Raw genomic sequence first — 72,089 nt, 5'->3', positions numbered from 1 at the left:
ACCTCTTCCGAAGGAGTGGACTACACACAAGGATCATCCCATGGACCTCATCATTGGTAGCCCATCGAAGGGAGTATCTACTCGCTCTTCTAATATGTGCAATTATCTTGCTTTTCTTTCTCACATAGAGCCTAAGAACATAGAAGAAGCTTTACTTGATGATTCTTGGATTATTGCTATGCAAGATGAACTAAATGAATTTAGAAGGAATAAAGTTTGGAATCTTGTACCTAGACCCACTGATAGACCTGTCATAGGAACTAAATGGGTATTTAGGAACAAGTTAGATGAGCATGGTACAATCACTAGAAATAAAGCTAGGCTAGTAGCTAAAGGATATAGTCAAGAAGAGGGAATTGATTATGATGAGACTTATGCCCCTGTTGCTAGACTAGAATCCATTCGCATGCTACTTGCTTTTGCTTGCTCTAGAGACTTTAAATTGTTTCAAATGGATGTTAAAAGTGCTTTTCTTAATGGTGATTTGAAAGAAGAAGTGTATGTTGAGCAACCTATTGGTTTTGAAGATGTGCACTTATCTGATTATGTGTATAAACTTGATAAGGCTTTGTATGGTTTGAAACAAGCTCCTAGAGCTTGGTATGAGAAATTATCTACCTTTTTGCTGTCTAATGGTTTTTGTAGGGGTAAAGTTGATATTACCTTATTTACCTTGACTAAAAATAATGATTTGCTGATAGTACAAATATATGTAGATGATATTATTTTTGGTGCTACTAATGAACACTTGTGTAGAGATTTTTCTAAGCTTATGCAGGATCACTTTGAGATGAGCATGATGGGCGAACTCAACTACTTCCTTGGTCTCCAAATCAAGCAATGCAAGGATGGTTTCTTTGTCAACCAAGGGAAGTACATCAAGGAGATGCTAAAAAAGTTTGGGATGGAGTCTTCCAAAGCCTCATCCACACCTATGAGCACGACAGTCAGACTCGACAAAGATGAGGGAGGTAAACCTGTTGACCAAAAGTTATTTCGTAGCATGATTGGCTCCCTACTCTATGCGACTGCTAGTAGACCTGACATTATGTTTAGTGTTTGCTTGTGTGCACGATTTCAATCATGTCCAAAGGAATCACACTTATTCGCCTTAAAACGCATTTTCAAATATCTTTCAAATACTCCAAATCTCGGATTATGGTATTCTAAGAACTCATTTTTCGATTTAAAAGCTTACTGTGATGCCGACTTTGGAGGATATAAGGTGGATAGAAAGAGCACTAGTGGAACTTGTTTCTTTTTGGGAAATTGCTTGGTGTCATGGTTTTCTAAAAAGCAAAACTGTGTTGCACTTTCAACGACCGAGGCCGAGTATATGGCTGCCGGTAGTTGTTGTGCACAAATTCTTTGGATGAAGTATCAATTACTCGACTATGGTGTTACTTTTTCAAAAATTCCAATCTTTTGTGATAATACAAGCACCATATGTCTAACAAAGAATCCAGTTCAACATTCTCGTACTAAACATATTGACATTCGACATCATTTCATTCGTGATCACATTGAGCAAAATGATGTTGAACTTCACTATGTTGACACCAAGAATCAAATTGCTGATATTTTTACAAAACCACTAGATGAATCTACTTTTACTCGTTTGCGTGGTGAACTTGGCATGATTGAGTTGTAAACACTAGTCGAATACTCTCGTACATATTTGTTAAATTGAGGGGGAGTATTATTAATGTGAGCATTATAATGTCGGATAATACAAATTAATTGTATTTATCCATAATTATGGCTCAACATTCATTTATGTGCTAAATATTTTAAATTTTAGGTGTTCCTCATCTTGGCTACTTCGGAATCACCGCTCCTATTCGGATGCTCCGTTTCACCTCGGATCCACCGAACGTGTTCGGATCGTCCGAACCTGACCATAGGTTCCAGAACCTCCGATTCCCTCTTCGGACCATCCGAACAAACATCGGATCGTCCGAACTCCTTCCGATGTCATTTAATGTTCGCGCCTTCCCATGCCTGATTGTCAGACTTCGGACCCTCCGTTTACGCTTCGTAGCCTCCGTTCTATGATCGGATTTTCCGATTGCGAATCGGATCGTCCGAACTGACTGCCAGATAACCGTTCCGTTCAAATTCCGGACCTTCCGAACTCATGTTCGGACCGTCCGAACATGGCCTATAAATAGGCGTTCGGATCCTCTGATTTACTTGCTCATTCACTCCCCTCTTTCTTTCCCCACACAAAACACTCACTACTCACTATGCCTCCGCGCCGTAACGCAGCTGGCCGAAATGTTCGCCCTCGTCACGGTGCCTTTCATCATGATCTTACCCAACCACCCAATCCTCGTCCGACCCCACCTGAATTCGAAACCCGTAACATTCTGCCTGGTCGTACCCTTCACACCGAATACCTCCGTGCAAATTCCTTTACGTTGATTACTCTTATTGAGTCTCAACGTTGGGGAAACTTCTTTCTACCTTCCGTACCCGATCTCATCTACCCCTCTCTCATACATCAGTTCTATGCGAACTTTTCCCTAGTTCTTGGTGGTGATGACACTCGTGTTGTTACCATTGTTCAGGGTCGGTTCATTTCTTTTTCTACCGCCGACCTCTCCACTTGGTTCGATCTTCCTCGAGACGGACCGAGTGAGTTCTTTTCTCAGTCTTGGACTGAGAATGACCCTACTTTTGATCGAGTCACTGCCTTGACCACCATCTTCGGTCGTCCGCCTACTCCTGCCGATGACCGTCCTCATGCGAAGGACCTTCCTCCTCAGCTTCAGCTTGTTCTGAAGCTCATCACTTCTTCTATTGTTCCTCGCAGTGGAGACCTCTCCACTTGCAAATATCTCGATCTGTACATTCTCTATTATTTAGTCTCCCAACGTCCTTTTAACCTTCCCCGTTTTCTTATGTACGCCATGGAGTACGCGGCTTCTTCTACTCGCGTCTCTTTTCCATTTGGCCGGTTCATTAACCGGATTCTAGCCCATCTGGGCATTGACTTTACAGATGAAGAATCCTTATCTATTTCTCCTCGCGAGACTATCGACCATGATACTGTTGTTAAGATGGGACTCTCTTGGAATCCCGTCTTATCCTCTTGGGTCATCGACAAGGATCGCATCTTTGCGTCCTATCGTCCGACCGAACACTTTCATGTTCCCTTCGGTCTCCTTCCTCCTCACGTTCAGACGAGAGGATTTCCCGCTGGTCCCCCTACTACGGGTACCACTCCTACCCCTTCGGTTGATATTCCCTCTTCATCCCATCAGCGTGTTCCCGACCCTATTAGCACTCCTTTGATGACCATGGATGACCTTCCTCATGGCTTCACTCCGCCTGCTCCCTCTGGACCCTACGATCGGATTTTCGAGTATCTCGAGCGATTGGAGACTCGTTTCGACACTCGTTTCTCCCTTTTGGAGTCTACCTTAGAGCGTCATCATACTGAGACTTCCTCGCGTCTTGATTCCATCGAGGCTGAAATGAGGAGACATAGAGAGTCGCGGGATGCGGATTCTTAGATTATGTTTTTGTTATTTTTGTTTATTTTATCTTTATGCATCATTGTATAAAAGACTTGCATTTATTAGTGGATATTTTACCTGTTTATTTGTCTCTCTTTATGCTTATGTCTTTTTGCTTATCACAAAAAGGGGGAGAATTTATTTGGTTAAAATTGCTTTTAAATGGTTATTAAATAAATTCGCCTTAATTCAACCTCTTAGACTTGTTATTTGATTAAGGGGGAGTTATTTAATAATAATTTAGATTATGTTGATTATTGTTTCTCAATTTTTAACCAAGTTTTGTGATCATCAAAAAGGGGGAGATTGTTACGCCTTAAACGCATACAAATCTCGAGGATGAGATTAATGTTTTTAATGCTGTAACATATCCCAAAGTTTTTGTTTTGATGATACCAAAACTTGGCTTAAAAATGTACTAATGTTTTATATTGAGGCATGCAGGAAACTAAGAACAAAGTTAAGTTCGGAAGATCCGAAGTTGGTTCGGACGTTCCGAAAAGGTGCCGATCAGAAGCAAAGTGGAAGCTGTTCGGAAGCTGCGATAAGCCAGTTCGGACGGTCCGAAGACGTGATCGGACGTTCCGAACACAAGCAATCAAATCACTTGAATGCGGAGACAAATTGATCTGACTGTTGATTGAGTAAGATTTCGGACGCTACGAAGGACATGATCGGACGCTACGAAGTGTTGAAGATTTCAAATCTCTGGAAACGCGGGAATGTTCGGACGGTACGAACTTGAGTTCGGACCTTCCGAAGCTGGTCATACACTGTCTGAAAGAACCGTTCGGAAGAAACGAAGCTGGATCGGTCCCTCCGAAGCATATGTTCGGACCCTACGAAGTCAAGAACGGACGATCCGAAGTCATCCCAGAATTACGCAAATTGATTTCAATCACATCGGACGTTCCGAAGCATAAACAGAAGATCCGAACCTTGGCGTCCAAGACTAGTATAAATAGGCCTTTGAGGATGCATTTTCAATCATCCCACTCCACTCTCTTGTCTCTTACAAAGCTTTCTACTATCTCTTGTGTGCGTTGATTAAAAGAGTTGTAATATCAAAAGAGTTGTAGAAAAAGAGTGAAAGTAATACTCTCGAGTGGGTTGTAAAGTTCGTGGCTATCCTTGGAGCCCTCAAGGCCAAGTAGACGCATCGAGGCGTGGTTGTAAAAGCTAGCTTGGAGCTCCTAAAGCCAAGTCGATATAGTGATACCTCGATCCTCATCGAGAAGGGGAGACGTAGACGATTCTTCGTCGAACTTCCATAAACATCTCTATCCCTCTTTACTTTACGCATTTACTTTACTACGCATTTATTTTACGCACTTACTTTACGCATTCATTTTATTTGTGATTGTCCCTCAAGTCTTCCGCTTGCAATTTTTGCAAACTCGTTTTAAAAACGCTAAAGGGCCTAAAAGAACCTATTCACCCCCCCTTTAGGTTCTTCATTTTCACTATCAACAATGACCCAATCATCGGCAATGATAAAAAAGCGGAAGCTTTCTAGGGACGTGTTGCAAGCTACTATAATGACAATCGTCCCGCAAGTACACCCAATAAAAGTGCAAGTTTCATATGATCGCACTGGCACAATACCATCCAAAAAAAGTATATCGCTTCAATGCAAATTACAATAGTATTTATAGTGCATATCATAGCGGCCACAGTAATGATGATATACTATGGCTTGCGTATGAAAAGTATCGCGAGGAAAATAAAGACATCACAGTTAATATCGAGCATGTGTGGAGAATCATAAAAGACCGTCCAATATTTACTGCACAGTCCGTTGATCACTTTGTTTGCACGAAAAAGGCAAGGACCTCGGAGTCGGGAGCAAGCAACACCTCATCCAACCAAGATGCGAGTTTACATGTAGACCTAACGAAGAAGAAAATCTTCCAATGAGTCAGAAGGCAGCAAAAAGAAAACGAGATCGGACACGGAGTGTATGACAACAAACATGGACAATATGTTTGGAAAGAAAGTTTACTGAGTATACAAGCATGAAAAAAGTTGAAGTTCAATTGAAACAAAAACAACTCGAAGTAGAGGAGATGAAAGCAAAATCTGTCATGGCCAAAGTTCAACTAAAGGAATAGCAATCCTTTCGAAAGACACTTCACAAATGACATATGAGTAACTTATCATCCATGAACATCTATGTCAAGAGGGGGAGATGGAATATTTAATTTTAAGTTATTGTAATTTTCAATTATTGTAATTTTCATTTATTATAATTTTAATCAATGTAATTTTCATTTCAGTTAATGTAACTCTCGAGTCGATTAATATAGTTGTTGCAAAGTAGTCGTTGGAATATATCCATTGCAAAGTAGTCGTTGGAATTTAGCCGTTGCAAATATAATATTTGGAAAGTAGCCGTTGGAATATAGTCGTTGCAAAGTAGTATTTGGAATATAGCCATTGCAAATTTGGTAGTTGGAAAGTAGCCGTTGAGAAGAAAAAATATAGACACATTGTGCTATACAATTCTTCATTCTACAAACATACCATTTGGCAAACACGTAGAGTTGAATTTGTTTACTCCAAAATGTCTCGATATTCCAGTAGTTTCAGCTCTAGCTCAACAAGTGAAACGAAGTCCAAGTTGAAGTCAATGAAGAAGATTATGATCCGGGGAAAGAGCTAATGTCATTGATACTTCAACAAAGCCGGCAAATAGTTGAAGTATATCAAAGTAATAACGTGATGAGGCAAAGAAGAAGGTTCATAAAAAAAAAGTGAAGTCGGGCATGCCAGGCTCTTCAATGATTATTTCTCCACAAACCCAGTGTATATAGATCAAATATGTCAAAGACGATTTCGCATACGAAGAGATTTATTCTTTCGACTAGTGAATGCACTTGAGAATTGTTCATCGTATTTTCAGTAAAAGGACGATGCTGCGAGAAGTAAAGGCTTGTCACCACTACAAAAATGGATGGCTGGCGGCTGCAATTCGTCAATTGGCGTATGGAGTCCCGGTCGACCAACTTGACGAGTACCTACGCATTGGTGAATCAGTTTCCATCAAATGTCTTTTCAAATTCTGCGGACATGTGGCTGAACTATTTGGTGATCGATATTTGAGAAAGCCAAATGCTGATGATGCTTATTGTCTTCTTCAAATGCATGATGAAAGGCACGGGTGTCCTGGAATGTTGGGCAGCCTTGATTGCATGAACCGGGAATGGAAAAGTTGCCTAGTTTCTTGGAAATGGTAGTTTACAAGAGGCCATGGGTCACCAACATTCGTGCTTGAAGCGGTCGCGTCTCAAGACTTGTGGATATGGTATGCATTCTTGGTTGTCGTCGGTTCACGTATGATCGTAACGTATTGTACGAATCTCTCATATTCAATAACGTCTTGCAAGGAAATGCCCCAAAGATTAATTTCATGGTCAACGAGACTCAATATACGAATGAATATTATTTAACAGATGGAATATATCCGGAATGAGCCACTTTCGTGAAGGCTTTTCCTTGCTCGGAGGATCCTAAGAGGAGGTTTTTTAAGGAAAAACAAGAGTCTGCAAGAAAAGATGTTGAACGAGCATTTGGGATGCTCCAAACTTGATGGGAAATTGTCAGAGGTTCAGATCGTTACTGGTACATAAAAAAGTTAAAACATATTATGTTAGCATGCATTATTTTACAAAACATGATTGTTGAAGATGAGGGGGTTCACGTGAAAAATTGGTTCAACGATGAAGGTGACGAACCCGCAAACCCGTCCAGGGCTCAAACCGGGAATTTCATGAATATCTTCGAAAAAATTCCGACATACGTGACACTTATGTACATCACAAACTTCGTGCCGACACATATTTGGTCACAATACAACAACAATCCTTGAATTAGTATTTTGCATATTCTCTTAAGTTTAATTTATATTTTTATTTTTTTATTTTTATGCAAATGTTATTTATTTTTATATGTTGTACTGTTTCATTTTAAGTTTATAATAAATTTTTAATTTTAAATAAATGACCCTCATAAAATAAATTTACGTACTAAATATATAAAACAAATTATTATTAATATAAAATAATAATAATTTAAATTTTGTAAATAATTTGAAATTGAATTTATTTAATGTAAAATAAGAATAAGGTGAATGAGTGGACATCGAGACCACATAATGAGTGTTAATTTTAAAATGAATGTGAGAGAATAGATGTGTTGATATAATATGCATGTGGAATGTGGACTTTATGATTTTTGATGAGGTAGTGAGTGTTATAACAATAACAAATGCGGGTACCCTTGTATACTACCAATCCTGAGATACAGACGCTGCAGTGTTTAGACTTGCAACACTGCAGCTTGCCAACTTCCGCTCATGGTGGAGTTTTGTGGTAATTTTTCAAAACTCCACCATCCATGGAAGTTTTGAATTTTTTAAAAATTAATTATAAAATCCTAAATATTATAATTTACTTAGCACTCGTGGCTGCATTAAATATTATATTTTTATATGTAATTTTCTTAATAACTTAAATATAGACTACAAAATTTATATTTTATTTTGAAGATCTTGATATAATTGAACTTTTAAAAACAGACAAACTAGTTTGGAAAAACTCAAAAACCATATGCATAAAAAACGATTTTATAGTTAAAAATAATTAAGAATGGATTTAGAAAACTATTCATAAAACTTTTTATTTCCCATTTGACTCACATTTTTATTTTTTTCACATCTCAATTGTTCTTAAAAAAAATTATTTTTGGGAATGATTTTTCTAAAAAAAAATTTAAAAAATCTTGTCCAATACACACTTTAAGTTTTTCATTTATAAAATACTATTTTTTTTTAAAGTATTTGTCAAAAGGAAGTCAAATGATTAGGTTGAGGAGTAAATTTGAAACTTAAAAGAAAAATACTTGACAATACAATAGATTCCATATCATTATTCTATTTAAGCCAAATAAGTACAATTTATTTGTAATGTCGAGGTAAATACGTCTGAAAAGTTTATTTTAGAAAACCTAAATTTGTGACCAAAGTAGTTACTAAATAACACAAATTTAATTAATAATATAGATAGTACTATGCACGAATTGTCAAAATCACAATAAATCAGTATGCGACTAAATTGAATTTAATTATTTAAATATCCACAAGGAAATTGACTAAATTTATGTACATTTGACAAATATTTTGTAAAAGACACATAAAATTAGACTTCAACTTTTAGGATGAGAGGCAATAAAGACTACTTGAAGTCTACATTACCCTCAAGTTGCGTCACATTTAAGATACTAGTTGTCAACTTGGAACTCATTTGTTGAAAAAATAACTTTTGATAAAATAAACTTCAACCTATAATTTGCAATATTTATTCATTTGACATTTGAAAAAGAGACATCAAACTAAAAAGATACTTTTTGATATTTTTGTCTCCATCATAATTTCATTTATTTCTTTTTTGAAAAGATGAGAATTTTATTTTGTTCACTACAACAAAAAACCGCTTTTTGCGATAGTTCAAATCATCACAAAAGAAGTTGGTATTATTATTCGGTGACTCTTTTTGCGATAGTTGTATAAGCTTTGCTATATATTTCTAACAGTTGATAATAAGCGACGAAAATCATAGGTTAAATTGTCGCTACATAACAACCGTTTATCTATTTCATCACTTAAATGTATACGAGTAATACAACTACAGATTCCTAAACCACCGCAATATAGAGAGAGTTTATAAAAGTGTTGCGACTTTGGTGACGGTTATCAACTACCATTGCTATAGTGGACACAATTGCAGCGACGATTTTTATGAAGTTGTCGCATTAATTGTCAGTATTTTTAAAACCACATCAAATGTATCTACAACTTACTAAAACTATTGCTTATTTAGCTATGGTGTTAGGATCGGGTTTAAATGTTAGACCGATGGTGGATCTTTCGAATTTTTTTCTTTAGATGATTCTCAAACTGGACTCAACAATTGTTAATAGTAAAAATCTTTTTCTCGACTGGATAGATGCGGTTGGACCACTTTTAAATTTTTTTCCAAAGTCAAGGTTCGGCTAGATCTAGAGAATAATATAATCAAATGACTAGACTTTTGACAATTCAAACAGGAGAGTAAATAATTTTAAAAAGAAAGTAATACAAGAAATTTTATGAAAGTTTGAAAACTAAATCCTTCTTAGTATCTCATTCTTCCATTTAATATGAAATTTACTAGAAGATTTTGGTTTTACAACTTGTACAAACTCACTTAAATTTAAGATTTATCATTTGCCTAAATTGAAACTCCTAGTACAACTCCTATAAAAAAAAAAAACAAAAAAACACTCTTAATACAACTCAATCAAATACGAGATATAATAAATAAGTGAATCCTTTGATTCCATGGCTCAACAACTCTATGATGTTAGTCTTCAAAGAACAACTTGAGAAGTTATAAGAAACCTTGGTTAATCCTCAGCAATTTGTAAAGGCATGAGAGTGAGCAAGGGCTAGTGAGAGACCTCTTCCAATAGAGAGACCTCCTCAACCTTGTCCTTCGAATGTTCTCTAAAGACCTCTTACAATAGAGAGATTGAATCATCAATGGTCGTCTCAGACTAGAAAGCGCGGGGGACTTTGGACAATTCGAGCTCATGCCATCTAAGCTTGACTGTCATAGATTTGGAGAAAGCATCCATTTCTAATTGTTGGATGACGACAGAGTCATCTGATGTGGTCCGGCTATGAGGGTCAAAATTCTTTCTTATTATATTTTTTGTTCATCATTGATGTGTTCTGAGTATAGCAAGCTATATTGCTTGCTTCTATTCAAATTTTTTTGAAATATTCTAGAACAAACAATCGTTGTCCTAGCCGCTTCTTTGAACGCCTGGTTCCTTTTCTCAACAACACTATTTTTCTGATGTGATCTAATGACAAAGAATCCGTGTCTAACTTCTTGGTCATCTAGATAGGATGAGTGAGTTTTATTTGTAAATTCAATACCCCTTTCACTTCTTATCCTATCTATCAAGATATTTCTCATTTTTCAATCGTTTTAGAATTTTCATAACACTTGTTTGATCTTTGGAAGGTATAAATATTACCCAGGGTAACCTAGAGTAATCATCTATTATCACTAGAGTATATCTCATTCTCTCTAAGCTTACTGGTATAAGACCGAATAGATCCATATACAGTAAATCCAAGCATTTGTTGGAAAAGTCACACCCAATATTTCAAAATGGATCTGACTTGTTTATACAACTGGCATGCGGTATAGATCCTATTATTAGTAAAGTCACCCTTGGATAGTTCGGTCACAAACTCTTGCTTGCTCAGACTGGCAGCGATTTTGAAGTTTAAGTGATTCAGTCGCTTTGCGCCACAACCAATGTTTATGAAAATGTAATGCAACAAAACATGTAGGAGCAACAATTTATTTGTCGGTCCAAATAATTTATAGGTATTTTATTCTCTTAGTCCGATTAGCATGATATCACAATCGCTAGATTGTACAGTGCACATGTGTTTGTAAAATTCAACAAAATAATAATTATCACACAATTGACTAGTTCTAATCATGTTGAAGAAAATATTTTCAACCAGAAATATGTCTTTGATAATGACTTTATCGTGGATAATATCACCCTAAAGCACAAACTTGCCCTTGGAGTTGTCACCAAAGATGATTTTTGGTCCTTTGCACTCAATAACTTCTAACAGCAACTTGATATCTCCAGTCATACGTCTGAAGCAGCCGCTATTCAGATACCAAGTATATCCATGAGTCTTTTTCTTCATCTGTATTTGTAGTCATAGAAGCACACTTTTTGTATCCAAATCTATTTGTGCCTGATTGGATTAACCCTTTCGATATTCACACTTGAATTAACCTAATGCACCTACCCGTGTGTGTGTGTGTCCAAAAGAGTTCAAGACTGTGAAAAATCATGTTTTGTGCTATGATGTGTCTTTTGTAGTACCCTTGTCCGAGCCAATACTAAACAAAGATTGCATGCATAATTAAATCTTAATAATTTATAATTAAGATCAGACCAATAATCCATATAATTCTCATAAAAAACTGAAATCATATATCTATTGATTATAACAACACAATCAAAATCATAAATTCAAATACATGATATCCCAAATACCAAGGGATAAAAACTTCTTTGATCGGTGTTGTCTCTTCTAGTCTCTGCTCTAGCTACAAGCTCGTGCAACCTAAGACTTACTCCGTGGAATAGGGTTTCCAGGTTAAAAGCAATTAAATGAGCGACAAATAGCTCAATACGCAAAATACAAGTATACAAAACTAATGAGACATGGAAAATGCAACAATACTCAGATAATCATGGATCAAGTCGAGAATCTCATACTCAGTCTAGAGGCACCTACGTTTGTAGTCTCTGGTCTGCTCTGAGTAGGGTTTGGTTCCCGCACTAATCATCAATACGTGGACCTCAAAATGTCATGGGTCATAAGATCTCTCTAGATCTATCGATCACTATGACTCTCGATATCGAACGTCCACTAAAAGAGAAGGGGGCTGAGAGACAACAACAATGTTGGGATCGGTTAGGGGGATCATCGTTGAGCTACAATAGCTCGGTTCTTGAAATATTGAACACCGATGAATTAAATCGAGTTTGATGTTCAAACCAAGCGGAAAATACTCGAAATAGTCCTTCGTAGAAATCGAATAAATATTTTGTAAACCATTTAAAATATATGCACGTTGAATGAGTAAAAATATTCAGTTGAAGCATTTTATCAAACACTTGGTATACAATATTTTGGTATTTGAAGAACACAAAAAAATGCTTCAACAATGCATATTTAAAACTATGGAAATGATAAGTAAATGCAATAAACAAATAGACACGAATTTGTTTATGGATGTTCGTAGATTTCAAACACTCCTACGTCACCCCTTATTCCCCTTAGGAAGGATCCGCTAGAAGACTTTGATTATACAACACCTTGTACAAACCCATTCAGCTAGGACTTACCCACTGCCTAAACTGAACTCCTAGCACTCACGATTGTAGGCAGCACCTCACAATCAGCATATTGTTTAATGTCTCATATGCAAAGACTACAAACACAAGTTTTATGTCTTTGTGCAAGACTCACTCAACTAATCTTTGAACTTCAAATCTCTTGTATATGTATGAGTGATCGTGTGTGAGGAATTTATCAGTTACAGTGTACATCTCAAATATATCCTCACACAAGGGCTTGTGCTCTCAACTAGCTGATATATTCATGCTAAGTGCCCATGCTTTGAATCCCTTCCAAATATCTTGTTTGATCTTCAAGATGTTGTATTTATAGGCTCCAACACTGATATATACGTTAGACACAAGAATATGACTGTTGGAAAGTTTCTATACTGTTTCTGGAATTGCAACGGTCAAATTCGTCTTGCTGGACATTTTCTCGACTGGTCAACTCTGGTCAACTGGTCAACTCAAATGGTCAATCAGTGCAACTGGTTCAGTTGGTCTGGTTCAGTTCAGTTGGTCAGCAGCTGGTTCAGTTTCAGTTCAGCTGGTCAGCAGCTGGTTCAGTTTCAGCTGGTGTGCTGAAATCAGCAGCTGATTTCAGTTTGTGCAGAACTAGTAGCTTCATCGTCATTTATCAGCATTGTAAGCTTCGATTCAGACTTTTACTTCTGCGAATGATTTGTAGATCTTTATCTTATCTTTCGAACGCATACTTAATCGCTTCATTTCAATAACCGAGCTGAGAGATATGACCAAAATACGGCAGCTGCTCAAACACAACTGATTGCTGTTTTCGTGTGATCAGTTCGGTAATTGAGCGATCAATTAGACCATGATAACATCCGAATTTGCCCAACTGACGTGAAATACAACTTGTTCCAAATTGAGTTTTCTAATCATTCAAGTTTGTGGATCGTCATTTGGATCATGCAGTTGAGAGATATCATCAAAACACCGAAGCTTGCCAGAAATTCAGTTTGTGCGAAATTCAGTTTCAGCTTGCTTCTTGTGTTTGCAACTTCACACTTGAGTAAATATGTTAGAAACACAATAACAAGTTTTGTTAACATCAAAATCAAGATTGAGAACTTGAAAAGTTCCAAAAAACAACAAGGTGTATCACAAAGTATAACAGACTCAACGTGGTATTCAATACAAAATAATATCAACAAAGTAAAACATGCATCATGCAGCAAACAAATATGCAGCATATAAGTATGTACAATACACTGACCATCTCAGTCAGTACATTACGCACCTATAAACTTGTTCTGATAAGTCTATGCCTAAGACTAAGCTTTTGAATCTAGTCAAACTTTCAAACATGATATTACTAACTAGCAAGATTAGAATATCCTATATATAGGCTGGATTCAGACGATTTGGGAAGGCCTAAAATAGGTTTGGATGGTCCGATCCTGACCTTGGCTGCCACTTGTCAAAATCTCATTGGTTAGTTGATTATATTAGATAAAGAGTTGGGAAGGCCCGTAGTGTGTTCGGAAGGTTCAATCATGTTGCCACTTTCATGCTCTGTATGTCTTTTCTAGATAAGAAATCAGATGGTCTGATCAGAGTTCGGTGGATCTGAATAATTTAAAGATGGTTTGGAAGCTTAATGTTTTTTAAAGTTTCGGGTTGTTACATTCTCCCCCATTTAAAATATTTTGTCCTAGAAATCTCATGTTTGGGCAAACAACGAAAAAAACCCAACAACAGTTTACAATTCAGAAAATTTGGGATACTCCTCACGCATGGGGCTCTTTAAATCCCAAGTTGATTCTTAGTACCTCTGCATTGCCATCACACTACCACAATTGTCATTTAATTATTCATCGTCTTCTTCTCAAAGAAAGACTTGACTTATGTATAGAAATTGCTCAAAAGGAAGATGAGGAATATTTTGAGCAATTTCTATACATAAGTCAAGTCCTTCTTAAGTTGAACATTATTCGGATCGAAAACATGCAATTCATTTGCTACATATTTTCATAACAAGGATACATGAAAAATGTGCATTTCAGACATATATAGCTGCAAATCTATAATCCAAACTCCCAACCCATTCCAAAATTTTAAAAAGGTCCAAAAAACCTTGGAGCTAATTTTCCTTTTAGTCCAAACCTCATTACTCTTTGAAATGATGAAACTTTCAAAAAGACTCTCCCCTGGTTGAAATTGTAGGGGTCTGCGCTTAGTATTTGCGTGCCTTGCTTGGAAGTCATGTTCAATTTTGATTATCTTCTTGATAAGTTCTACCTTGTCAATCTCTTGCTACATTAACTCCGGTCTTTCCACTTTCCATTAACCTACTTCATCCCAAAACAGCAATGTACGGCAACGTATTCCTTTCATAGCCTCGAAAGGTGCCATACTGATACTGCTATAGTAACTGTTAATATAGGAAAATAGATGATCATGTCAAGACAGTCCGAAGTCCATAGCACATGCTCGTAACATGTTCTCGAGTGGCTGAATAGTCCTTTCAGATTGTCCATTGATATCGGGATAAACAATACCCAGACTCAAAGCCACCCCTAACACTTTTTGAAAAATTCCCCAAAACATCAAAGTAAAACGATGATCTCTGTCATTGACTGTGGGGACCCGGACGCTAATCATCGTTGGGATTTAATTATCAGTTCTGATAAACAGGGTCTAAAAATTTTTCGTTTTAAAATGCAAATGCGGAAGGTAATGGAATCTAAATAATATACATCTCAGTATAAAATACATTTCAGTATAAAAGTACAATACTGTACAATCTAAGTCTAAGGTTCGGTTACTAAGTTCAAGTAATAAACCAAATCTACAGTAAGTCCGGAATCACTACGCTAACTCTTCTTCTCTCCTCATCCTCTTGACCCCGATCCAGCCCCACCTGTTGTCATGCACATATACAAAACAAGACAACAGCCGGATAACTCCGGTGAGAATAAATCCCAGTGTAAAACATGGTAAGCATGTATAGAAACAATCTAAATCGTAAAACATGCTATCATAAACATATTCAAAGATAATAGATTTCATAATCTATGAAATCAAATCAAAATAAGCATGCAATTCAATTCAGATAAACATGCAATTTAAATCAAATCATATAACATGCTATCATAACTGAAAGCAATAAACATGGGTTTCATAGTCTATGAAACCACATTCATAAACACATGCAGTGCTAGTCAAATCATGTCTAGACTCGACTCCATGCTGACTCTAGGGATCCCGGGGTGAATAAGACGTCACTGTCTGTTACCTACTCTCCCAATCGGGGTAACGTACGTCTTATTCCTAGACTTCGGCCATATCTGTATCGAATAATCTACAATCGGAGGGTGTCTGCTCCTATGTAACGATACACCGAACGTCTAGAGGTATGACGGTCTGTCAAGACTCTCCTATATGAAATGCAATGCATATAAATCTATAAACAAAGCATAATCATATCAAAACATAAACATTAATCTAGTATGTGATTTATTGGGAAACTCAAATGAGATCTGATTTGAGTTATGTCTTCCCGAATATCACATGAATTATACATTTGTCGTCCCGGTCTGACGAAGACGAAGTCTCGAAGTCGAATCTGTCCATATCAATCTGATAATGACAAATCACATAAATACAATATCAGTATATATCTCAGTTCAGAATCTGTTCTGTCCATACTCAACTCGGTATACAATCTGATCCAAGTCAACAATATAACAATGAATCTCAATCAATATCATATCTGATCAATCTAAATCAATACTGATGTTTCAACGGTATAACTATACTATCTCGATAACCCCGTCAATCTAAACATCACAGATATAATTCTAGAACCCATAATCTGTGTCAATACAATTCGTAATCTGAATACTAACACAATTCTGATATAGAATCTCAGTCAATATCTTTCAAAAATCATAACAATTACAGAACCAATCTATTCTTTAATCTGTCTTCAATTCTACAATGTCTACGGTAGCAGAAACATCATATCTGAATCATAGTCGATTCTAGCAACATCATATTTTCAAAACATCTCAAAACGTAACAAAACTTACGTCCTTGTGTAGCCCGTAGCAAAAGGAACTCAGAACTGCAGTCGGATTTGAATTCTGATAGACGGATCTCTCGTAATCCCTAAATCTTTACGTCAAAGAAAATTGAAGCTCGTCCCTTCGCTTCTCTCCATTTCAGCTGAACAAATGACGGAACGAGTCTCATATATATATCACATGCAAATTCAGAAAACGTGGAACACTCCCTTGTGCAGCACGTCTCGCGCTCGGGCGGACATAAAGTTCTGCCCGGGCGCGGAACTCTCGGCCCTCGCAAAATAAACAATCGCGCTCGGGCGGACATAAAGTTCCGCCCGGGCGCGAGATGCTCGGCTTTCTACCAACATTCAATGGTGCTCGGGCGGACATAAACTTCCGCCCGGGCGCCGCACCTTCGGCCCGAATCTATGCATTGCATATTCTTTGCCCAAATCTGAGTTCGGAATGGCCCGGCTATGCTCACATCAATTCATAATCAATAAATCATATCAGATTACAATAATCAAATTTTCGGGCATTACATTGACTATGCTCACATGTAGTCATTTTTATGGTTACATGGGCAATGTAAGTGACTAGAAGACAAGTATTCCGAGTGATTTTTTTCAAACTCAAAAAATGATTCTATCCAATTAAAATATTTCTCAATTATAAATCCATTATCTAAGTCACGTAACATCCAACACCTATCGTTGTTTTCCATTTTTTCCTACATGGAAAAATTAAGAATTATTTTATTGCAATAAATTCTTAGAAATAATAACTGTTAATAATATTAAACATCATTGTAATGTTATGATCGGCGGAAGTCTTTAGAGGGGATGAATAAATACCTCATAAATTTTTCTTAATTTTCTTCTTCTTTGAGCAAAGATGATTTCATATACTGTTAGCAGTCAAAAGCAAATCTTGATCTTCTAGGCTCAGTGGACAACTAAAGAATTAGTGCGGGAAAAGTCTAGCCGAACTTATTAACCAAATGAAATCAATAGACTACGATAAGTAAATGGATAAAGAAAAGTATAACGACTGAAAATAAATTACACATAGATTGTTTATGGAAGTTCGTATGATAAATATCTTTTACATCTTCTTCTTTTATTCTGTTTCCAGAATGATTATACTAAAATAATTTGATAGTTTCAACAATTTGAGACTACCAACTTCAATAAGACTTACCAATGTCGAAATGAAACTTTAGTATCAACTTTTCACAACTTAGAAATAATTATGTACATAAAGACTAGTTTTATCAGTTACAAAAACTCATATGAAATACAATGTAGAAATGATACACTTGTTATAAAATTTTAGCACAAATGATCTTTGAAATATATATAATAAAACTTTATGCGTGTATTTGTAAATTTTTAGCAGAGATTACGAATCTCAAATAGAATAAATAACACATCGTAAAGAGAATGTTTAAAGGATTTGCTGAATTTTTAGATGGCCTTTTATAGAGAATTTCCAACTTTCAGATTTGAACGTGTATAATCCAGTCGTACCAAGACCATAAAAGAAATAGTACTAGATACCATATATCATTCGTCTTACTCGAAAAACAGTATGAGCAATAAATGTCTGGAGTATTGATATCAAACAACCATAATGTTTTTTTTTTGTTCACAGAACATTCTCCGATAATCGGCTTTTTAGATTATATGTTTTCACCATTTAAGGAAACAAATCATAGACGGTGCAGTAGATAGTAAAGATATTGGATAAATCCGTAATGACTGTCTTTCTCTTAATTCGGTAAAACTGAAATATACGCAAGATGTATTCTAAGATGTTGTATGCGGAAGTCTGTTATTTGCTTAATTTTAATACTTTCGTACTTTTATGATTCGAAGCTCGTCATCAAAACTTATATATACTAAACCGTTATTCTTCCAAAAAAAATTTAAAATTATTAATTACCACATAAATAAACAATGTTAATGAAAATAATAAATAAAAAACACTAATAATACTAAGAATTTAATTAAAATAGAAAATAACCTAACTATTATATTAATAATTAGTAATAAACATGTTTATTATATTAAAACATGTTGGAACATTTCATGTTCGTAATCTTAATTTTAATGTTAACAAAAATTGTTATTTTGTTTCTAATGATTTACTTTAGTGCGCAGGTAATTGTAACTCATCAGGCGTCGAACTGATCAGTTAAGCGAGGTAAAACTGAAGCTATCGATACGTTAACTGAAAACACAAAATGATCGACCTAACTAAAATCAGCTCAACTGACATATTAAAGAACAGTTCAACTGATTGTCCAGATGATAAGTAGTTCAGCAGATGATCTTCAGAAGCCCGGCCAGCTGATGAAGAGTTCAATTGATGAAGAACCCAGCTGACCAGTTCAACTGAAAGAGTGAAATCAGTTCAACTGACCAGTCAACTGATTTCACCAGCCCAACTGAAGATCAGTTCAGATGACCAGTTAGAAACATCAGTTAGGAATCATTCAGTTGCAGATCAAGACAAGCTTATCTTAGTGGATTCTAGCTACGTACAAAGATACAAATATTTGTACAATTAAGGTACAATAATGGACGTTGCAGCAAATATTAGAGCCGAGAGATTCCTGAAGTCATGTTAGAAAAGTCAAGACACATATACCAAGGAACGCATTCAAAGCTACAACGATCACATGTGATGAGTCTTGAAGTACGGTCTCTATGCCTCTATATATACAAGCTCAAGACCATCAGCAAGAACAACAAGAGAGAGCACATACTAGAGTGCGTGAAGAATAAAAGAAAGGGCACGCTTAATTACTTATCAGCTTACAAGAAGCAATCAACCCAGATGGAACACTTAAACGTGTTATCAGCTTAGTTTAGAAGCATATTTCCTCAGTGTGTGAGAACACTTTCGGGTAGTTTTCAGAGATCAGTTTTCTCACACACACACACACACCACCACCACTCAAATACAGTCTTGCACAAAGACAATAAACTTGTATATGTAGTCTTTCTCACATAGACATTAAAAAAGTGTTGACTGGAACGTGCTGCCTTCAGTCTAGTCTAGGAGTTCATTAGGCAGTTGGTAAGTCCTAAGCTGGGTGGGTTATTACACTTGGTGTAATTAAACAAAGTCTTTTAGTGAATCCTACCCGAGGTGATAAAAAGGGTGACGTAGGAGCAGTTGAAGTCTTCGAACATCCATAAATATATCTTGTTTTTTTTTAACTATTTAGCTATTGTTTTCAAACTCATTTAACTAGTTATAGTATCCGTCGGTTCAGTTTTCACCATGACTGAACTGATGAATGCAAAAAACAATCTACCCTTTTTTGGTTATTCAGTTACATGGGATATACAAATATATCAGTATTTCTTAACGAATGATTATTTTGAGTGTTTTCTGCTTGGTTCTATACCAATTTCAATCTAATTCATCGATGAAAAACATTCTTAGACACGAGCCATTATAACTATTGGAAAATATTTTGTTTGAAACACCTTAAGATACTCTCTAAACGATCCTTCAAAACATTTGCAGCTAATAGGCATACTTATGACATTAAGATAAGAATAATTATAATATGTAAAATTTAATTCAATCGATAATTTTTTTAAAAAAAAATCTAATCATTATATTTCATCATATAATTCATAGTATTGTACGGAACAAAGTAGAATCGAATATATAATGATATTATACATTAATAATGAAAAATCCTAAATTTCAAATATTATAAATAAGTATTATATATATATATATGTTAAATTACAAGAATTAAAATAATTGAAAGATTGTCCGACCCACACTGAAACCACAAGAAGCATTGAGCTTACCAAACCAAACACATGATAAAGTTTTTTATATCATCTTATTTAGTTAGATTGATCGAGATTGAGACTAAGATTAAGATTTATTAACAAATTGTATATTAATACTTTTTTTTTTGAAGCTAAGCAAGAAATTTTATTAATAATGGGATGATTATTACAATAATGACTTAAAAAAGAAGTAACACAATCCGGAGGTTCACTCCACTCCATTGGACTAGCATAAGAACAAGAAGCTTTTGCTAAAGCATGAGCACACTCGTTCGCTTGTCGTCGAATAAAACTAATTGAAAAGTCGTGCTCACATCTAATTATATTTTTACAGCTTTGCACGATAGACCCAAATTCTGAAATACCAATGTCGGAATATCTAATCGACTCCACCACCACCTTTGCATCCATTTCAAAATACACTTTCTTCAACCCCAGTCTTCGCACCCAAGATAACGCTTCAAAAAGACCCATGGCCTCCCCCTCTTTAACACTAAACATCCCAGCAACAACACAGGAACGACACCTCAGCAACATACCATTTTCATCACGCAAGATGCATCCTATGCCTATCTTTTGATCGGAAGGAAAGAACGCCGCATCCACATTACATTTTATATATAGTCGGGGTGGCTTATGCCAATCAGGACAGCCATTATCCATGTTCTGTACAACAGCTATTTCTTGGGATATTTGCTTTGCTCTTAACCAGTCACATAGGAAATCTAGTGCAAGTCGAACCGTTGTGGATGGATCATTATATGTATCGTTCCAAACTTTGCCGTTTCGCTGTCGCCAAATGTTTCAGAGTACCAGACAAAAGGTAGACTGTTGCACTCCTTTCATCTGTGACAGCAACATGAAGAAAAGTTCAGTGAAAGATTCTGCTCTCAGCAGCGAAGACTCAATCATATCAGCAAGCTTAGACTCACGCCAACAATCTTGTGCAAACCGACAAGATATAAAGAGGTGCCAACTATTTTCTATGCCATTATTGCACAAGCTGCAAACCAGAGGCACCCGTATTCTCTTTTTTTGAAGATTGTCCCTCAAAGGTAGACAATTTTTCCCTAGCCTCCACAAAAATATCTTCACTTTCGGCGGTAGTTTTAATACCCATAGTTTTTTCTATCCTTCTTGCGCTGGTATTGCTGCATTCAAGCTGATATCCATTGCTATTTTGTAACCCGATTTGACAGTATAAACCCCATTTTCTGAATAATGCCAAATACGGTTATCTTCATGGTTCGAACCCATAAGTGGAATGTTAGTTATTTGTGTGATATCCCTTTCGTTAAAGAGGTCATGTAAAAGCTCGACATCCCATTCTTTGTGGCCTGGTATCATAAGATCATGTACTAGCAAATCAGACATATCTGGGAGAGGTGGGGATTCAATCCGCATGTTACTAGCTTCTCGCAACCAAGGTTCATTCCAAACCCGTATGCTCCTTCCATCTCCAATCTTCCACCTGATTCCTTTTTCAAGCAATACTCGTGAGCTCCAGATACTCTTCCAAACAAAGCTTGGATTATGCCCAAGTTTGGCATTTAGGAAATCCCCATTAGGATAGTATTTTGCTTTGAATACCTTGCAAATTAGAGCATCCGGATTGGATAGAAATTTCCACCCTTGTTTCCCGAGCATGGCTAAATTGAAATTGTGGAAATCACGAAAGCCAAGACTACCAACTTCCTTAGCAGCACAAACTTTATTCCATCCTAGCCAATTTACGCTCTTTCCACCATTCTTTTTCGAGCCCCACCAGAACGAGTTTAGCATCTTTTGTAGCTCATCAGCAAGTGATACAGGCAGTAGGAAAGTGCTCATACAGTAAGCTGGTATCGCTTGAGCCACTGCTTTAATAAGGACTTCTTTTCCAGCTTGTGAGATTGGTTTTCCCCTCCATGCTTGAATCCTCCTCCACATTCTATCTCTGAGATACTGGAAAATCGATCTTTTCTTTCTTCCAATCAATGACGGGAGGCCAAGATAGCGTCCTGTATTGAGGGGCTGCACCACTCCAAGAATGCTTGAGATCGTGTCTTTGGTTTCCTCAGAAACATTGTTACTGAAGAATATCCCTGATTTTGCAAAATTTACAGCCTGCCCAAATGCCTTTTCATAAGTGTTTAGAATTTCTTTCATTTTCTTGCATTCACCTTCATTGGCTTCAAAGAAGAAAAAACTGTCATCGACAAACAATAAATGGCTAATTGCAGGTGCTTTCATACAAATTCTGTTCCCATGCAAAAGTCCGCTTGATTCAGCTCTTGTAATGAGCGACGATAATCCCTCAGCACATAAGATAAAGAGATACGGAGAGAGGGGGTCACCTTGACGTAAGCCTCGATGGGGGATAATAGGGCCAACCAACGTATCATTTACCACCACTTGATAAGATACCGTTTTAACACATAACATGATCAATTTGATCCATTTAGGATCAAAGCCCAACCTGGTCATAATTCCTTCGAGGAAACCCCAGTCCACCCGATCATATGCCTTGCTAATGTCGATCTTCAATGCAACCTCTCCCTTTTTCCCTCGCGTTTTTCTCTTAATGTTATGGATTATTTCAAAAGCCATAAGAACATTGTCCAAGATAGATCTACCTGGGACGAACGCGGATTGTTGAGCAGCGATTAAGCTTGGCAAAATTTTTTTGAGTCTATTAGCCAACACCTTTGCCAATATTCGATATATAACATTGCATAACGAAATTGGCCTTAGGTCCTTCAATGTTTCTGGAGATTCATTCTTAGGAATAAAAACAATATTTGTGTCATTTATACTTTCAGGGAATGCCAACTGATTCATCCAAGTCAAGCATGAGTGAAACACATCCTCACCAATAACATTCCAGAATTTTTGATAGAATGCGGGGTTAAAACCATCAGGACCCGGCGATTTATCTGGGTGCATCTGGAAGATCGCAGCCTTAAATTCCTCTATATCAAACGGGTGAAGCAGAAAATTATTTTCCTCTGAGTGTATACACTGCCTAATTCCTGATAGAATAGGTTCATATTCCCCGCTTCCTTGTGAAAATAACTCAGTGAAGTAATTTTTGACAATGTCGCACAATCCAGACATCTCATCCACCCATATGCCATTATCATTTTTCAATTGCTGAATTTTATAGGATCTTTTACGCGAAGCTGCAGAAGCATGAAAAAATTTAGTATTTGAGTCACCAACCTTTAACCAAAAAGTTTTGGCCCTTTGCTTCCAGTATAACTCTTGTTGTATTAGAAGACTAGTTAATTTGTGTTTGGCATCTTCTAGTTGTTCCGCCGAAGCACTATCGTTTTTGGATCTGAGGACATCCATTTTGTTTTTATGTTCCATAATAACTTTTCTGAATGCATTCGATAACTTCCTCCCCCAACAGATTAACTCATCAGAGCAGAGTTGCAGCCGACTTTTGATATCGAACCCGATGGACGCCATCCATGAGTCTGTAACAACATTCCTCAACTCAGGATCACACAGCCATCTATTCTCAAAGCGAAAACGTTTGGCCACACGCTGCATAGCTATAACCTCAGTTTCCAAGAGTATGGGGGAATGATATGAGATTGGAGCGTTTAGATTTGATAGTTTGGACAACGGGAAAAGGTCCATCCATACAGGAGATGCCATGGCTCGATCTAGTCTCTCTTCTACTGCATTTTCAGTACCTTTACCTCTTTCCCAAGTAAAAGGGTAGCCTTGTAGGGGAAGATCAATGAGATTACAATCCATCACGGCGTCTCTAAAACCCCTGAACAACCAGCTTGGGTGCTCTACCCTTCCTTTCTTGTCCTCCGGAGAGAGTAAATCATTGAAATCTCCAATACAACACCATGGCAAACTAGAGCGTCCATGGAGATTGCGAAGGAGATTCCATGAGTCTCGACGTCTTGAACGTTCAGGGTATCCATAAAAACCAGTCATTCTCCACTTTCCCACCTTGGTATCATGTATTTCTATGTCAACATGATTTTTTGAATATCCCACAACTGAGCAAATATTAGCTAGCCGCCACAACACACAGATACCTCCACCTCTTCCATCTCGATCCACTGTAAAAGCACCATCAAAGCCCAGTCGAATTCGAATATCTTCAATCTTATTTGTATGCGTAAGTGTTTCAAACAAAAATATAACATCCGGCCTGTGAGTTCTTACCAACTCACGAAGAGTAGGAACTGCACGTCGGTGGCCCAATCCACGACAGTTCCAGCTAAGGAGAATCATAATTCCTGGCAGGCCTGGAGCCCAGGCTCTGCCAATAAAGAAGATCCCTTTCGTACCTCATCTTCTGCAGTGATATGGGTTGTGTTTTTGTCGTTATCCAAGTCCATCTGATTTGGTTGGGCTTCATGCATTTGGGCTGCACTTCTTCTTTTTCTATCATCCATCAATTCAAGCCCATAGCCCTCATTTACCTCCTCATAAGTGGACTTATTTAGCGGGATTTGATAACCAGAGCCACCCTGCCATAATTCACACACATTCTGTTCATGCATGATTTGTCCATGATTTTCTGCCATAGAAGTTGTCATCTGCCCTCCTGAAAATATGGGATTCGGAATAATTTTCAAATTTTGACCCGCCACAAATTTGTCACTTGTGTGCTGCCCACCACCGTTCGCCTGGTCATCCATATCACCAGCACTAGCACCACCACCATCAGAACTACCCTCATAGCTAGTTTATTTCAACCATTTCGACCCTTCCAGATTCGTCGTACGCTTATCGGGAGCTCGTAACCATATACCTCATTCTCTTTTCAATTCCCCTGTTGTAGTGGTGAAGACTGTATCACAAAACCGTTCTGTGTGTCCTAAGCATCCACATAAGAAACAAAAGGAGCCAAGTCGTTCATACTTAAAATGTACGAGGAACCAATCTCCACCTGGCTTCCGGATCTTCTTAAGACGCTTCACAGGTTTTCGAACATCAATGGCAACCCGCAGATGCATGTATGTTTTCCAAAATTCAGTATTATTATTGTTATCATATTCCAAGAACGTACCAACGAAATCGCTTAATTGTTGACCAACAGATTCTGACATATATCCTACAGGCAAATCATAAACCTGGACCCAAAAATTTACAATATTTAAAGGTACCTGGTTTGGCATTTCCCCTTGCTTCAAGTGGTGTAGGAGGAGTAAACAATTATCAAATGACCATGGTCCCGCTTCATAGACTCTTTTCAGTCTATCACACGAAAGAATTGAAAAAGAAATCGCTGGCTTGCAATATCATGAATCACTACTCCCCTTCCTGGCCGCCATATACTTGCCATTCGATGTTTCATAGATGTGAAGTGGACTGTTCGATCGGTAAGAAACCTCCCTACCAAGCACAAATCATAAGCACCCCCCTGTGAATCGAGGGTAGTTGGATCGATGAGCAATTCCTCGTCCTCCTCAGCCGATAAAGATAAATCGGCCATAAGAGACTTTATTAATCATACCACTACAGAGAATGAAATTAATCCACCAAGCTCTCGACAAGGAGAGAAAATATCCAAGCTCTCGACAAGGAGAGAATTTTCGAAATAATAAGGCCTACTACTTATAGTGTTTTAGATGAAAACATAAATTTCTAATTGTATATTAACACTTGAATAATTAAAAATAATATTATATTTCACATAGCAAAACTATATAATGTTTTTCACAGTTCGGTTAAACTAAATATTATTTTTCACAGTTTTAGTAATATAATGTTATCAGTTTTTACTTGATAATTAATACTATCATAAAATTATGAATATCCATCTTATTTTCATTAAAAAAAATTGGAAGCAAAGAGTATTAATTTTTTTTATTTAATTGTAAAGCATATTGGTTAAAAAAATGATTAATGTTTATCACACCTTCGTATATGATAAATTATCTAAATTTTAAATTAGATACATATGAATGATCTTTATGTGTTAATATGTCCCATAAAAAATACATAATGGAATATGATTATTGGTATAATTATATCTTTTATCATGCTTAGTAAAAACACTCAAGAGAAATTAACACGAGGCTTGATCTTCACTTAATTATTTATGAAGCCCTTTATTAAAGATATTAGTCTTAGTCCTGGTATGATCCAAACACACACTGTGACGTTTACCTCTTAAATACTACTATTTTTTTTGAAACTATGACAAAAAATACACACTCATAAACATATAAATAAGTTAATCATGCATTTTAAAAGTCATCCAATCACTGAATAAAAATAACTGTAGTTAATTAAAATTTTAAAACGTGACTTCATCAAAGAGTTACTGTTTAAAAATGACCATCTCTAGAAATCTGACAATCACCAAAGCATAAAAAAATTCAATAATATTTTGAACTACTGTTTAAAACCCATGACTCCTAATCATAATATGCAGAAGAAATGTAAGGTCCTCGGGTTATCAAATGCACCCCCAGCTGCGTATACTCAGTCTTCAGCGCCTCCAATCACCACATTCTCACGATCACCTGCATCAATCGCACCTAGTGAGTCTAAAAACTCAACACACCTGAACCCCAATAATAAGTACATATACATATCATGCAACAGTGAAAAGTACTGCAAATTAAAATAAGTTTCACGATCTTTCAAATCATGAACTTAAACATAACAAAAACATATTCAAATAATCTCCCATCATATCATCATATACCTGTTCATTTTCCTTTATTGAATTCAGATCATTAGTTGTGACTTTCGTGTTAGGTTTAACTCGATGGATCCATTTACGTAACCGCAGTACCCAACGGAGGGGACATCAGCGACAATTGTACCCGTCTACTGAGCATTGGCCTTACATGTTCATGTTCGTTTTCGTATTAGTCACAACCAACTCACCTCCTTCAAAAACATGACATCATATTCATCACTTGTAAAACTCATACATATACATACATTTTTTTAAAACCAAGCATGCAACGTGTTTTCCAGCATTAACCTACAAATCCATGTTCATAATCAACATATACATTTTAAATATACATAAACAGTTGTCAGGGCACTGCCAGAGCTGCTAACATATGTCGGGTGCAGAATGATCAATTCTCAATCAAAATTATCAAACGCCTTAAAAACATATTTGTAATAATTTCTTAGACGTAAACTCGAGCCCATACTTTAACCTCTATAATCCGATTAAAACTTGGACCGGAGTCCGGTTTTAACCCGAACCTACCCGAAACTTAACTATAGTTAAGTGACTCCTAATCGAACCATGTATGACCCAATTAAGCTCTCAATAACCTCGGACACAATGACATATCAACACCCAATACGAAGCATGCCTACTAAAATCTCTAACCCCCAAGTACAGGACTAGCACCTAGGTGCTGGCTGTGTAGAGCTGTGGTGCTTGGTTAGCGCTAGGCGCCAAGTGCCAGCGCTGTGATGCTACAAGAGCCGAAGCTCAAGTGCTGCGGCACTAAATGAGTAGCGCTATGGCGCCACCTCCTGTGACCAAAAACCCCAAACCAACTTCGAAGCCAAACTCTACCCCACGCCCAACCTGCTCGGATCAGGCTTGAACCAATCTCTCCTAGACCAACACCGACCCTTACTGAACTCCCCTAGTCGTTGCCCTCAACCCCATGCACTCGAATACACGTGAACCACCCGAACTCTCCAAAACCGAGCCAAAAACATGGGTATCGATTGCTCCCCTACCATAACATGTTCCAGATCTGATCTTATCATCGAAACACCTTCAAAACTGTTGTAACATGACCCCTAATGATCAAACATGTCAGCCCTTCTAGGGGTGTCAAAAATGAACCCGACACGGGACGACACGAAAAATATCGGATTTGGGTTTATGATTTTCGGGTTCGGGTCAAAACGGGTCGGACCCGAATGCAAACCCGTAAAAAAAAATTTCTGGGTGGGTTTGGATTAACCTGAAAAAAATATCAAGTCACCCAGTGACCCGACCCTACCCGACCCACCCGACTCACCTGACCCATCATGGTTTTTTTTTTTAAAAGTTTTACAATTTACACAACTATTTTCTAGGCCCAGAGTTTCTCACTTTCTAAACTAAAATAAAGTCCAACCTATTAATTCTCTAATGTATCTAAAGATTAACCCTTGTTGGCTTCTCATTTCTCATCTCGTCCAGCCTCTAGACGTATCTTTCTCCGCTTCTCACTCAAGAGTCAAAGTGAAACCCTTCACGGCTAATCTGTTTCATTTAAGCTTCTGCTTGGAATTTTGTGCACTGTTTTTTTACTTGTAGTAGTTGTGGCCTTATTTTTCATCTGCAAAAGCAGAGCAGCGAGAAATATTGGTCCCTGGAAGACTGGATTGAGTTGACAATTGCAGAAAGCATTCATTACAGGTATGCTTATCATGTTAGATCCGTTGACTTTAAGATTCTCTACTATTCATATGCTTTGTAACTGCTTGTTGAATTATTCGATTCTATGAGCAGCAATTTTCGTAAATCATTTCAATTTTCCAAGAAGTCATATAAATCTGCTTTCATAGACTTGTATGCTAGAAAATATTTTGAAATTAATTGGAAGAAAAACAATAAACAAATAAAATCAAAAGATTGACCCATTTGTAACAGATGTAATATAATATGCATTATTGTGAAAATGGGTTTTCCTGGAGGAGAAAAAAAGGAGAAGAATGATGTGACTTGAATATATTGGTCCAAAAAAAGATGTCTGATGACTTAAAACTTTCCTTTACACCGAAAGAAAGAAAAGATAGGTGTTTATGGAGTTCCTTTTGGTTGGATTAGTCAATGACAATTGATAAACACAAATAAGACAATCTCAAGTTGACCAATATGATTTCAAGTACGTGCTGAGATTTGTTCAAAGATTTACATAACAAATAACAATCAATATCTTTATACAATGCTTTGTTTATTTTTCTCAGGTTGTTACTTGTTTTGAAGGAATTGTTAATTTTTTTCTTGTAACTAATAATATTGTTATGCCTTTTAATTGATAGAATGAGTTCAGAACCTATTGGTCTTGTTCACGAGGAGGATAGTGTGGAAGGTGTACATGTGTTGGATTTAGATGTTGATGAAGAAACAGGTACTAACTTGCAAGGTCGGGCCTCTGGAAGTGTTAAACAAAAGAGACCTTTAAAATCACAATGGTGGCAATATTTTGGGATGCTTCCAGAAGTAGAAGGAGAAGAAAAGTGTTGCAAATGTAAAGCATGTGGGACTACGTACAAAGCAGACAGTAGCATGGAGACAGGTAATCTCCAACGCCATATTCTCAAACAGTTTCCTAGACAGAGAACTCATGATATTGTTCAGGATTTGTTAGAACAAGGCGATAAAGGTCTTGCCATAAGGTCACAAAAGTTCAGCCAAGAAAGATTTAGAGAGTTGCTAATATTAGCAATTGTAAGACATGATTTACCGTTTCAGTTTGTGGAATATGAGGCAATTAGATCAATTTTTACATATTTGGACCCTCAAGTCAATCATTTCACTAGAAACACAGCAAGGACTGATATTCTCAAGGTGCATAAAAATGAATACAATAGACTAGCTCAAGAAATGCGTTCATGCCCTGGAAAAATTTGTTTCACTTCCGATTTGTGGACTTCTATTGCCACTGATGGCTATGTATGTTTGACAGTGCATTTCATTGATTCTAATTTGGTTTTGCAAAAAAGGATTATCAACTTCTCTTACTTGCCTCCACCTCACTTTGGTATTGCATTGTGTGATAAAATCAATTGCTTATTCAATGTTTAAGGAATTCAGAGAAAGGTTTTCACAATTACGTTGGACAATGCCACTGCAAATGATGTGTTTGTTGGCCTTTTAAGGGATCATCTTATTTTAAATTTTTCATTAGTGAATGGTTTGCGAGTTTTTACATGTTCGTTGTTGTGCACACATTCTCAATTTAATTGTCCAAGAAGGTTTGAAAATAATTGATCATTCCGTTGATAAGATTCGTGAATGTGTAAAGTATGTAAAAGGCATTCAAGTGAGAAAGAAAAATTTTGTAGAATCTGTTACCCAAACTTCGCTGGATCTTAAGAAATCACTAAGGCAAGATGTTCCTACTAGATGGAATTCTACGTATTTGATGCTTTCTAGTGCCATATATTATCGACGTGCTTTTAATCATTTGAAATTGATTGATACTAATTTTACTCACTGTCCATTTGTTGACGAGTGGGTTCAAGCTGAAAAAATATGCAAATTTCTTGAGGTTTTCTATGAGACAACAACTTTGTTGTTTCTGGGGTGAAATATCCTACTGCCAACTTTTATTTTCCTCGTGTTTACGGTTCAATTGACATTAAGTCAAGCCTTGCAAAGCTCTGATGATTTCATGAGATCACTGGCTAATCGGATGTTTCAGAAATTTGAGAAGTACTGGAAAGAATATAACATTTTTTTGTCCATTGCTGTGATAGTTGATCCGAGGTTCAAGATGCAGTTTGTTGATTTTTGTTACAACAAGTAACGAATTAAGTCTGATGAAGTCTAAATTAGTTTCTTTGTTTGAGGAATATATAGGCCTTGCTTCTAAATCAAGTAGTAGCAACACATCTACAAGTTCTCACAATGGCATTGATGATAATGCTTCTCTTCCTCTAAATTCAAACCGTGGATGCATGGCTGTTTTGAAGGTATTTATGATAATTTTTCGTTTTTTGTCACTATTTTTAACTTTTCGTTACCAATACATTTAATTTATGATGTATGAATTTGACACATTTCAAAGAACATAATTAAATGATAGAGCTCAAAAGAGTCAATTAGATATTTATTTGGATGAACCGAAAATTGACAGATCTTCAAATTGTGATGTTCTTGCATTTTGGAAATCTTACCAATTTAGGTATTCTGAACTTGCACAAATGGCCAGAGATATTTTGAGTGTTCCAATTTCTACGGCTGCTTCTGAATCAGCTTTTAGCACGGATGGTAGGATACTTGACCAATATCGTAGTGCAATGAAGCCTGATGTTGTTGAGGCGTTGGTTTGTTGTAGAGATTGCTTAGTTGGACATAAATGTTAGTGATTCTTATTGTTATTTTCATTTTAAAGTTATCTGTTTTACTAATATTTTATTTTTGTAGAAACTACTGAGGTGAGGTTGGATGATTTGACTGAAAATATTATGAATTTATTCATAAATGAGGATGCTGGATCAAACAATGCTGCAACGGATACTTGATGATTCTAACAATGCTATGATACCCAGTATTGAAAAGTAAGTTAAATTTTATAAATTCATATTTTTTGAAAACTTTCTCCCTTCCTATTTTAATTTTTTAAATGTTATTTAAATGTTTGAGTTCTACAAACAAATGTAGAACAATGGAGAAGTCAGAAGACAGAAGTGGAGCTTGATTATTGTCATTTGAAAGTTGAAAATTATTTTGTTATGTTTGAAGACATTTTGAATAGCTTTTGTTATTATGTGTTTGAATTAAATGTTATTATTATCATTATGTGTTTTGAATATTTATCTAATTATTGTGTTGAAAAATTAATACTACACATAGACAACTAAAAATTCTATTACACACAATCACAACATTACACATTCTTAATGAGAAACTTGTGAGGATATTATTAGAAATGTTAGCTATATACTCACATATCTCAGTATATTATAGCAGACGGTGTTTTTTTTTCTTCACTTGAAATAATTTATGTTTTATTTTGTATTTTTACAAGAACCAGTTTGTGGTACATATTACTTAAATTTTTTATATTAAATTACTTCTATTACCATGCACTAAGGTTTAAAAATTGAATGGAATCAATATACTTTGGAGAATTGAAATGTCTATGAGCCAAAAATAGAAAGTCCGTATCATACTCAAAATTTAATAAGAAAGCAAGTAGGAATAGCCATATGTGCCTTGAAAATATCGGGTAATGCTAGTCCCAATCTCTTTAATTTTTTTGAAATATAATTTCACATTTAAATTTTTTTAAAATTATCTAAAGTTTCATTTCAAAATACCAAAGAGACACGTACCATGTAATTTTTTTAAAAACACTTTTTCCCCCTGACATTTCACGTTGATTTTCAACAGAGACACTTTCTGAAAATTTTAAATTTGAAAGTTTTTTTTCTATATTTATTATTATTTTTTATTTTTTCGATTTTTATCATTATTTTTTTTAAAAATTAAATAAAATTCGGGTTAGACGGGTTGAGTCGGGTTAGACAAGTTCGTGTTCGGGTGGTCGGGTAAAAAAACATTTTGCGAGTTGACCCGAAAACTGACCTTGTAATGCCCGACTTTAACATTATAATCAGACGTTTTATTGAATGATGAGGTTATAAAATAAATGCGAGGCGTCGTAGTAAAAGGTAGCCAAGAATAAGAAACTTCGGCGCTCGAGCGTAGAAAAGAAGCCCAGCGTCAATAACCAGATTTTGTTTTGGGCAGAATGTATGGCGCGACGGTAGAATCAACCATGTGAAACAAGTAAGCTCGGACGAAGTCCCGGCCGAGCGGTGATTATTACGCTCGAGCGCGCTGAAGGTGGAAAACGACCAGTCTTAACTGCATTTGATAATTTTATATAATGATAATATTATATATTTAGATATATAAATATATATATATTATATATATATATATATATATTATATAATATAAGTTGCTCAGAATTCACGTAAAAAGAAAGAGAGGACAGAAATCCTCCGAAGCCTTATATTCACGTCCGTTAGATTTTGAATCGACTTCAGTACTGTCTTCCTATCAACATGCTATCGGACGTAGTTTGTACTAGAAAGATTTGAATTATGATATTGTCAGAATTGAATATGAATCAGATATGATGTTTCTGCTACAGTAGACATTGTATAATTGAGGCCAGATTAAAGAACATACTGTTTATGTAATTGTTATGATTTTCAGAGTTGATTTGACTGAGATTTCATATCAGATTTGTATTGTTATTGAGATTATGAGTAGTATGGTTATTGATTACGAAGTCTGATATTATATCTGTGATGTTTACACTGACGGGGATCGAGACTGTGTTGTTATGCCGTTTAAACATCAGTTGAATTAGATTGATCAGATTCAGTAATGATTTTGATTGTAACGTGATATCGTTGATATGAATTAGATTGTACCTTGTTCAGATATAGATCAGATTATATACTGATTTGAGTATTGATCAGAACAGGTTTTGATTCGAGTTATATACTGATGTTGTATTTATATGATTGTCATTGCCAGACTGGGTATGGACAGATCAGAATACGAGACTTCGTCTTCGTCAGATCGGGAAGACAAAGGTATAAATAAATGTTGATTCGGGATTGCACAACTCGAGTTAGATCTGACTTGAGTCTCCCTAAATCACATACTTTACTTTATTGCATAGATATTTGCATATTATCAGATTGATATGTTTTAAGTCTATTGATTGATAGCAGAGCCAGAGATTGAGTCTAGGGCAGAACAGCCTAGCTAGGGCAGAACAACCGAGTCTTTCTCAGAACCGATAAGACTCTAGACTTACGGTGTATCGACGCGCTTAAATGTAGATCGACGTTTAATGTAGACACTCGATACAGCATACCGAAGTTTAAATTAGATCGGGATCCCTAGATTAGAATGAGAGATGAGTTGAGTCTTAGATATTGAGACTAGAGTTTGATTTACAGATCCGTATTAATTATGTTTCGTAGATTACGATTCATGTTTTATTTACAGACTTGTATTGATACATGTTGTTGATTATGCTACATGTGATAAGATATAATTCATGCTTTTATATATGTTTTATATGCTTGCATGATTACATTGTTTATACTGGGATATTTATATCTCACCGGAGTTATCCGGCTGTTGTCTTGTTTTGTATGTGTGCATGACAACAGGTGGGGCAGGATCAGGGTCCAGAAGATGAGGAGAGATCAGGATTAGAGTGGTGATCACGGACTTGGATGTAGATAGGTTTCATTACTAGATCATAGTAGTTGAACCTTAGTTTTTAGACTAAATGTGTATGTTGCACAAGATTGTATTTATTATACTGGTTTGTATAATAGAATGATGCCATTACCTTCCGTACTTGCATGTTAAAAAGAAAAATTTTTAGACCCTGTTTATCTTAATTGATAATAAAACCCCAAAGATGATTAAGAAGATGATTAGCGTCCGGGTCCCCACAACAGGTGGTATCAGAGCGATAGATCCTTTAGATTGAGATAGTCAGAGTTGATAGATCTTTTAGACTGAGATAGCAGAGAATGAGCGGGGTAGATTGAATTTTCTTCCTTGTATGTGATTGCTAGCATGAGATTTATTATAATGTTGAATTACATTATGGGTGCTAGCATGATTTACTGTTTTCCCTATTACATGTTGTTTGTATCTGAGTTGATTGCAGCATGTAATTACTAAGCCTGAATCAGAACTGAGTCTGGATCAGAGGTATATGATCATAGGAGGGCTGAGACAGATTGTATAGATTATGTACTAATCTGTTTGGTAATCAGATATACCGCCTCGGAGAATTCCAGAGAGAGGTAGTCTTTCGACTAGCCAGATGAGTGTGTCAGAAATTTTGATAGAAACATAATTGAAGAAGTTTCAGTCGTTTCAACCGCCGATTTTGAATGGTACTGAGACGCCAGTAGATTGTGAGAATTGGCTTGAAGAAATAGAGATGCTATTTGAATTTCTTGGGTTCACCGATGATTGTAGAATTACACTGATTGAGAACCAGCTACAAGAGAGTGCAAAGAGATGGTGGTTAGTAACCAAGAAATTCCTGGAACAGCGTAGTTCACCGATTACGTGGAAAATTTTTAAGGTTGAATTCGATCAAAGATTTTTCCCCGTATCTTACAGACAAGATAAAAGTGCAGAGTTTTCAGATCTGAGACAGGGGCACTTAAGTATTGATGAGTATTTGGCTCAGTTCTTTACGTTACTACGTTTTTCTCCTCATTTGGCTGGGAATGATGAAGCTGTAGTGAATCAGTTCATCAGAGGGTTGAACTCGGAGATAGTTGCATTAATGAATATGCAGCGACCTTACCATTTTGCGGATATCTTGAGTAGAGCGAAGAGAGCTGAGGCGAGTCTGATTAGACAGCTAGGGAGGTTGTGTGTGAAGCAACCCCAGACACAGCAATCCCCTCTCCGATTTGATCGTGGCAGCACGAGTGGAAAACAAGATTTGTTGAAAGCTCGAAAGAAGTCATTCAAGAAGTTGGGGAGTGGTTCCTCCAGCTCAAGTGGTTCGAGTCCGAGTTATACTGGAGTGTATTGCAAAACTTGCGGAGGAAGACATTCCACAGAGCAATGCCAGGGAGTGACTGGTAGTTGCCGTATCTGTAGACAGCCGGGACATTTTGCTAGAGTTTGTCCCCAGAGAGGTTCCCGAAGATTTCAGGGAGCAGGACCATCGGGATATGGTGATCGAAGAACAGCCTCAGGAGACACTTGATGATATAGTGGCAGGTACTGTTACTCTATGATATGTTGCATATGTATTGATATATACTAATGCATTGGTTATGAGTATTTTTGAAAGAATTTCATTGAGATATGTTGTACCTGTTGAGTCTGGTAGTACTGTAGTATTAATTTCCTTGTGTTAGGAAAGAAAGATTTATATCAGAGATTTCTGTGAAATATTGTAAACTACAGTAAGATGAGAATGAGATTGAATTAGATGATGATGTACTTGTGTTTTCAGATTTGATTGCATTATTGATATTAATATGCTAAACAAGTACAGAACTAGAATATAAGATTCAGACCAGATATGGTTGATGAGTAGAGACTTCACGGTAAGAATTCTAGATTCAGAATTCTTGTGATACTCAGATTGTATATGACTCGATTATTACAGAACTGAACAGATGGTATCCTTATGTAATCAGTAGATGTACTGAAATCGAGCCTAGCATTTGTAGATTTGCCAATGGTATACGAGTTGACTGATGAATTTTCAGATAAGATTGCAGATTTGCTTTACATAAGAAAGATAGATTTCAGAATTGAATCAAGATCAGGTACTGTTTATTTACTTAGAATTCAGTACGTAATGATATGGAATGTATAGAATGATACAGAAAGAATTGAAAGATCAGTGGAAGAGTACCGACCAGGAGTTACCTCTGAGTTAATGTTTCTCATTGGTATGTTTCAGTATGTTCAGAGATATTCTGATAATCTCATGCTCGTTGTATCTATGATATTTTGATATAGTGGTAGCATCTGATTGAGTAAATTGAACGTCTGAAGATTGTATCGACTATTTTGAGAACTGTGATTATTGTATACAGAAATTATTCAGATATGAATCCTGCTTGAAACAGATTGTATTCAGAGTATGCGATATCTAAAATTAGTATACAGATTGATTTTGATACAGTTGATATTGTGATCAGTGACTGATCAGATACCGATATCAGAAAGATCAGAAAGTCAGAAATGTCAGAAAAGTGGTCAGAAAGATCAGAATGCCACAGTAGATTTATTACAGACTTAGTATATTTCTGACTAGACATGGGGAGTATATGTCGATGAATTTCGTAATAAGATCATTATAATATTTTCCAGATTGTGATATAATATGATTATGATTGACAGATTGTTCAATCTATATCTATTAGTTTGTACAAGATGATATACAAACAGAACCAAATGACACAGATTGATGTCAGAGCATAGTCAGAGTGACTAGAATGTAGAAGTAGACTATATCAGATTGTGATTTTGATTAAGTTTGCAATTATGGCAGATCATACCATAAGTTATCTTGCAGATTATTCACCGATTGACAGACAGTCAGAGTATACTATCCAGATATTGGAAGATATCCAGAGAACTGTAATGCTGGATGTTAGCACTAGATGATATGACATATTGTCATTGTGTGAATTATTTTATAATTATAGCTATCAGATTATCAGATGGGTAATGAGATAGATTCAGACAAGATATTATACAGTGAATACTACAGAATTCTTTTGCAGAGAAGGCAGAAAAGAATGAATATAGATCAGATTTGACAGATTTAAGATGCCAACGTCGGATGATGACGGTTGGTAGGGGAATGATATCCTTGACTTGGGATTAACAGATTTGATAACAACAGATGGTACTGATATGTGATGAGTTGTAGATTGGTCTATACGGATGTTGTATAGCCAGTACTGCGAGATTGATTTTGTCACAAGAATTTGAAGAAATATTAGGACATTAAGCTTAGAGAATTCTTATTCCAGGCTGGAATTAGAAATCTGAGTTTAAATTTAAACTCTGTATACATTTCTTCTGATATAGTTGAATTGATTGTTTGTGAGTTCGAGGACGAACTCAGATCTAAGAGGGGGAGAAATGTAATGCCCGAAATTTAATCATTATAATCAGACGTTGATTATTGACATGATTGAGGTTATAAGAACTCAAATGGCGAGGCCGGGCGTCGTGGCATGGTTAGCCAAGAATTTTGGACAGAACCTTCGGCGCTCGAGCGGTAGAAAAAGACCGCCCGAGCGCCAATGCACCACCAGATTTTGTTTTGGGCAGAATGTATGGCGCCCGAGCGGTAGAATGTTACCGCCCGAGCGCCATTGGATAACAAGCTAAGCTCGGACAGAAGGTCCCGCGCCCGAGCGGTGATTTATTACCGCTCGAGCGCCGCTGAAGTTTTGTGGAAAACGAGCCACGTTTCATTAACATGCAATTTGATATATATATATATATATATATATATATATATATATATATATATATATATATATATACAATTTTGATATCCTGCACACCTACCGTGCACACCTTTGTGAGCACCAATGAGGTGTCACTCACCCATTGGATGCATAATTTTTCTATATTTCATCACATCCAATGGGTGAGTGACACATCATTGGTGCTCACAAAGGTGTGCACGGTAGGTATGCAGGATATCAAATATATATATATATATATATATATATATATATATATATATATATATATATATATATATATATATATATAGAACGTTTGCTTCAGAATTCAGTAAAAAGAAAAGAGAAGGAACTAGAAATCCTCGAAAATCCTTACGCCTTTATATTTCAATCCGTCCGTTAGATTTTGAATCCGACTTCAGTACTGTCTTCCTATCAACGCAGGCTTCATCTGGACGTAAGTTTTGTTACGTTTAGACAAGATTTGAATTTATGATATTGTCAGAATTGAATATGAATCAGATATGATGTTTCTGCTACAGTAGACATTGTATAATTGAGGCCAGATTAAAGAACAGACTGTTTATGTAATTGTTATGATTTTCAGAGTTGATTTGACTGAGATTTCATATCAGATTTGTATTGTTATTGAGATTATGACTAGTATGGTTATTGATTACGAAGTCTGATATTATATCTGTGATATTTAGACTGACGGGGATCGAGACTTTGTTGTTATGCCGTTTAAACATCAGTTGAATTAGATTGATCAGATTCAGTAATGATTTTGATTGTAACGTGATATCGTTGATATTAATTAGATTGTACCTTGTTCAGATATAGATCAGATTATATACTGATTTGAGTATTGATCAGAACAGGTTTTGATTCGAGTTATATACTGATGTTGTATTTATATGATTGTCATTGCCAGACTGGGTATGGACAGATCAGAATACGAGACTTCGTCTTCGTCAGACCGGGAAGACAAAGGTATAAATAAATGTTGATTCGGGATTGCAAACTCGAGTTAGATCTGACTTGAGTCTCCTTAAATCACATACTTTACTTTATTGCATAGATATTTGCATATTATCAGATTGATATGTTTTAAGTCTATTGATTGATAGCAGAGCCAGAGATTGAGTCTAGGGCAGAACAGCCTAGCTAGGGCAGAACAGCCGAGTCTTTCTCAGAACCGATAAGACTCTAGACTTACGGTGTATCGACGCGCTTAAATGTAGATCGACGTTTAATGTAGACACTCGATACAGCATACCGAAGTCTAAATTAGATCGGGATCCCTAGATTAGAATGAGAGATGAGTTGAGTCTTAGATATTGAGACTAGAGTTTGATTTACAGATTCGTATTAATTATGTTTCGTAGATTACGATTCATGTTTTATTTACAGACTTGTATTGATACATGTTGTTGATTATGCTACATGTGATAAGATATAATTCATGCTTTTATATATGTTTTATATGCTTGCATGATTACATTGTTTATACTGGGATATTTATATCTCACCGGAGTTATCCGGCTGTTGTCTTGTTTTGTATGTGTGCATGACAACAGGTGGGGCAGGATCAGGGTCCAGAAGATGAGGAGAGATCAGGATTAGAGTGGTGATCACGGACTTGGATGTAGATAGGTTTCATTACTAGATCATAGTAGTTGAACCTTAGTTTTTAGACTAAATGTGTATGTTGCACAAGATTGTATTTATTATACTGGTTTGTATAATAGAATGATGCCATTATCTTCCGCACTTGCATGTTAAAAAGAAAAATTTTTAGACCCTGTTTATCTTAATTGATAATAAAACCCCAAAGATGATTAAGAAGATGATTAGCGTCCGGGTCCCCACATGACCCACCCGACCCGATTGACACCCCTAAGCCCTTCAACCATGTCAAAGAGATGCAAGTGAAGAAATCCCATATTTTTCATGAAGAAGCCATATAAATTCAATACATAATGATTGATCTATAAGATATCATGCAAAAACATTTAGCATACATATTGTGATGTGATCGTTGAGAGAAAAGGGTATAGGGCATGCCTTGATATAAAAACGCTCAAAAAAATCTATCGCTTAGCTTAAAAATCGCCTACGAGTTTAAAATATGCTCGATGCGTAAAAATATTTTTAAAAGGCTCATTTTCGAAAATTCAAATTAAATACACCATATATTAAATAATTGAAGGCAATTATTTAAATAAAACATTTTCCTTAACTGTCTCTGGTCTCCGTTCCTCGTTCGCGCGTAAAGTACTGCTAAAAGCTCGTATAAATAAAATCTAGTAACTCACGAAAAAAAAACATATAATCATGTCCTAATCGTATTAATACATTAAAAAAAATAATAACTCAGACATTTTAATAAAACCCTATATTTACATACAGTCATGTTACGTATTTCGAATTTCTAGATCTTACGCACACAATCTCCAAATACTTTATAAATAGTTCACATCTCTTTATTTTTTAAGTAAACTATTATGAGTGACTCTCATGTGAGACCGTCTCACGGATCTTAATCTATGAGATGGGTCAACCCTATCGATATTCACAAGAAAAAATAATACTCTTAGTATAAAAAGTAATATTTTTTCATGGATGACCAAAATAAGATATTCGTCTCACAAATACAACCTGTAAAACCATCTCACACAAGTTTTTACAACTATTATATTTACTCTTTTTGCTTTCTTATCTTTGCATTCTTTTTGGATAATCGCTGTGTCAAAAATATTCTCTCTAAATCTATTTTATATTATACAATAAAGTAAGTGTACAACATATATTTTTCATTTAAAACAAATTGGAATATCTGGCATTTTAATTTAAAAATATTTGACACCATTTTTGTGAGAAAACGAAAGATTTGTCACAATTAAATTAAATAATTCGATCTTGTCTCAAACTTAAAGTCTCAATTTTAACATAATTTGGTATGATCAATTTAAGCTAGCGAACACATCCAACTCCTCCTATTAACAAATTACATAAGCACACCCGTCACCATGCCATAGGTCAACTGCCACGTGGCGGAAGCCCTTATGCTCCACAATTCAATTGCAATATTTATAAATAATCCAAAGCTTTCTCAATTAATCAACCTAAAACCATAATTAATTATAACCATATATAATATATATTGGCCATTCCACCACTCAACAGCCACCGTAGCCCATACACCGCCAGTTCCTCCTCCATGGACGGCGGAGGTGGCGAGAGCTCTCCGGATGGTGTGTACCAGGAGCTGTCCTATCGGTTCCATAGTCTGGAGGCGAGTCAGAATAAGCTCAAGGAACAGTTCGACGTTCTCTTGCAAGAGAAGTCGTGTGGCACCGGCGGGGATTCTGAAGAAAACGAGGTGGCGTCAGATTCGGGCGACGTGGCGTCATCCAATTGGCTTTCATGCTTTCCCGGAGCGTATTTTTCGGAGAGTCCGTACAAGAGAATGTTGGAGCACATGGGTCATGCAGTTTACGTGAGCGTAGCTGGCACCGGAGAGATAATTTACTGGTACAGATCACTTGTTTGAATATTTGACCAGCTGAAAATTTCCTGTAGGGAGTAATCGTGTGTATGTTCGATGGTTTTCTCGTTCATTTATTGGCCTAGTATTTTATCCGGGCAGTTTGACTTGGGAGGTGTGCATCTATGGATCATATATAGAATGCTGATATTATCTTGTTCTGTTGGAATGAGGCATTTTATTGATTTTTTGAAGAATTTGTCTGTGGAATATTTGAATCCGTGTCTGTTGTGTTTCTTCTGCGGTCCATGCTCTTATGTTTTTAATTTTTAGAACTTATGCATTATTATTTATATATTTTAGACTCATTTTGGACGAGTTTGGATCCATTGATTTTTCGATATGAACTTTAAAGATCCTCTGTTCGGATCCATGATTCCGAAAAATATAAAATACCAGTGTTTTCGTGAAACAAAATTCTAGTACTGTTTATCACATTCATAGTCTTGGATTGAACATTGAGGATTTAAAATAATAATAATATTCCAGAGCTAGTTATTTGATTAGTTGAATCTGTTGCATATTTCTTTCTGGTGTCTTATATATAAAATTGAAGGGTATATGGATTTCTTAGACCAACTATAATTAGATATATTGGGGTTGAATGACTGAGCTTCATTATTCAAGGGTAGAAATATGCCTACTTTTCTTTTGTATAGCTTTAATATTGCTGGTCCCAAGTCTAGATCTAATTTTGACTATGGAATTGGATAAAGAACCAGAAGTTTGGGGGGAATTCAATATCTCTATAAATTTGAAAAACCATGAGTCTATGGACGTAGATTAATACAACATATAAAAAGCTTCTCACATTAATTTACCTAAATGACTCAGACCAAAGCCATGGTGGAGGCAGGAATTACAATTAGGGTGGACAACCAAAAACTAAAGAATTTTTGAATGTAGGAGGTGAAGTGACATTTTTATTTGATGTTGAAAATTAAAAAATAACTCGTTGAGAAAAATGTAAGATGAAAAATAGCATGCCCACTGCCAGCTATCCCTCTCGCGCTGTACCACTAGGTTGAAGGCTATATAGGTTATTAAGATTGTTTTCGTCTTATCTCTTGACTGCCTAGAAAGCAAGTAGAACAGAGCACGACCTTGTCCAAATTGAGGATGAATTATTGATGTCGGTCCATAAATGGTGCAAAAGGCGTTATTATCTTTTATATTTCTTGTCCTAAAGGACGTATCTTGTTTGGTAGGAATCGTGCAGCCGAAAAACTTTTTGGATATAAAGACTGTGAAGTCGTTGGAAGAGTTGTTGAACTTGATTGCGATGAAGAACACCATCAATCAACTGAGGATATTATTGAGAGGTGGAGCTCTGGAAAATCTTGGTCAGGTCAGCTTACTCTTAAGAAGAGGACAGGTCAAATATTCACTGCAATGGTGACCAAAAGCCCATTATATGAGGATGGTCACCTTGTTGGTATCATCAGTGTGTCAAGTGATGCGCATATATTCAATGACATGAATTCAGAACTTTTGAGAACACATCATCATGATGACAGCAACCAACCTCAAGCAAGGGGAATAAATAGGAAGAAGACTCAGTGGCACCCTCAGTCACAAATTGCAGCAGTACCACAGCTTGCCTCGTCTGTTTCCAATTTGGTGCTTACCATTGTGAACTTATCTCTATTTCTACCCAAATGTTTTAGTTCTTCACTCTTCTCTTCCACGTCATCAGGCTTCAACATTGCTACTGCATAAACGAGGTGATGCAGCCCGCAACACCTGTAGAACTACCGGAGAGAACGAGGAAGCGGAAATGCGGTGTCAAGCTACAAAGGCAGATAAACCACCAAGAGCACCGGTGAGCTTTAGTTCAATTGGTGAATTAAGTTTAAGTTATCAAAATAAGACGATGAATAAAGTAATATTTTTTTACAGATGACAAATCCCATATTCAACTTTTCAATAGGGAATAGAAAAGGTCAATCAGATAGCTCTGAGCAGGAGAAGTCAACTTTTGAATTTTCCCAGCCTTCGAAAATTGTAATTTTCGATTCAATTATGCATTCTTTCTGCACACATAGACATCAATCATTCTCTGTTTGTAGTTATGATTAGTTTTACAGTTTGAAGCAGTTTTCTCCATCCCTATAATCTGTCTCAAGTTGATTTCTCTCATTTATTATTATTTTTCTGGAAGTTCAAGACTAATAACACTTTCTTCACCTGCATGTACAGTGTTATCATCAATTTATCCTGTATGCTAGTTTGGATAGCTTATCTAATCTTGTTTTGCACCTTTTAAATAATATAGCTGACAGAAAACCATAGTTTTATGTGTAAATAACGTATTTCTCACAAACCTTATATCTCCAACTGCAGGCTGCAAAAGTTTTGTCAAAATTGCATTTTGGGGCTGTCAGCAAGAAGTTCATGGATGAGAACAGTCCAAAAAAATAGTTCCAATGATTTTTCAAAAAACAAGGAAGTCGAAAATGAAACATTTTCTCAAAGAGCTTTGATGGAGCATGTAAATAATCTCGAGTATAGAAATCCTGAGAATAATACTCAGATACGATCTCATAATGCTATTGCAAGAAAACACTTAAACATGCATTTTAATCCCTCAAATAATTTCGAGAGTTCCCATGTTAGAGCCTTTTCAGGTGAGCATGATAAGTTGCTTAAACAAAGCCTTCGAGCAAATCACGAAGAGTCCGTGAAATCAATGGAGGTAGAGGATGTATCACCTAAACAGTCAAGTTCTCCAAAGTTCCTTAGTTCAGAAGGAAGTGATGGCATTGCCCATGGAAGTACGTCAAGCAGGGATGGCAATGAATCACACATGGGTGTAGATTGTGAAATTCTATGGGAAGATATACAATTTCGTGAAGAAATCGGACAAGGTGAAATGAAAGAATTAATTGTTGAAGCTTAAATTCCTATTCAAAATGGGGTCACACTCATGATTTTAGGTCAAATTTTTGCATGAGTAGAAGTAATGGTTTTTCACATTGTTATATGTAATATAAGGATGTAATCTAAGAATTTTTTCATGCATTTGTGTTTCAACTTGTACTCAGCAATACATACTGTTCTTGGAGCTCTTGGTTAACTTTGATGTGACTGTGCTTCCTTTCAGGTTCTTTTGCTGTTGTATATCATGGAATATGGAATGCATCGGTATGTTTTTAATGTCATGGGTCTTCTGATCTTCTTTTTCTTTATGATGCATATGGGTTTTTGTCATTTTTAGGATGTTGCTGTTAAGGTTTATTGCGGGAATCAATACAATGAAGGGATGTTGCGGGACTATAAAAAAGAGGTAGGTGCGCTCTACATAAAGTGGTAATTGTTTCAAGTGATAATGCAATAATAATCTGTTATATAGTTACAACTTGTAATTTTAGATTGATATAATGAGAAGACTAAGGCATCCAAATGTACTGCTGTTTATGGGGGCAGCATGTTCACATGAAAAACTTGCCATTGTCACTGAGTACTTGCCCAGGTATATATATCAATTCTTATTGTGCGTACTTTGGTCTTGAATAAGTAGAACAAAGTTGTAGGATTGAGAAGCTGATATTGCACCAAAAATTAAAGTTGGTGGTATCAACATTATTCAAATATCTTAAAACATACAACCCTAAAAAAATCACATTTCTATCACTATGTTTTATAGACAGCTAACCACCAATCAATATTAAAATTCAGAGATCTTTATTTTGTTAGTGATGGGATAATAGAGTTTCACACCTATATATTGTTTGGTTTATCACAAGTGATAAATGATATGATTTTGCAGGTTAAAAATAATGTTGGATGATTGATATAATTTTTGGTTAGATAAATTTAGTTTTAAATATTTTTAAGCTTTTATTAATTATACCATAATAAACCATAATTAATATTTTTAACCTTTTATTTTACCATAATAAACAATAATTTCCAACCATTCTAGTGTAGCTCTATCTATTTCTTTCTTTTTTCCACTTCACCGTTTCACCTTTTTTCTCTCTGTCTTTCTTATCCATCTGTTTTCTCCATAAAATTATCCTCAAAGCTGCTGCTGCAAGCTAAGGCTACTATAGCTCGGCTGTCGAGCAACGGTGATGACAATGTTGCACTGTGTGTACCATAGCACCACGTTCACATATACCTCTATCACACCCCTCTGCCATAGTACCTGCATTGGCATCACCACATGTGTGTTCCACGACCGCTAATAAGCGTTTATTAGCGTGAATTTTCATCATCATGTATTCTGCCAGAATATCATTCACTATTTTGTGATCATCGTGTTTCTCTATGCCTTTTCTTTTTCGAGGATTTTTATCCTTGGAACCGATTGGCCTGCCACGCTTCAAGCGTTTAATATCATGAGTGTCTTCAATTTGTTTCTTTGGAATTTCAATTCGAGCAGGGACATCTATAACATGTATATATGTTTTAGTAACCCCTTTTGTATCTGCAAATGCATCTGACATTTGATTTGCTATTTTTTGCAAGTGCACAATTTGTTGTACATCTTTTTCACATTGTTTAGTTCTTGGATCCAGATGTATATAATTTCCTTTTCAATATGTTTCTTTTATCCCCTAATATTGGGAAGATTTGCTTACTAAAATGACAATCAGCGAAACGTGTTGTAAACACGTCGCCTGTCTGAGGCTCAATATATCGAATGATTGAGGGGCTATTATAACCAACATAAATTCCGATATTTCTTTGAGGTCCCATTTTTGTTCGTTGAGGCGTTGCAATAGGCATATATACCGTACATCCAAAAAATCTCAGATGAGAAATGTCTGGTTCTTTACCAAAGACAAGCTGCAATGGAGAGTGTTTATGATATGCACTTGGTCTGATGCGACAACATGTAAAATTGCAGGTCTCTATATAGAAACAAGAAGTTTGTTTTCATAATCATCGGTCTAGCAATCAGTTGTAGACGTTTAATCAATGATTCAGCTAATCCATTTTGTGTATGTACATGAGCAACATGATGCTCTACAGTGATTCCCATTAACATACAATAATCATTGAAAGTTTGGGAAGTAAATTCATCAGCATTATCAAGTCTAATTTTCTAGATTGTATGATCGGGAAATTGATTCTGCAATTTTATTATTTGAGCAAGTAATCTTGCAAATGTAACATTTCGAGTTGATAATATACATGTGACCATCTACTGGAGGCATCGATTAATACATAAAATATCTAAGTGATCCACATGGCGAATGAATTGGTCCACAAATATCACCCTGAATAGGTTCAAGAAACATAGGTGATTCAGTTTGGATTTTAGCTGGTGATTGTCTGATAATAAGTTTTCACAGAGAACATGCTTTGCATTGAAACTTATTATTTTGAAAGATTTTCAGGTCTTTCAGCGGATGACTATGTATATTTTCTATAATTATTCGCATCATTGTTGAACTAGGATGTCCTCTAATCGATCATGCCAATTAATCAGTATTGGAGAATTATCAACTACCATGTTTGATTCAATTGGACTTATATATGTATAATGCAATCCAGTAAGGAGCATTGTTAGTTTTTCAACTACATATTTCTTTCCCGATTTATATGTGGTAAGACGCATATATTTCTCATTTCCTTCATTTATTGTCTGAGTATCATACCCATAGGAATATATGTCATTAAAACTAAACAAATTTCTTTCCAATTGTGGTGAATACAAAGCATAATTTATCAGAAATTTTGTACGATTAGGTAACAAAAAATGTACTTTACCACAACCTTTTATCAAGTCTACAGAGCCTGATATTGTATTCACCATTGTTTTTTTTGTTTTAGTTCCGAGAAAATATCTTTTATCTCGGAGCATAGTGTGCGTTGTACCACTATCATGTATGCAAACTTCTATGAGATTAGTTCCTTGTTTAGCTTTGTTCGTAGCAGTTCCATATTTGAACTTCAAAAAATATGCAAGGAAAAAAAATTACTGACAATACATATGTAACTTATTGAAAAACATAAGGCATATCATAATTATACAATAAAACATTAGCATATGAGCACATGAAAAATAAAATATTTTACATTTCAATTCCACCAATATATTGATCATTTTCAGAAAAATCATTTAGAAAATCTGCAGCATCAAAATGAGTTGAATCACTCAAACGGCCACAATGTTAAGTGAAATTGGTCTCTTTTTCTTTCCCATTAATCGATTCTTTATAGAGCTTACAAAGGTGCTCGGGGGCTCGACAAATACGAGACCAATGTCTTCGAGTGCCGCATCTAAAACAAGAACTTTCAAATCGTTTTGAGTTATTTTCATTTATACTCATGTTCTCATGATGTCTTTTCAGTGGGTGGTTCGTGAAGCCCTTTTGAGATGAGTTATAAAAGTAACTATCTCGATTGTTTTCAAAATCACGGCTGCGACCATGACCACTTCCACGTCCACGTCCACGACCACAACCTCGACCTCGATCAAAACCTTGTCTCTGAATTTGATTTTGGTTTCCAGGTTTAAATTCATTTTTGCTTACAACATTTACTTCTGGAAATGATGTTGATCCAGTGGGTCGGGACTGATGATTTCTCATTAGCAGCTCGTTGTTCTTTTCTGCCACAAGAAGACGGGCGATAAGTTCAGAATATCTCGCAAACCCACACACTCATATTGTTGGTGTAGAATTATATTTGATGCGTGAAATGTGTAAAATGTTTTTTCAAGCATTTTCGATTCCGTAACCTCATGTCCACAAAATTAATTGCGAGATTATTCGATACATCGCCAAATTGTAATTACTGACTTTCTTAAAATCTTGGAATCTTAACATATTCCATTCATCATGGGCGGTCGGAAGTATAACTTCCCTTGTATGTTCAAATTTTTTTTTAATCCTTTTCACAGAGCCATGAGATCTTTTTCGATGAGATATTCACATTTTAAACCTTCATCAAGATGTCGACGCAAAAATATTATAGCTTTTGATTTTTCTTGTGATGAAGAGATACCATTTTTTTTAATGATCTCGCTTAGACCCAATGACTCAAGATACATCTCTACATGAAGAGTTCATGACATAATTTTTTCCTGTAATGTCAAGCGCAACAAATTCGAGCTTTGTCAAATTTGATATGGAGATACTAGAAAAATAACAATGCATTTTATTAGTTATGTTCTATTAATATGACAATAAAAAGTAATGGATAAATTATAAATACAAGCATTCTTAAAAATAAAGAAAAACGCGAGGCGGATATTCTCCGATAAATATAAGACTAATGAGAATAATAACCAAAATAGTTATACAAAATATCCTTGAAAGAGCCATCTTCTTCTTCTTCGAAAATTTTGATGCACAAATTTTTTAAAGAGGAATAATAAGTTTGAAGTGATTGAATTTGTTTATAAAATCATATTTACAGGGTAAAAACTAGCCGTTTATGACCGTTACAAAATCTTAAAAAAATAAATGTATGTATTTATAAATTTTATGGTAATAATACGATGTATATAATGTTAATCATGTTTAAATAATTATGTATTTCACATCACAATATTATAATGAGGTGTCAGAGACTTCTTTTATATAATATTGTGACATTATACAAATATATGTATAATTATTATATAACACAATAAAAATATATAAATAGTGAAATAATCACATAACATTATTATAATGAGCTGTCATAGACTCCTTTTATATAATAACATGATATTATCCAAATATATATATACAATAATTAAACAGTAACACAATAAAATTATATAAGTAGTGTAATCACATTACGTTATTATGATGAGGTGTCATAGACTCCTTTTATATAATAACATGATATTATACATTAAATATATATACAATAAAAATAAACAAATAGCAAAGTAAATACTCTTACTTTTGAATATTGTTAAATTTTCCTTGTGTTTTGGAGCTTGGAAAAATATGGAGAACCGAACCTTCGAATATCGTGCTGATAACGTGTTAAAAGTAAAAATTTACGGTAAAAAGTAAAAATCTCAAACTCTCAAAATATATTAAACTACGCACTTTATAAAATTTTCTCTCTACTCAATTGTAATTTTCTTCACAAATTGAGAAACTTATTTATAGAATTTCTTTTGAAATAATCCAAAAATAAATACATCATCACACACTTAATTTTCAATATTTACAACTCTTATTTGCTACATTCAAATATTTCAACTATTAATTTTCAACACTCCTCTTTGTGATAATGATCATGATATAATGATTTTCTTCATTACGTGTTTTATACTGTCTCGTTAAAAACCTTATTAGTAAAAACCCATTAGGATAAAAACTATAGTAAGGGAAAAAGAGTGCAGTCACGTAAACTCCTCCTCATTGTTATTTTTCTAGTACCACCATATCAAATTTGGCAAAGTTAGAATTTGTTGCACTCAACATTACAGGAAAAAATTATATGTCATTGACTCTTGATGTAGAAATGCATCTTGAGTCATTGGGTCTAAGCGAGACCATTAAAGAAAATGGTATGTCTTCATCACAAGAATAACCAAAAGCTATAATATTTTTGCGTCGACATCTTGATGAAGATTTAAAATATGAATATCTTATCGAAAAAGATCTCATGGCTCTGTGGAACGGATTAAAAGAAACATTTGAATATATAAGGGAAGTTATACTTCCGATCGCCCGTGATGAATGAAATATGTTATGATTCCAAGATTTTAAGAAAGTCAGTGATTACAATTCGGCGATGTATCTAATAATATCGCCATTAAAATTTTGTGGACATGAAGTTACGGAGTCGAAAATGTTTGAAAAAACATTTTACGCGTTTCACGCATCAAATATAATTCTATAGCAACAATATAAAGTGCGTGGATTTGCGAGATATTCTGAACTTATCGCCTGTCTTCTTGTGGCGGAAAAGAACAACGAGCTACTAATGAGAAATCATCAGTCCTGACCCACTGGATCAACAGCATTTCCAGAAGTAAATGCTGTAAGTAAAAATGTATTTAAACCTGGAAACCAAAATCAAATTCAGAGACAAGGTTTTGGTTGAGGTCGTGGTCGTGGTCGTGGTCGTGGTCGTTGACGTGGAAGTGGTCGTGGTCTTGAAAACAGTCGAGATAGTTACTTCTATAACTCATTTCAAAAGGGCGTCACGAACCACCCACAGAAAAGACATCATGAAAACATGAGTATTAATGAAAATCACTCAAAACGATTTGAAAGTTCTTGTTTTAGATGCGTCACTCTAGGACATTAGTCTCGTATTTGTTGAGCCCGCGAGCACATTTGTAAGCTGTATAAAGAATCGATAAAGAGGAAAGAAAAAGAGACCAATTTCACTAAACACAGTGGCCATTTGAGTGGTTCAATTCATTTTGATGCTGCAGATTTTCTGAATGATTTCTCTGAAAATGATCAATATATTGGTGGAATTAAAATGTAAAATATTTTATTTTTCATGTGTTCCTATGTTAATGTTTATTATATAATTATAATATGCCTTATATTTTTCAATAAATTACATATATATTGTCAGTAATTTTTTTCATTGCATATTTTTTGAAGTTCAAATATGGAAACTGCTATGAACAAAGCTAAACAAGGAACTAATCTCATGGAAGTTTACATACCTGATAATGGTACAAGGCACACTATTCTCCGAGATAAAAGATATTTCTCGGAACTAAAACAAAAAAAACAATGGTGAATACAATATCAGGTCTTTTAGACTTGATAAAAGGTTGTGGTAAAGTACGTTTTTTGTTACCTAATGGTAAAAAATTTCTGATAAATGATGCTTTGTATTCACCACAATTGAAAAGAAATTTGTTGAGTTTTAATAACATATATTCTCATGGTTTGATACTCAGACAATAAATGAAGGAAATGAGAAATATATACGTCTTACCACATATAAATCGGGAAAGAAATATGTAGTTGAAAAACTAACAATGCTTCCTACTGGATTGCATTATACATATATAAGTCCAACTGAATCAAACATGGTAGTTGATAATTCTTCAATACTGATTAATTGACATGATCGATTAGGACATCTTGGTTCAACAATGATGCGAATAATTATAGAAAATATACATGGTCATCCGCTGAAAGACCTGAAGATCTTTCAAAATAATAAGTTTCAATGCAAAGCACGTTCTCTAAGAAAATTATTATAAGACCATCACCAACTAAAATCCAAACTGAATCATCTATGTTTCTTGAACCTATTCAGGGTGATATTTGTGGGCCAATTCATCCGTCATGTGGACCATTTAGATATTTTATGGTATTGATCGATGCCTCCAGCAGATGGTCACATGTATATTATCAACTCGAAATGTGACATTTGCAAGATTACTTGCTCAAATAATAAAATTGCATAATCAATTTTCCGATCATACAATCTAGAAAATTAGACTTGATAATGTTGATTAATTTACTTCCCAAACTTTCAATGATTATTGTATGTCAATGCGAATCACTGTTGAGCATCATGTTACTCATGTACATACACAAAATAAATTAGCCGAATCATTGATTAAACGTCTACAACTGATTGTTAGACCAATGATTATGAAGGACATGCAATTTTACACGCAGTTGCATTAATTCGCATCAGACCAAATGCATATCAGTCTCCATTACAGCTTGCCTTTGGTAAAGAACCAGACTTTTTTCATCTGAGATTTTTTGGATGTGTGGTATATATGTCTATTGCACCGCCTCAACGAACAAAAATAGGACATCAAAGAAATATCAGAATTTATGTTTGTTATGATAGCCCATCAATCATTCGATATCTTGAGCCTCAGACAGGCGACGTGTTTACAACATGTTTTGCTGATTGTCATTCTAATGAAGAAATCTTCCTAATGTTAGAAGAGAAAAGAAACATATCGAAAAGGAAATTAAATGGTATACATCATCATTGTTACTTCTGATCATAGAGAAAAATACTCAAAAAAGCATAGAGAAACACGATGATCACAAAATAGAGAATGATATTCCGGCAGAAATACATGAAGATGAAAGCGTTCCGTCAGAACCACAAACTGATGAGAATAGTGAAATCTCTATCAATTATATTAATATTGGAAAAATATGGAACGGAAAAGATATAAAAGAAATTGATGAGATATTTTCTTATAATGTGTCATTTGACATCATAAAAGACAATGAAGATCATGAACCAAAATCTTTTGGTGAATGTAAAAATCGACATGACTGGATAAAATGGAAAGATGTCATACAGTTTGAATTGGATTCGCTATATAAACATAATGTTTTTGGGCTTATAGTCCTTACATCTGAAGGTGTAAAACCTGTTGGGTACAAATGAGTCTTTATTCGAAACCGAAATGAGAAAAAATGAAATAGTAAGACATAAAGCTCGACTTGTTGCACAAGGTTTTTCTCAAAGGTCTGAACTTGATTATGAAGAAACGTATTCTCCTGTTATGGATGCAATTACGTTTCGGTATTTGATTAGTTTGGCGGTATCTGAAAATTTAGAAATGCGTCCTATGGATATTGTCACAACTTACTTATACGGATCACTCGATAGTAATATATATATGAAAATCCCTGAAGGATTTAAGGTTCCTGAAGCACAATGTTCAAAACCCAGATAATGTTATTCTGTGAAATTGCAAAGATCATTATATGAGTTAAAGCAATCCGGCCGAATGTGGTATAATCGGCTAAGTGTACACTTAATGAAAAAGGGATATGTAAACGATTCAATATGCCCTTGTGTTTTCATTAAGAAAACAATATCCGGATGCGTAATTATTGCTGCATATGTTGATGAATTAAACATCATTGGAACGAATGAGGAAATTCAAGAAGTTGTGTCGTACTTGAAGGAGGAATTTGAAATGAAGAACCTTGGAAAAACAAAGTATTATCTGGGTTTGTAAATTGAACAAAAAGAATGTGAAATATTTGTTCACCAGTCAAAGTATACAGAAAAAGTCCTTAAACGTTTTAATATGGATAAATCAAATCTTTTAATAAATATAGAAAAGGATTCATTCTGTCTATGTGAAGATGATGAATTTAAGCTTGGTCCAGAAGTACTATATTTAAGTGCTATTGGTGCCCTTATGTATCTTGCAAATTATACAAGACCTGATATATCTTTTACTGTAAATTTATTGGCAAGATTTAGCTCATATCAACAAAGAGACACTGAAACGAAATTAAATATATATTCCGTTATCTACGAGGAACAGCAGATTTGGGACTTTTATATTCAAAAGATACCAATCAAAGCATAATTGGTTATGCTGATGCTGGGTATTTATCTGATCCATACAAGGCACGTTCTCAAACCGGATATGTATTTACTAGTGGATGCACTGCAATTTCTTGGCGTTCACAGAAACAAACACTTGTAACAACTTCATAAAATCACGCCGAGATTATTGCACTATATGAAGCAAGTCGTGAATGTGTGGCTAAATTCAATGACCAAACATATCCAAATCTCATGCGGATTATTATTCGACAAGAAGCTTGTGATACTATATGAAGATAATGCTGCATGTGTTGCTCAAATAAAAGAAGGATACATAAAAACAACAAAACTAAACATATCCCCCCTAAGTTTTTCGCATCCACCCAAGAGCTTGAGAAAAATAAAGATATTGATATTCGTTACATTCAATCAAGTGAAAACTCATCAAATCTCTTGACACAGGCGCTTTCTACGACAATATTCAGAAAGCATAGATATAATATTGGGATGCGCAATCTACGAAATTTGTGAAGAATTGTTCGTGTTAACATGAGGAGGAGTTTACGCGACTACACTCTTTTTCCCTTACTATGATTTTTGTCCCAATAGGTTTTTGCTAGTAAGGTTTTTAACGAGGCAGTATAAAACACATAATTAAGAGAATCATTATATTATGATCATCATCATAAGAGGGAGTGTGGAAAAGTAATAGTTGAATGTTTAAAATAAGAGTTGTAAATATCGAAAATTATTGTGTGATGATGTATGTAAAGATGTATTTATTTTTGGATTATTTCCAAAGAAATTCTATAAATAGGTTTCTCAATTTGTGAAGAAAATCACAATCGAGTAGAGATGAAATTTTTTAAAGTGTGTAAGTTAATATGTGTTGAGATTTTTACTTTTTACCGTGAATTTTTACTTTTAACAAAAAAAAATGATTAGAATTGCTTAAAATCAGGGGTGATCAAGTACAAATTGACTCGGTTTCGGGTCAAAACTTGAATATGCATACAAATATTAAACCATTTAACAGATAAATATCAATAATCGTACAAATATTAAACCATTTAATAATATATGTCATACAAATTTTATATCAAAAGTATAAATTTTGGCAATACAAATTTTGTAAGTTTGTTTAGCGAGAAAAGATAATGATGAAAAGTCCTACGCATAGAACCTGAATTAATGGACTTATTTTTGGACCTATAAAATGGGTGAGAGTAAATAATTGTAAACCTAAATTTAAAAAAGCGAGATCCATTATCAATTTATCATATTGCTAATGATATAATATAAATTAAATATTATATTAAAAACATGTATGACAAAAAAATTATATATTTAGAAATCTGTTTGATTTGGATTTTTAAAATATAAACTTTGAACCAAACCAATTTTTTGGGTTTTGTTGATGATCATTGAAACACCTATCCAAACCAGTGGTTTGGTTTGGATTCTGGTTCGGTTTCTGTTCACCCCTGCTTAAATGGGAGGGAAAATTTGGAAAAAAAATTGATGTATACAAAGTAGTTATTCTAATAGGCTCAAGTATTATAATCAGCGAAAGTCCCTTCAAAACACTTCATAGAACACAAGAGTTTCACAGTAATTGTATATCAGATATGTCTAATATGGTGACTAAAATATATGAGTGGTTTGCATGGCATATAATCAGGGGAAGTCTCTTCAAAACACTTCACAAAAGCAAGCAATCACTTGACATCAGACGACGCCTGAGGATGGCTATAGATGTGGTGTGTCTCTACTCAAGTTGATCATTTTCCAATTTCTGTGTTTAAGTATGAGGTGACACATTTTTATATGCTGGTTCTTCCTGGTTCCAGGCCAGAGGCATGAACTATTTGCATCACAGAAATCCACCCATAGTGCATCGGGACCTTAAATCATCGAACCTTCTTGTTGATAAAAGCTGGACGGTCAAGGTATTGTTGGCTGAAATGGGAACTTGTCATCAAGTTATTTCGATTAAAATGTATCAAGTATGTAGAAAACCCTAATTACATTGCCTTTTATCAGGTTGGAGATTTTGGCTTGTCAAAATTGAAGAATACTACTTTCTTGACAGCAAAGTCGGGAAGAGGCACGGTTAAGTTCACTTTCCCTTTTTTGTGGTGATCTCTGATATTTTTTGTCACTTTGTTACATTATTCGTTATGAATCCATAAGTGCTGTATATATCTTAATTTATCATGCTTTGTTATCGCTGCAGCCTCAGTGTATGGCACCAGAAGTTCTCCGCAATGAACCGTCAACTGAGAAGTAATTGTTTTTTGGGTTATTCTTCAATTTTCACATAAAAACACATTATTTACTGCAAACAGCACTGTTTGTTTGCTGAGAGAGGAGACCTCGTCAATATTGAGCACAGTTTCTTCCAGTTACATTTAAGTTTGGGGACATCTGATGTATGCAATTTTTTTTTTCAAAAGGCTGATGTTTGTTATTTAAGTGAGTAAAAATTGCTGAACATGTGCATAATCATGTATGAGATTGCAGGACTGGTGCTTTTGAACTGAATAAATTGAGAAAAGCCCAAGATTTGGACCTTCCTTTTTTTACTAGAGTTTTACCTAGCTTGGCGCTTATATTGTGTGGAGACTGTAGGAAAGCTTATTAGAATCATATTTGGCAAAGTAGTGTCATACTGATCAATCAGGGGGAGAATGGTGTTCAATAGAATATGGATGAACCTGAAAAGTTTTAGCTTATAATTTAGAATAGGCTCCACATATGCCTACTGGTTCAACTGAAAGTGTGAGTTTCTGAGTTTAAATGATTTATTGATGATATGCATGGTCAGACGTGAAGGACGACATTGTTATCTCACATTAAGAAACATCTCACATTTAATCAACTAAGGCGAGGATAATATCAGCTTTTACTTGGATAAGCTCAAAACTCACTAGCTTATACTTTTGAGTTAAAATAGAATAAGATATTCAGTGGAGCCAAATTGTAGAGGTATTTTGGGTATGGTCTTAGAAATCATTGTGCTCGGTTAGTGTCTGTTGATTGATTAACTTCACTCATGGCATATAGTCTCCACTAAAGACAAAGCTTGTAAAGTTGTTTGGGTATTTCAAAACATCATATCCTATAATTTCAGTTTCTTGTGAAATTTATTCTCTTCTCTCCACAGGTCAGATGTCTTCAGCTTTGGTGTCATTCTGTGGGAGCTAATGACTGAATGTGTTCCTTGGGGCAACCTTAATCCCTTACAGGTAACTTCCTCCAATCCCAGTCCCTGGTATGCGTTAATGAAACATTAACCACGATCTTTTCTTGAATCTCTGTACTTGGCATATATTTGTTCCTCTATGTTTCCTTACTCCTTAAACATCCTTTCTAAAGGTTGTTGGAGTAGTTGGCTTCATGGATCACAGATTAGACCTTCCCAAAAACATTGATCCTCGAGTATCCTCCATCATTTCTGACTGCTGGCAGAGGTATTAATTAGCTTCAGTGGATGAGGGGGTAGACAAAAAAAAAACGAAGAAAGTGATGTATTTTAAAACTGCAAGTTTCCCCATCCCAATTCCCCGAAGATCGTTCAGTTTACCTTCATCACTGATCACCTTACTATATTTATATTGATCGTCTTTGCGAATGAAACTATATAACCCCAACATTTTTTCTGCTGAACTCCATGTTGCAAACAGTGACCCAGAGAATCGTCCATCGTTTGAAGATATTTTACGTAAAATGGCAGATTTAGTCCGGTCAGGTGCTGGGAGATAAGAGCGAGGTGAGTTTCCATGCCTTGAAAACTCTCCAGTCGCCTTGATTGCCAACACGCAGAGGTTCCACACCCTTATTTCTGTGATGACATGCATTCATATGTGTACATGGTTTTCGGCCTTTTCCAAGCTTTCGATTTTTGGCTAGACAGGTCAAAGTTAACTAACTTATCCAGATAGATGGTAATGTTCATTCATTACTTTCCTTATTTGGAACACACGACAGAAGCATAATCCAAACTCATTTCTTGACTAATGGAATTCATTTACAGTCTATCCAAAGTGGAATTCTGGATAACAAAACTAAAAACAACGAAAAAGAATTTTTTTAAAAAAAGCAGCTGGTAAGGAGAGCAAAATATTTCTAGAAAAAAACGTTTTTTATTTCTAAAACAAATTTTGTAACCAAACAGTATACTTTTGTAAAATATATCACTTTCTCCAATTAAATGATTCTAAATAGTAAATTGCATTGTGAACTTTGATTGATGTTGCGTATATTCCAATTGGGGTCTCTCTTCTTTTAATAAAATTTAACATATATACTTATTTTTCCCCTTAGCACTTGCTTATATTTAGATTTTATTTAGAATTATTTATATTTTAGATAATGTGCAAAGAGATTTGTCTTTGATTTTAGTCGAGGATTATTTTTCTAGCTGGTTCAACTGATCCTATATAGTTCCACTCTTCAACGATAACTTGTACAAAAGATATCTGTTCATGACAGCAAATATACTTATTATCGATTCATCGTCCTTTTTGATATCTACTTGACTTCTGACTGAGATTGTCACTCTGATCCTTAACGTTGATCGACAAGAACAAAAAAACTGTATTACTTTAGGTTCTGATCTTTAATCACTAATCGATAAGGTCCACGTAACGATCTTGTTTAAAGTGATAGCCTGTCGGTTTTAGTCAAATCAGAAGTCTCTTAGTCAATTTAGTAATTTGATTTTTACGCTGAATATCAGTTTGAGCTTGCGATTGGTTAGATTATTGATTTCAATTTTTTACTCGAATTCGGTTGAGTTCTTTTCACCATATGCCAAAACTAAATGTTCCAATAAATAAGGTAGATCAAAATTTTGTGATACAAGGAATATAATTGTAAGAGTAATTTTATCTATTAATAAATTAAATAGATGATGTGGGATTTATTAACATTTTTCAGAGTATAAATAACACTTTCGTATAACATTATTGATGAAAGTTTATTTTTATTTTTTTAAATTATTTTTTTTTAAATCTTTCAATCATGTATATCTATATTTTTAAATCTTAGATGATTATATCTCTCATAATAAAAAAAATATTCTATGAATAATTAATTTGAAAATAAAACAATCATGTTTAAATAATTATTCAAACTATTAAAGACATTAGTGTATTATATAATATAACACATATATTATCTGAATAAATTTACATAATTTTTTTTAAAAAAAGATGAATTTCGGGGTAAAATAGGTATTTAATTAAATTTAATCAAAATTTGACATATATATTTATCGATTGATCCATTGATAAAAATTGAAATAAAAATATTCTATCTAATAAAAAGAATTATGTATATGTATAAATTTTTTATTTAACCAAAAGTTAATATACCGAAATATTTATTTATTCCTATACATGGATATTTGTTTCATTTTATGATAAATATTACTATTAGAAATAAGCCTGTTTACAAGTGACATTTGAAAATGTTTACGTATGATTTTTTTAAAACTCAATAACAGTAATACATTCAAAAATTAAATTGGTAGAGTTTATGTTAATGCAAAACTTCATAAATAATAAAAAAAATATACATTTAAATAGTAAAAAAAATTATAATAAACATGAGTATATTACGTGTGAGACCGCACGCACGGGGTGTAGATGTTAAACGAGGCTGAGTTTAACTCATCTCGAGGTTGTGGCACCGATTGTGTATCAAATAATCCATATTTATTTTTACATTTGTCCAAATGATTTTTTTATCTACCTCACACGTAAGAATGTACAAGGATCATTGGATGTAAGGTAGTAATATGAGATATCTTATGAATATCATACTTATATTTTTTTACATATTTAAAACAAGGATATCCATGTAAATTACAAAACATATTAACTATGCAACACAATAAACGAATAAAAAACTATAATTTGAAAATTTGTAGTGTTTTTTTTTTCTAAGTTATTAGTACCACAAAGAGAAGAGAAATGTCCATGTATCAGTTGTTGCAATTCCATCTTGATGTAGGCACACAGCTTAGATAATGGCACCAGCTGCATTTTTCGTTTGCATTTTCTCCCTTGAACAGCAACACTAATCCCACAGTGAACCTGCAAGACAATTTTTGAATGATTAATCCATTTAATGATTCTATCAACACTCCTTTCGAGGGAAAACTCGAGATATTGAGAGAGAGAGAAAAATACAATCATGGATGGTGCCATTAGCACATCAACTATAAGGTTTCTGTCCGAGGTTAATCTTGTCATGCTTGGATACAAGGTTCGGGGCTAGTATCAGAGCTCGTTAGTAAGAACACCAGAGCAAAGTGGAGTGTGGATTAGCCTATCTTTCAAACCTGAGGAACAATGTGTTCCAAGCAAGGAGATGCATTCCAGGTCGAGTCACTATAATTAGCCCTCTACTTTCAACCCATGTCATGCCCCAAGGATGGTGCGGTCATGTTGTGTTCTGAAAAATGTGGGGTGAAGCATAGCTGAATAACAAGCTACAATTGGTTGATTCAGGAACGAATTTCGCATCCAACGAACCCACAAATTTAATGTATGGCAAATCCAAATTTATGAAGTGTCGGCGGTGTTTTTTAAATTCAGAGGGTGCTTCCATAATGAGGCTAACCCACGGGGGTTTCATAGTTAATTTGTGATAAAAACATAATGAGCCTGAGGCTTATCATCCATTGTGTAGCAGTGTTTATTGTGCAAAGTATCCATTTTAAATGCGAATCTTACCAAACAATCAACAAAACTGTAGCAACGATCCACAAAATGACTTGGCAAGCTGTGTATTTGGACTTCAGATTATTAGCCGGAAGTCGGTGGCGTTCCACCCAACCAAACCGCGGCCTGAGCAGTAGTATAAAACCAAGGAGAAAACCGGTCAAAAACCCTCCGATGTGTGCAAAATTGTCAACGTGTGGGAGGATTCCAACCGCCAAGTTAATGGCAATAATCACCAGTAGAGTTAAAAGAGCTGCTGCCTGATGAAACAAAAAGATTTGCAAAAATAAGAGAAATTCATGAATTATTTAAAAATCATGCTAACATATGAATGTAACAAGTAAAATTGTGATGGCTGTTTAAAAAAGGCTTGTGGCTCATGTTCTGAAACATTAGGTACTGAAATCAAAATGAAATCTAAATTCGAAAACCACGGTAAAAACTTATCATGAGTATTGAATTTATGTTATTCTATATCTAGTAAGGAAGATGCAATACAAATATATTTAAACTGTACACAGTCTAGATGCCGCTTTTCAATCGTTGTATCATATAAGCGACGCTATAGTACGTCAAAATCAATCGTTCTTATAATATTTGATCGTATTAAATCAACAACACCGTTCTTTTACTGGGAAAAAAGAGATTTTCCCACACTCTCCAACTAGAGGAGCGACGAAGAAGTGCATTAAAAATTGTTGAAAATAATAATTTGAGAACAGATTAGTAAAGGTCTTACCTTATTGGTATAAATAGTCCAGTTAGTAAGTAACTCAGATAGCATTGCTCCAAGAAGTCCAAACAGAGCACCGGAGGCTCCAACAGATATACTCCTTTGAATAAAAAGGCAAGAGAGCATGCTCCCACCGATACCCGACAACAGGTAGGTTACCCCTACTCGTACTGCACAACATAATTCAGAAGCAAACTACAATCGGACCAAAACATAATAGATAGGAATTGTAAGAAATTAATGAAACACATTTTCATTAAGCTAACATCAAGATCATCATGAATATTCTATGGATTTGTACACTATTCATTTCAAGCAAGGTTGGTAAATAATAATATTAAGAGATGTTTCATTTGTTTTACAAGTTTAATCAAAACAAAGTAGTAAATCAGATGGATGATGAATACCGAATCCAAATTGTTTCTCAAGGCTAATCCCAACAAACACCAAGCTCAACATGTTAGCGAGTAAATGAATAACGCCTGCATGCAACCAGATACAAGTTATAAGCCTCCATGCTTCATTCCCGTGAACCACCTTGTTCCATTCGAGAGCACCCATTTTTTCCAATCTACACAAGAGAGAGGTAGCATTATTTGAATTACTTTCAGAAAGGAAAGATGAACAGTTTTCAATATACCTTCAAAAAACATACACACACATAAAGTTCTACCAAACGGACGTAATAAGAATGAAGGATTTTTCCTTGGATCAAGCACTGATATAAAACTATGTCCAAGTACAACACAAAGCAGGGATCTAATGACCCTTAAAATTATAGAAAGAAAATAGTTTTGAAATATCAAAAAGAAATAATCAATTTTCCAAATATAAATGATAAACTATTGCTTTGTTCACTATGGTTGGGTCACAGAAAATAAATTGAAGAGGAATAGCACTTAGCAAAGAAAATAAAAAAGTTCCAATTTCAGGCATCCACTGATATATAAATGGCTGGATTGGAATAAGCGAAGGAAAGTGTATAATCAGACCACAAACATCATATGATTATTTTACGGGCTGTGTGATATTTCTGTTCCATGGATACTGATGGGAAGGAGTTTATTTAGCATCCTAAATGTACTTCCATGAAGCAAAACACAAGGCAGCAATCACTAAATGATAATATGATTGCGAAATTCGAATACAGGCGATCAAAAATTCTCGCAGGAAGACCAGACAAAGAATACTCCTAGCAATTTCACCAATCATTGCATCATTAGTTTAAACCATCCCATGATATGAACCCATAGACCATATTGACCAAGTAATTGACACAATAGACTCTCTCTGGTGAACATTAATTAACGCTTCAACATAAAACCGGTAAGATCCAAACTAAAAGGAATAGGAGCAACTAAATAATGTTTTGTGAGCCTAAAAAGCCACCTAGCCTTCTATCTTATCAATTAATGGATAACTTCACAATCTCACAGTTATGGAATGTCTCACTCATTGTAGCTTAGTTCAGTCAAGTTGGTAACAGATTAATGTACAGCTCTGATAGCAATCTAGAGGGGATAAAACAGAAGATATTAGCGTGTACGTAAAAACTTTTAACCAAGATGCGAAGAGCACTAATTCCAGATTATCACAAGCTGGTAAGAAATGATACTTACAACCCAGATTATTTTTAAAAGGAGAAACACAGTTGATATAAGCAAAGAACCAAATCAAGAAAGTCAAACTAGCTAGAACAGGTCTACTGTCAATCATAAAACCTAAAAGCCCAAAAATCAACATTAATTAAACATCATAAACCAATCCCCTATCAAATTATCTCACTACAAAGATCATGAAATGTTTTCCAAAACAAAAAGAAATTAAGCCCCAAAAAATTTAACTTTAATCCAAAGTCAAAAGACAGCAGAAAAGTTACCCATAAATCACAAATAACGAAAGTAATAAACTTTCCAAAAGCCCACAATCAAGATTCATCCAAACTCCACCAAAACAAACAAATCAAGACCAAAACCATTAAATCTAACGAAATCAACGTATCCATTAAAGAGATAAAAACAAGAAAAAGATGGGAGCTTTACGTTGAAGATGAAGGGCCAAAGAGAGGGTTTTCCCTCAGGGGCTGAAAGGAGAACCTTCCCAGAAACTTTGCAACACAACCACCTTGAACCCCATTATTTTCCTTCGGACAATTATTAACAAGCATGATCACTATAAAAATGATAACATTAGCAACTATTATCATAGGCACCAGCCATGAAGTCCACCGGCTGTCCGAATACTCCACACCATATCCTCCTGCAGCTGCATGATAAGATTGCGAATACCCCTGGTTTCTGTTCTTTGTAGCTCCACCTCTTTCAAGATCTCCATTTCCCATATTTCTTCACACCTTCTTGCTTATATATAAACTGCAAACTCACTTCGAATCTCGTAAACAGATATCTATATCTTATAGTTTTTTTTGCTGTATTCTGCGTCTATACGCGTGATGGGGAGGAGTGGCTTAGAAGTTGGGATGAACCAAAAACTTGAGACGAATGCAAGAATTGGTAAAGAGAGCGAGTGACCTGAGAAGAAGTCTTTTTCCCTTAAATAACTATTGATTTTTGGATGCTTTCAATTGCAAGAATGGTGGTTGGAGTGTTAGGACATTGCGGGGATACTTCTTGTTAATATGTTTTTGTCAAATGGGACACTCTACGGAAATTACCCGCATTCGATTCTCACTGATATTTGCAAAATCTAACTTTATGACAATAAATGATGAAATTCTGTTCATGTGCTTTAACAAATACGAGCAATTCTTTGTACATCCCAACAATGTCAAGTGATGAGTATACATAATCCTTTTTTTACTTTGTTTTGTTGTATTTCTTGTTTACCATTGATACATAATTGAAATTTTTTTCGCTGGTTAAAGCGATTTATGCGAAATAATAATCGAATAAGATATTTAAAAAAAAACTAGACGATATAAAAAAAATTTCCAAATTCAAAAATAAATTGTACAAGAGCACAATTTATAATATTTTCTTCGTCTTAAATATAAAATTTGCATTTTCTTTTTTATATGTTGTGTTTGTATTTAGTATTTTTTTTCTCTATTTTATATCAATATATTCATATTCATTAAATACATTAACTACTTTTAATATTTTTTTTAGTATACTAATAAAACACTCATTAAATAAGATATATGACAATTTTTTCATTCAATATGTTCTCATTCAACGAGTAAAATGAAAATATTTATTGTCTTTTCACGAGCTTCTTTGGACTTGGACTTGGACGTGGACTTGGACTTGCGTTCGCTAAGTCCCAATAACTGCTTTATATATCCGACAGCTCTAGTGATGCAGAATCTACATATAAGAAAAAAAACAATTATAATTTTTTAAGATTAATATTTTAAAAAACCATTACTAGGAAACTCATTGTAATTTGGGAAAAATATATCCAATTTATGTTTCAACTTTAGATTACTCCTCTGACTTAAAATATTTGAAACAACTGCTGCATAAAAATGCTACTAATCTTTTTTTTTTAAAAAAAACTAATACATGAAAATCTCATTTAAATGCATGCATCCAAGAATGCTGAGAAATACACCTTTTAAAAATAATCGTGATCTAATGACAAATAAAATACTGCAGTTTAAAATTTGTCAACTCGATCATCAATAATCAAAACAAGTAAAAATCTGGAAAATCCCCAACATATCATAACAAGCGAATAAAACTGATCAAGTCTACTCAAAACTCATAAACGTAATGTGCGGAAAATATGATCCTCGGGTCATATGCGCACATCCAGTCCTGTCTACTCAGAATTCGGCACCTCCAGCCTGCATCAATCATATCTAGCGAGTCTAAAGACTTAACACACCTATAACGTTATTACCAAGTTCATATATATACAAGCAACAGTGAGAAGTACCGTAATAAAAATGCAGTTCATGATCTTTAAAGCGTAAACGTAAACATACTAAATTATACGTGTCAAAACATATCTCAACTTAACATCATATACGTGTTCATCTCTTTTAATTGAATTCCGTTCATTAGTTGTGATTTTCGTATCATCATGTCAGTCGATGGATCCATCTACGTGTAACCGCGATACCCTACGGCGGAGACATCAGCGATAACATTACCTGTCCACTGAGTTTTCGCCTACATGTCATCGTGTCATCATATTAGTCACAACCAACTTCCATCATTCAAAACATGTCATCATATTCATCATTCAATAAAATCATGCATATACGTAAATTTTCATTGAAACCAAGCATGCAACGTAATTTTCATTTTTACATAAAAATCATGTACATGATACATAAACATTCTAAAACATGACAAATCGTGCTCAGGGCACTGCCAGGACAAAAATATCGACACGGGTGCAAAATGATAATTTTGCTCCTGAAAACCCAAAATGACTATTTTACCCTTGGACCTCTAAATTTCGACCCGAAACTTACCAAACTTCTTAAAACATCTCAAAATATATTTATAAGCATTTCTTAGACGTAAACTTGAGCCCGTTTCAAAACTTAATCAATTCATTTTAAACTTGGAATGGAATCCCGATTTTAACCCTAATCAATCCAAAACTAAACCAAAATTTTCCAACCTCGAGTCATGTCCTAAACCTACCAACCAGCCTTAACACCACACTTTAAAGCCCACTAAGACCCACGAAAACAAGGCTACATGCTGCTGGAATTTTCGCCCAATACACAATTGAAACCCTAATACGCAAACTTGAAAATTATCAACCCTAATATTGCGCATGCCATGGTTGCCTTTTAACCGCAGTGTGCATACCCGCTGCCAATGAATCATCAACAGCATATTGCTGCACGCTGCCAATAAATCATCAACAGCATATTGCGCATGCCATGGATACTTTTAACCACTGCGTGCCTTGAACGCTGCCAATTGGTCAATATATCAATAGCATGTTTTGCACGACGTTGAAACTTTTAACCATAGCGTGCGGCGCACGCTGCCGAAAGATAACTATCAATAGCACACTCCGAACGCTGTTATTAGAGTCAACTGCAGCGTAAACTGCACGCTGCCAATAGTTTCAAACTTAAGACGGCTTTCAAATTTACAGCGTTCGTCGCAGCGTGCCATGCACGACGCGGATACCTTTCCGACGCGCATATTGCACGCCGCGGAAACCCACTTTTCTTGTAGTGCTAGGCTCTATCGGGTCGGACTATGTAACGTACTTACCCGAGCCACTACTAAACAGATTAATAAGCATGCAACATTAAAACTTAATAACAACAATTAAACAACGGAAACCAAATAACTTAATCATCTTACAAACCAAATGAAAATAGAACAATAACAGCAGTCTTAAACATTACTACAACCATATCGATAAACATAATTCTGAACGAGAAAATGATAAACCACATAAAACCTCCACCGGATCACCACCGAAAACCCAACTGCTCTAGCCACTGCCATGGTCGTCCGAACCGTCCAACCTAAGACATGCCCTGTGGAATGGGGTGCCCAAGATGAAAACAAGGACGTGAGCGACAGTTGTCAAATACGAGAATGTACGAGTATACAAACTTATATGATGCATGCGAAAAGGAATATGCTCGGATATCAAGGATCAAATCAAGAATCTCATGCTCAGTCTTGAGGCGCCTAGGTGTGTAATCTCTGATCTGTCCTAGACATGTTTTGGCTCCCACACTCATCATCAAGACATGGACCTACAATGTCCATGTCATCAGAGCCTGTGGGTCCCGTCAAATATTGTAGCTCTTGATGCCCAATCGTCCACAATACAGAATAGGGCTGAGCGGCCCCAACAAACAAGGTATATCTCAAAAGATATCAGGCTCAACATGATATGTCATGGATGATATGCCAAATCAGTAAAATATGTATCATGCAACAGATAAATATGCAGCATATAAATGTTTATACTACGCTTGGATATCTCAGTCAGTACATCATGTACCTCACTAAAACAATATGACAGAAAGCTCTAAACCTAGAAAATACCAACATAATGAAATCACTATCAAACCAGATCAAACATGCTACAAGTTCTCCCTAATGATCCGTAAGTAACTATTTAAGGCTTTAGGAATATACCTGCGTCCGTCGTCAGCCTGCTGATGTCTCGATCTCAGTTCACTGACCCCTCATCGAGTTGACACTAGCTCCAAAATTTCCCAACACCAAAATGCTCTAGAAACTGGCTAGAAAACCTAATGTATAAGGCTAGAACTCTCTCTGAAGAATATGGTGTTGGAAACAAATGAATTCAGCTTCCATTTATAGGCTGCATCCGGTTAGTTCAGAAAATCCGAATCAATCTTATCTGCCACGTGTCAGAATCTCATTTGTCTAGTTTGATTTCTCGAGATAATGTAATATGAAGTAGATCGGGTTATCCATTTTAAATTCGGTGGATCCCAACAGCTTGATCCTGAATTATCAGTTCCTTAATAATACTTAATTAACAACTCTTTAATAATCTCTTAATTAATACTTCATTCAAAATAAAGATTCGGGTCATTACATCCTCCCTTGCTTACAAAGATTTCATCCTCAAAATTAGAACTGAAGTACAATACAACTGAATAAAATACAACTAATGATGACAAAGATATAGCTCAAAACAAATGTGGATACTCTGAGCGCATACGACTCTCTAACTCCCTAGTCTCTTCTGCAGTACCTCGGCATTGCCATTGCACTAGAACAAGTGGATGATATTGTTTCTGAGCTTTTTCTCTTTCTTACTAAGGATTAAAAGCGGCTGCTCAACATAAGTCAAGTTTTCTTCAAGTTGAACATCTGTCGGACCAAGAACATGCGATTCATCTACTACATACTGTCGTAGAAACGATACATGAAAGACATTATGAATGCTGGACAGATATGGCGGTAAAGCCAATCGATACGTCAAATTTCCAACACATTCCAAGATCTCGAAAGGTCCAATGAATCTTGGGGCTAATTTTCCTTTGAGTCCAAATCTCATCACCCTGCAGAATGGTGAAACTTTAAGGAAAACTTTTTCCCCTGACTGAAACTGTAGAGGTCTACGCTTGGTATTCGTGTAACTCGATTGATGATCTTGTGCAGTCTTAATTCTCTTTTTAATCAATTCCACTTGATCAATCACTTGTTGCACTAATTCAGGTCCTTTCGCTTGTCTTTCTCATACTTCGTCTCTAAACAATGGAGTATGACAACGTCTATCATATAAGGCTTCGAACGGAACCACACCAATGTTGTTGTGGTAGTTATTGTTATATGCAAACTCCACAAGCGTCAGATGATCATGCCATGCTGGTCCAAAATCCAAAGGACAAGCACGCAACATGTCCTCGAGTGTCCGGATAGTCATCTCAAACTAACCATCGGTCTCTAGATGATAGGCAGTAATCAAGCTCAATGTGGTTCCCAACATTTTTTTAAAAATTCCTCAGAACCTTGAGGTAAAGCGTGGATCTCTCTCACGGACTATGTTTGTTGGCACACCATGATATTTAAGAATCTCTTGGATGTATATTCTTGTCATGCGATTGAAACTATATTCCCGACTATACGGAATGAAGTGTGCTGACTTAGTCAATCGGTCCACAGCAACCAAAATGGCATCACAATTTTTAGAAGACAACGGGAAATGGATGACAAAATCCATCGTTACATGCTCCCACTTCCGCTCAGGGATAGGAAGATTCTGAAGTAATCATCCTGATCATCGATGTTCAGCTTTCACTTGCTGACAAACCAAACACTTGGCTACAGACCAGTAAACACTTTTCTTCATACCTTTCCACCAAAACTTTGTCTTCAAATCCTTATACATTTTCATGCTACCAGAGTGAATACTCAACTTACTCCTATGGGCTTGAGTCAAAATCTCGTCTCTTAATTTAGAATCTACTGGAATTACGATTCTTTTTTACAGACACAAAGTTCCATCTGTTTGGAACGCAAATCCAGATGTGTTGTCTCCGTTAGCTAACCTTGCTAACTTTTTCACCTCCGAGTCAGAAAACTAAACTTCTCTGATTTTGGCATACAACGTCGGTTCAGATAAAATGTTCATTACTGGAATGTGTTCCATTCCTTTCTTATGACGGAAGTGAAATCCTAGAACAACAATCTGGGATTACACTTGATATGAAACTTGTCTGAAGTGCAGATAATATCACCTTGCGACTAAGAGCATCGGCTATAAGATTCGCTGATCCTGGATGATACTTATTTCACAATCATAATCCTTTAAAAAATTCATCCATCTTCTTTGGCGCATTGAGTGAAGATATATTTCAAACTCTTGTGATTTGTAAAAATCTCAAATCTCTCTCCGTAGAGATAATGTCGCCAGATCTTCAAAACAAACACAATCACTGCAATTCCAGATCATGAATTGGATAATTCTCTTCATGCTTCTTCAACTGTCTGGATGCATATACAATCACATGACCATTCTGGGTTAAAACACACCCAAGTCCTTGAAGTGATGCATCAGTGTACATAATGTACCCTCCTGATCCAGATGACAGAGCTAAAACTGGTGCAGTTTTCAAAAGTTGATGCAGTTCATTGAAACTATTTTCAAAATCATGTATCCATTTGAACTCACATTCTTACACGTCATTTGTGTCAATGGTTTCACAATCTGAGAAAATCCTGAGATGAACCGGTAATAACCTGCCAAACCTAGAAAACTTCTTATCTCTTGAGCTGATTTCGGTCGTGCCCAACTCAACACTACTTTGATCTTGTTAGGATCCACTGATATCCCATCTTTGGATATAACATGTCCCAAGAAGACAATTCTGTCGAGCCAAAACTCGCACTTGTTCAACTTAGCATACAGTTGGCGATTCCTTAAGGTTAGCAATACAATCCTTAAATATTGTGCATGCTCTTTAAGGCTATGAGAGTATACCAGTATGTCATCAATAAAGACAATGACAAACTTGTCAAGATACTCCTGGAATACTCGGTTCATCAAATCCATAAATACTGCTGGAGTATTCGTCAAATCAAACAGCATCACTAGAAACTCGTAATGCACATATCTTGTTCGAAATGAAGTCTTAGGGATATCACGTTGATGAACTCGAAGATGATGATATCCAGACCGTAAATCGATCTTCGAGTACACTGAAATCCCTTGCAGTTGATCAAACAAATCATTGATATGTGGTAACGGATATTTATTCTTGAATATTACTCGGTTCAACTGTCAATAATCTATGCAAAGTCGCATAGACCCATCCTTCTTTTTAATGAACAAAACTAGTGCTCCCCAAGGAGACAGACTGGGTCTAATGTACCCCTTGTCAAGAAGATCTTGTAACTGTTGTTTCAACTCTTTCATCTCCGTTTGTGCCAATCTATAAGGCGCTCTGGAGATAGGTGTTGTTCTTGGTACCAACTCTATCTCCGCTTCCACTTCCCTCTCTGGAGGAAATCCAGGAATTTCATCGGGGAAAATATCACGAAATTCATCGACAACTAGAATGTTCTTCACGTCGATTACATCCTTCGATACTTCAACAACATAAATGTGTTATTCTTCTCCTTCTTTCGCTAAAGCCTGTTGTACATTTAAATCAGACACTATTGGCATTGGAGGTCGATCTCCCTCACCGAAGAAGAACCAATTATCGTCTTCTTCTGGACGAAACTGAACGAGACATTGATAACTATATACAGTCTCTCTATATTTAGTCAATAGGTCGATTCCCATAATACAATCGAAATATTCCATAGCCAATATCATCAAATTGGCAGACAAGTTTTTTCCCTCAAATTCAAACAAACAGTCTACTACAAGTTGCTTAGCTAAAACCTATTGTCCCATCGATGTAGACACCGACATCAAAACATCTAATGACACGTATGGTATTTTATGCTTCTTAACAAACATTGATGTTATGAATGAATGCGGTACCCCAATGTCAATTAATACATATGCAGGAATACCACATAAAAGAAAATTACCTGTAATGAATATCTCTTTTTGCTCCTCAGCTTGTACTTGGTTTAGAGGAAACATTTGCCCCTGAACTAGTGGGCGTTGCTGAGATCCTTGGGATATTCTACCACGACGAAAACCTTGAGCAGGAAAACATTTCTATTGCATAGTGGCCTCATAATGTTTTCCATTGTAAGATCCTGTCATAGAACCTCCGCCTCCACTCTGATTCTCCAAATTAGGGCAATCCCTCTTCATATGACCAAAACCATCACAGTTGAAACAAACATCTATTACTCTTCGACAATTCTCCATCTGGTGATTGCCTCCGCAGTGGACACATTGCAGCTTTTTCCTACCAAAGCTGTGCACCCCTCCAGAACTGGAAGAAGAAGATGATACAGACTTCTTGAAAGACTGACAGCTCAGTCCCAACGAACTAGAACTTTTGTTAGCTTGCATAGCCTTCCTCCTAGCAATACCAATCTCAGCTTGACGACAATGATTAACTAATCCTTCGTACGAAGTAGGATCATCACAGACAGAAACCCGATAAAAAATCTCTTAGTTCAAACCATTCAAAAAGTGAGAATATTTTGCTGCAGAATTCTCACTGATGTGAGGAGCGTACGATAACAGATCCGTAAACGCTTTTGGTAATCCTCAATGCTCAAATCTCCTTGCTTAATGGTCAATAGTTCCATCTCCTTCGCCTGACAAAGAGCTGGCGGAAATTGATGATTGACGAAGGCTTGACGGAAATGTTCCCAACGAATCTGCCCATGCTGTTGAACTAGAATTGCGGAAACAATTTTCCACCGTTTTCGAGTTTTACCTTAGATCATGAAATCGGCAACCTCCATCTTCTCATCCTCGTCATAGTGTAGCACTCGAA

The 72,089-nt window shown here is 35.4% G+C and overlaps 2 protein-coding genes and 1 long non-coding RNA gene across 3 annotated transcripts; 2 read left to right on the top strand and 1 right to left on the bottom strand.

Moving 5' to 3' along the window:
• Window positions 1–28,463: 28,463 nt before the first annotated feature.
• LOC140814911 (uncharacterized) lies at window positions 28,464–30,996 on the top strand. The gene is made up of 3 exons (XR_012114204.1): window positions 28,464–28,708; window positions 29,335–29,591; window positions 30,878–30,996. It is a non-coding gene; the product is annotated as an uncharacterized lncRNA (long non-coding RNA).
• Window positions 30,997–41,168: 10,172 nt separating this feature from the next.
• On the top strand, window positions 41,169–57,819 carry LOC140815586 (uncharacterized). Its single transcript, XM_073174662.1, has 16 exons — window positions 41,169–41,571; window positions 42,793–43,204; window positions 43,281–43,406; window positions 43,484–43,588; window positions 43,928–43,967; window positions 43,999–44,451; window positions 44,688–44,728; window positions 44,802–44,870; window positions 44,956–45,056; window positions 55,464–55,542; window positions 55,633–55,731; window positions 55,826–55,894; window positions 56,019–56,068; window positions 56,949–57,030; window positions 57,161–57,255; window positions 57,469–57,819. Exons 1-16 carry the CDS (start codon window positions 41,258–41,260, stop codon window positions 57,545–57,547), a joined length of 2,214 nt encoding a protein of 737 aa, XP_073030763.1. The 5' UTR covers window positions 41,169–41,257; the 3' UTR covers window positions 57,548–57,819.
• A 1,772-nt stretch (window positions 57,820–59,591) lies between these two features.
• On the bottom strand, window positions 59,592–63,882 carry LOC140814004 (RHOMBOID-like protein 2). The gene is made up of 5 exons (XM_073172848.1): window positions 63,289–63,882; window positions 61,654–61,817; window positions 61,253–61,416; window positions 60,526–60,773; window positions 59,592–59,883 (listed from the first exon to the last, which is right to left on the bottom strand). The coding sequence occupies exons 1-5, from the start codon at window positions 63,585–63,587 to the stop codon at window positions 59,772–59,774; spliced, it is 987 nt and encodes a 328-aa protein (XP_073028949.1). The 5' UTR covers window positions 63,588–63,882; the 3' UTR covers window positions 59,592–59,771.
• Between the last annotated feature and the right edge of the window lie 8,207 nt (window positions 63,883–72,089).

This window comes from Primulina eburnea, chromosome 15 (genome assembly GCF_022965805.1).
Source record: "Primulina eburnea isolate SZY01 chromosome 15, ASM2296580v1, whole genome shotgun sequence".
NCBI lineage: Eukaryota > Viridiplantae > Streptophyta > Magnoliopsida > Lamiales > Gesneriaceae > Primulina > Primulina eburnea.
The sequence above is the reverse complement of the archived record's forward strand: the minus strand, read 5'-3'. Positions and strand labels throughout refer to the sequence as shown.

Bases quoted from the DNA above. Each gene is read 5' to 3' on its own strand.
- LOC140815586 (XM_073174662.1), top strand. From the start codon at position 41,258: ATGGACGGCGGAGGTGGCGAGAGCTCTCCGGATGGTGTGTACCAGGAG. The intron at 44,871-44,955 runs GTAGGTGCGCTC...TTGTAATTTTAG, and splicing joins TGCGGGACTATAAAAAAGAG to ATTGATATAATGAGAAGACT. The intron at 57,031-57,160 runs GTAACTTCCTCC...TCCTTTCTAAAG, and splicing joins GCAACCTTAATCCCTTACAG to GTTGTTGGAGTAGTTGGCTT.
- LOC140814004 (XM_073172848.1), bottom strand. From the start codon at position 63,587: ATGGGAAATGGAGATCTTGAAAGAGGTGGAGCTACAAAGAACAGAAAC. The intron at 61,417-61,653 runs GTATTCATCATC...TATGTTGTGCAG, and splicing joins TGAGAAACAATTTGGATTCG to TACGAGTAGGGGTAACCTAC. The intron at 60,774-61,252 runs GTAAGACCTTTA...TTGTTTCATCAG, and splicing joins GGACTATTTATACCAATAAG to GCAGCAGCTCTTTTAACTCT.